Here is a 66,251-nt window from a genome sequence, read left to right on the forward strand (position 1 = left end):
ATATTTTGATGGCTAAGCATCTTTCTATGTGGCAAATATGTATTGGTTTGGCCATACTAGGCAGAGCAACAGCGGTATCACTCTCACACTCACAAAGTGTGTGTGGTTGGAAACTGAAGGAAACAAGAAACATAGACGAATCTTTAATAAATAAATAAAATAATTAAAGGACTTATTTGTTTTTCACTTTTAAAATTTTTAATTTCAAACATGGAAAAACATGTTTTTTAAGAGTATTTTAAAATAAAAATAATAAAAACATCACAAAGTTATTTTGATTTTTTATTATTCATTCTTTTTATTGTTCCGTCTCTTTTTTTTTTGTCATTTACACTCTTTTATTCCTTCTAAATTATTTTACGAAATAACTTTTAAAACTCAAAAACAAAACCGAAATAAAAAAAAACACCGAAATTTATTTTTCTCCCATTTTTATATATCACCTAATATTAGAAAATTTAAAATAAGAATAAAGTACTTAAAATTTGTGAGCAAAAAGTACTTAAAATTTATGAAAATACTTTATAAAAATTTGTCCTCTTTAGTTTTGAACTATTTGTTTTTTTTAGATTATCAATCTTTTATTTTCTGTAGGCTCTTCAATTTTAAGTATGTGTACGAAAAAAGATTAAAAAGAGAGAGACTTAGGGATGAATATATTAGAGAAAAATCTATAAAAAAATTTACAAGGTTACGCAATCATAATTCGTTATTAAGATAAATTTATTAATTTTTAAAATAATTATATTAAAATAATTCAAATAATAATTTGTGATAAGATAAACTTAATATATTATGTGAACTTTTTAACATCAAAATGAAAATTCCAAAACACATTATTTCTCCAAAATTGTGATTTTATGAAAATAAATTGATTCAAAATTAAATCTATTAGCCTTCAAAAACTTGATTATAATTAGCCTTGTCAAAATATCGTACCATATTTGAATTAAATTCAGTGAGACGTAGGTTGTCGTTGACAAAGATTTTTTTTAGGCTAGGCAATCACAACTTCACAATTCACAACAGTATTGAATCCACCGCCTTTTTTATATTTTTCCTCGTCCATCGACTCACCATGGGCTCCGGTGAATTTCGTTTTAAATGTGCTGCTTTTGCTGAATCACAGACCCCGCTTAGATTCTCCCCAAGAAACCACCAATTTTGTCAATTCACACATTATTCTTTTCACTGCAAATTATTATTTCTTTTAAAAAAATAATGTTAGTTCTTTATATTTTTTTTGTTCTGTTTACTTATTTTTCATACTCTTCCTCCTCAGTGTCTCGAATAAAGGAGATCTAATATGTAATGAGCCCCCATAATATGACTTGTGTAATAATATTGTATTTGGGTCTAGTTATTTGACATCCGAATTAAAGAGTCTTAAGCATGTTAATTATTTTTTCTCTTAATCAAGATAAGATATAATTTTCTTACTCTTAAGTGTATAAATATGAAAAGACTTTAAATAATAATATCGATTGATATTCAACCAAAGAGGTTCACACACATAAGATATGTTTTTTTTTTTCATTTTAATCTCATAGACTCATTAATCTCACTCAATTACTAACAAGAAAAAATTTCTTATATAGTTTTAATTAGAAACTTCTTTTTTTTTGACAGAATTTCTTAAAAGAATTTTTTTAATTCAATTTAATTTAAGAATTAATTACATGGGTTTTTAAAGAAAATCAGAAAAAATATTTAGGATTTAAGTGGTTTAAAAATATGAAGATAAACATGATGCATAGTCAACCTATGATTAACAAAAAAAAAATATTATACATTGATTATATAATTTTTTTATATAGTCATTCTATCACAACATATCATATATAATAAGTTTATTAATTTTTAAAATAATTATTTTAAAATAATTCAAATGATAATTTATAATTAAATGATAATATAAAATAATTTTATACTATCAATATATAGACATTAAACTCTTACATCTATCCAAAATATTAGCCTTAAAATAACATATGTAATATTAAATTTATTATGATGATTTAATTGTTTAAACAGAAAAATCGTGCCAATGAGTTGGACATGATTAGTTTATCACCAGACAATATAAATCAATTTTAAATTAGTCTATCCAAATTGATTTCAGCTCATAATATTTCTCACCCTATCACAATATGTCACACTAGAGGTGTTTATGGATCAATATAAATCAATTTTAAATTAAAAATTCACTCAAGTTGAAGATTAACAATATATATATCGGTAAACCACAAATATGATACAAATATGATTCATTGTGTTAGAAAGATTCGAAGGGAGTAAATATCGAATAAATTTATATCGGTGGACCATAAATCACCACATAGAAAAACTTCACATTACACTTTAATCCAAAATTTTAAGGTTTCTCGTTATTTATTTTCATGGAATCTCCTCAATATAATGGTTTTCGATTGTTTTTTTAAAAAAATCCAATTCGATAAAATTCAATTTAGATTATATTGGATGATTCAATTTTTACAATAAAACAACGTATGTAAGATCAAATTTATTATTATTGATTTTATTGTTTATAAAAAAATTATGCCAATAAGTTGGCTCTCATCAATTCATCACGGACCAGTTCATTTGATTTTAGATAATAATAATAATAATAATAATAATAATAATAATAATAATAATAATAATAATAATAATAGTTGGCATCGGATCAAAATATGCTCATAGTCTTGGACCAGAGGTATTTGCGAAATAGTTTAGATTAATTTTGAATCAACAATTATCTGATTGAAAGATTAAAAGAATACGCGGTTCAATAATCAATTTGGTTTGGATTGTTTTCTTTAAAAAAAATTGTTCCGATCCAATACGATAAAGTATGATTTGGATTAGATTGAATGATTCAGTTTTTACACACATCCTTACATAGTTAGATTACTAGATCTATTTCTAGCAGCTATATATATATATATATATATATATATATATATATATATATATATAACACAAAATAAACGTATCAATCATATTCACACAAACTGAAAGGGTATTACTAGAAGACTTGAAACTTTATTAAGGTGTTATTGATTAGTAATAGTTATGTAATATTACAACATGTATCGTCAATGCCCTACAAAAAACATGTATCGATAATGAGACAACAAAATATAAAAACTGCAAAAGTTCAAATGCATAAAAATGCATGGAGTATACATATTTTTTTAAAACGACTAATTCAATTATATATATATATATATATATATATATATATATATTATATTATATAATATAGATAAATATAATAAAAGAAGGAGTACAAAAAGAGGATATATATTATACAAAGAGTACCTTTTTTTTGAGAGGGGATACAGATGTATGCAATATGGAGTATATGTGTAATTATTTGAAATCAGACTAGCCAAAGATAAGAATATTAAAGTTCAAACTTTAGATCCACCAAAAAAATATTTATTATTAGATTTTACAAAGAAAAAATTTCACATATATACGATCCATTATATAAATCTCAGAAAAAAAATTATTAAATTAATTTTAGATCCTCATCATCATTGGGTCAACCTTGCACGAAATGTATAATACATATGTTTTAAAAAATATTGGTTTAGTTTTGGAAATGTAATCCAAAAACAAATTCAATCCAATGGTTCAAAATAATCCAAAAAATTCAGTTTTCATTTTTAAGAATCAGTTTGCAGATTTTTTTATATTATTAAATTGGACTTGAATACTCATACGGAACTTCATTTACCTAGACCACAATCCATGTATCTAATGAAGAGCCTCCAAAGTTTTATTGTCTTTTTAATAATCGGGTCATGAAATCAGACCCATCAAATTAGACCTATGTGTGACACCTCTATTCATATGTATGGGTCAATATTCTATATGATACTATTGGTTGTAAAAAATATTTTTTGCTTTTCATCTTTGTTACAGTTATTTACAAGAAATTGAGATATTCATAAACACATCCAATCCAATTTAATGTGAACCAAAATAATCGATTAAAAAAATTAAAATTAAACAGATCAAAAAATTAAAAAACCAAATTTTTTATTAGATCGAATCGGATTTTAGATTTGATTTTAAAAATCGATGTAAACTAAACTTATACATATATTTATATTTTATTTATAAATTTATAATATCACTCATTTTTATTTTTTATATGTTTATAAAATTATCATATAACATATTTATTTATGAAAAAATATATTTAATTAATTTTTTTACTAATTATTTAAGTTAAGATACACAACTATTTTATTATTAGATATATAATGACATATAAATACAATATTTGATATTTTAAATTGTTTTTTATTAAATTTATTATATATCTTACCTTTTTTTTAAAAAAGATTATAAATAAAATTAAAATCAAAAACCGATTCAATCCAAACTATTTTAAATAAGATTGGATCGAATCAGATTAAATGTTTAAACTAAATCAATTGAATGAAAAATAAAAAAAAAAAACTAAAATAATTAGATCAAATAATTTTCCTCTTCCAAATCCTAATTCACAAACACCCCTAACAAAAATGTCCAAGTTTTATCGTCTTTTGTTTAAGCTTCTAGATCTCGTGTTCTTTAGTTTACATTTCAGGCTTCAAACTTGCTTTAATCACCTACCTTTCCATTTTTCCACAAAGTTGGCTTCCTTAACAGGAGTCACACTCTGCGATCTGCAAAAAAAGGATTGGTTTTTTTTAGAAATAGATAAATAAATAAATATTGCATTGCATGATAGGATTATACTCAACACCAACGACTTTGGGGAATATTCTAGCTTTCTACACTCAAGAGTGGATCTTGGGAAATTTGCAATAAAACAGAGAGAGACATTCAGAAAAACTTGTTAAATCTGATCAGAGAAAGGATTTTATGAGAATGCATGGTTTTTTTTTTTCAGTTAACTGAATAGGAATTATTGCAATTTATTTTGAGAGAAGGAATTATTGCAAATGAAAGTTGGAATTTCAGAAAATACAATTATTATATAATATTTTTTTTAGTGGAGTATACAGTAATCTTGATCGAGTCAATAATTAGTTTTACAACAATGTTGAGAGACCACATTAGTTATAGATAAAAAATAATAATAGGGCGTATACTGTCCCTGGAGTGAGTTTTAATGATTTTAAGAGCAAAAGAAGAAGAAAAAAACTATTAAATCCAGACACTTTATTTTTTATTTTACATCTAATTGGTTTAGTTTTAAAATTTTACAATTTAATCCAATCTAATTTATTTTGACTGGATTATTTTGGATTTTCCAAGAGTTTATAAAAATTAAAATAAATAATAAAGACTTTAAATCAATCTTTTTGTTTTACATAGATATAAATATTAGTCCATGTTTTAAAAAAAAATGGTTTACATAATCTTGTAATTAATTGTTGAAATTATTTTGATAAATATATAATACTCATCATCCTTTGAAATGATTTTAAATTTAATTGAATTTAAAATTAAAAAAAATATTTAAAAAAATAAAAAATGAGATAAAAGAATGTGAAAGTTGTAAGTTATTTTTCATGTTTGTGGGAATATAGGATTCTCATCCTTTTACATACATATACATGCATAGGAAAAGGAAGAGGAGAGAACATATGTATTTAAATTTCTAGGAATAAATGATGCTTGAATTTTTTTTTTTAAATTTCCTGTAGAAAACATGTAAATGCTACATTTCCAAATCCATGCTTTCGAAAATAATTTTGTAAAAACTTAAAACAAACACACTTATTAAATTGAATAGAGACGATGTCTAGGGTGCCTTACCAAAACATACATATAATGTAAAAATAAGGGGGATAGGCCCATCATTCGATATATTATTTTATAATTTGAATAGTTTTTTTCTCTCCTCACATTCTTCGACGTCTCCACAGTTGCCGGCGACAAACCCTTCATCATCTCTGACGAACAAATATAAGAAAGCAAGTATTGAAAAATCAAAACACTTACAATGACATGCGAAATAAGAGAGATGAGAAAAAAAAAGGAACAAAATTGGATAAAATAGGGAATAAATAAATTTCACACAACGCGAAATAAGTTAATACTAACACATGCTAGACGGCGTCTTGAATAGATTGATAAACATATTTAACAATACATTATCTGTATATATTTGAAATAAAAAGCTATCAAATAGTGGTGATTACAAGTCAGTTTGATTTAAAATTATGTATAAATAAATTAAAAAATTGTTGGTTCAATATGATATGAATTTACATAAATATATCTCTAAATCCGAACTAAACCAACTCACAAGTTTTGACAAATTATTCAAATTTCAGAAAACTAGTCAATTTCGAAGACTGGAGTATATGAGTTGCTCTCAGTCTAAAAACGGAGTTTATTTTCAGTCACTTTTTTTTTTTTTTAAACTTAGAAACAAACAATCACCGATCTTAATTAGGGGTAAAAGAAACATTTATTTTCACTATTGAAAAACAAACACCATAAATTTAATTTTTTGAATTATAATTAATTTAATCTCTTATTAGTATGAGATGTCATCAAATTTATTATTTTTGTTGGATTTGAATAACATGTGTTATGGCCTTATTGAATAAGCAAATTGTTTTTTTTTTTGAAAGAGACAATTGATTAAATTATAAACATGAATTACATGCAGATTTAATTCTCGACAATACTTTTCACTTTTTTTTATCCTCTTTCTCCCTCTTTTTATACAGTTTAATATAGACTTTCCTATAATGAAATGGATTAAAAGAATGAATAAACTCAATTGATTAAATTATAATACATGGATTATGTGCAGATTTTATTCTGACACTACGTACTTTTCACTTCTTTTTTTTAACATATATTCTCTTTCTCCCTCTTTTTGTGCAGCTTACTAACATTTCTTTAACAAAATGCAATGAATCAACACGAAAAGGTGAAAATATATACACATATATACCCTCTAAAAAACAGGCGCGATTTTTTTATTAACTTTTTATTGATATGCAGTAAGTATTCATTGATTTTCTTGGTTATTAATTTTTTCTCCCAATCATTATTTTTTATTTAAAGACTCGAACTTAATATTATATTTATGAAGATCGAACTTAATATCATTTCAACTAACGATAATTATTAATTTTTCTAGAAAAAAGATAAATAGAAATTTAAAAGTGTATTTTATATTTGTTTACGATATAGAGTATAGACAATATGATTCAAATCTAATATCTTATGCAAGCTTCATAAATCTCCTGTCTCATTAGAATAGAGCTCAATTAGATTTATTGACGTAATAATATTTGAATTTAACTATAACTAGTGTGTTTTAAGTTTACGTCATATATATATATATATTAAGTATTTGAATGGTGAGATTTGTTGTAACAATTTCACCTTCTTTGAATAAGAATATCTCTAATAAAGAATATTTGTAGTTTAAATAAATAATCTTTTTTGAAGGAATAGTTTAAATAAATAATAAGACATGTAACATAAGTAAAAATACCAAAGATATACATTAAAACCCAACCAAGGTAGTCCAATTATTTGGAAGCAACGTGGGTTTATAATATAACATGAGTTTGACTACAATTTATTACGAGAAACTTGACCTTTATGTATTTAAGTTAGTGTGAAACTAATAGTATTATAATATAGAAACAAAAATGACTATTTTTATCATTTGATTTAACACGAAACTTAAATGCAATATTAATATTGTTAAAAACTTTAATTTAATATTTATTATATGTGATATATTAATTTATTTTCTTTGATGGAATATTTATACACTCTTTTTTACCAATTATTTATGTAAATTTTATCGGTGAATATTAATTATTAATTTTTATTAAAATATTAATTAAAAAATTTGAACAGGCGACTTCTCTTCTCTTCTTCCGTTCCATCCTTAAATTTTCCTTTCCAACCTATTTATACACTCTTTTTTTACTGCAACCTATTTATACACTTAAGATGCTTAAATTATTCTTTTTTATACACCATTATACATTCATATTGTATATAATTGTATTATGAAGAAACAAGAGATCGACTAAGGTGAAATTTTATAACCGTAATAATCTATTGGAAACATGAACATATATCGCCCAAATGGATAATTTAGAGGTTAATAGCTATGTACTGTTATGTCTTCTAAAAAAAAAGCCATGTACTGTTATGTGATATTTTTTATATTGCAAAATAATAAAAGAATATGATTTCTTTTTTCTTTTAGTTATTATGCAAATGATTTAATTTTCATATTATAGATTTAAAAGAAATTTATTACTAATTAATAAATTAAAACTACCTTAAATATATATCTTAAAATAATTGTTATTATAAAAGAATAATAATATTATAGGGAGAACATTTTCATATCGTTAATACATTTTCATTTGAAAAAAGCTAAAAAGAATTATTATAAGGTATGTTTTTATTTTGAAGAATAATGTGATATATTTTTAATGTGAATGTAAATAATAAATATTGTTGGGATGACAGTAACAGCGATAGATATTAGACAGTGTATAATTGTGAAGCGTGGCAAGAGAGTATAGTGAGTTGGGACAGCTGGTCCTTGGACAACAGCGCAAGGCCTTTCCATTTCCATTACAAAATGAGGGAAGAAAGGTATTTTCGTTTTTATCCTAATTAATAAAAAAGACATTATAATGAAATGTGTTCTGGGGGCCGTGAAAACATTTATATGGTGGAAATCGCGAAGCTAAGCTGGAAAGAAAGAAAAAAGCCCACCTGTGTGTCCGTGCAACTGCAACGTGCTTACCCCTTTTGTTCCGAATTCCAATATTAGAGAGAAAGAAAACATTGGTTAAAGAGAAGCGGTGCAAGAGGAGAGGAAGAAGAGAAGAGGAGGCGGTGCGCACCTTAGCATGGATTCCTCTCCGTCCTCTTCTCTCTCCTCTCTCGCTTCGTCCCCACGGCACCAACATCCTCTCTCCATTTGAGAAAGGCACCGATTCCCATTCTCATTCTCACTCTGCCTCACATATTGCCAACCCTTGCTTCTCTCTCTTCCATCCTCACCACCGATTTCACTTTCAACAATAAGAACAATAAGGCCAGGGTCTGCTTTTGATTCCGCCACGTCAAAATGTTGTGGCTCATGAGATTCTCGGGCTTCTTCTCCGCCGCAATGCTCGTCATTCTCCTCTCCCCTTCCCTTCAATCCTTCCACCCCGCCGAAGCCATCCGCTCCTCCCACCACCTCGACGGCCTCCTCCGCCTCCCTCCGCCTCGCCTTTCCTTCCGCCCCGCCCCTCGTTTCCGCAATGCCGCCGACGCCAACAAATGCGCCTCCTCCTCCGTCTCCACCTCCGTCTGCGACCCCTCCCTCGTCCACGTCGCCATCACCCTCGACGTCGAGTACCTCCGCGGCTCCATCGCCGCCGTCCACTCCATCCTCCAACACTCCCAGTGCCCGGAGAACATCTTCTTCCACTTCCTCGTCTCCGAAACCAACCTCGAATCCCTCGTCAAATCCACCTTCCCTCAATTGAACTTCAAGGTCTATTACTTTGATCCCGAGATCGTCCGCAACCTGATCTCCACCTCTGTCAGACAAGCCCTCGAACAACCCCTCAACTACGCCAGAAATTATCTCGCTGACCTCCTCGAACCCTGTGTCGAAAGAGTTATATACCTAGATTCCGATCTGGTTGTAGTCGACGACATTGCCAAGCTCTGGAGCACCAGCTTAGGTTCTAGAACCATCGGCGCCCCTGAATACTGCCACGCCAACTTCACCAAGTACTTCACCGCAGCGTTCTGGTCGGACACGCGCTTCGCGAGGGCGTTCGCCGGGCGGAGGCCATGCTACTTCAACACGGGCGTGATGGTGATAGATCTGGTGCGGTGGCGGAGAATCGGGTACAGCAAGAGGATAGAGAGGTGGATGGAGATTCAGAAGAACGATCGGATCTACGAGCTGGGTTCTCTGCCCCCGTTTCTGTTGGTGTTCGCGGGACACGTGGCGCCAATTGAGCACAGGTGGAACCAGCATGGGTTGGGTGGCGATAACGTGAAGGGGAGTTGCCGGGACCTGCACGCTGGGCCTGTGAGTCTTTTGCATTGGTCCGGTAGTGGCAAGCCCTGGACTCGATTGGACTCCAAACAGCCCTGTCCGCTTGATGCACTTTGGGCTCCTTATGATTTGTACGGTCACGCTCACTGATTTGGGTTGCTGGTCGCCGGTAAATTCCCCCCTTCACTGTTTTTGTCACTTCTGTTCATTTAATTTAATTCTCATTTCGGTCAATTTTATTATTATTTTGTTCTCTCTTCTCCTTCTCTCTACTATGAACAGATACATCAGATATTTACTTTACCCATTTTTATTAGACTTCGTTACCCAGTCCATCATTTGTATTCTATGATCTTTCTGTTTTGTGCTTCGTGCTCTAGAAATAAATAAGATAAAAAAAAAAAAAAAAAGGAATGGCTGGATCTTCTAATTTCTTCTTGTGCGTATTTCAAGTTTAACTATGAACTAAGCTTATGCTTTACTTTCTGTATGGATAGAACTCTGTTCACTTCAATTGAACTAACTGAGAAAAAAACTTAATAACAATTGTGCTTTATTAAGAAACGTAATAATTTAAATCATCACTGCAACTGTCGTCACTTAACTTTATTAATTTTGATTCATTTTTGTTCATGGCTGGTGTGGTGTCTATCTGTCTGGGTTCGCATTTGATTGATTATTATTGGGAATTTGGTCTTTATTTCATGAATGACTTTGATTGTGTTCACCAGCCAAGCGGTACAAGTCGAACTACGGATTTAGTACCCAGGTGAGTGAGGTTGGTGGGTACCGGTAGCCCACGTGCAAAAATTGTGTGTACTTTTAAGTATTGTTCAAATAAATCATAATTGTATGTGTTTGTATTGGGAAATTGGTACCACAACTTTGCTGCTTGCTAATGTAAGCAAAGAAGAGAATGAAAAGCTGAACTGTTGAGTTATATTCTAGTTGTTATTTTTAGTTAATATCATAATGAGGATGAGGAGGAGGAAGACACGTATATTGATGGGTAGCATAGTTGTTCACGTTTACGGATAGAGAGAAGCCAAAATGAACACAGAAGCTAGCTAGCTAGCTTAAGTTCAAGATAGGGGGAAAATGGGGTTGGGGTATCTTTGCCGGCAGCAGTAGCCAAATGAGGCATGAAAAACAATCTAATGAGTTTGTGGAATGCGTTGGCAACTAAGCTGAAGGCGGAACACTTGTGAGTCATCTTTCCCATACGGTCGCTCTCGCTCTCTCTCATTTTGTTCTTTTCGCCGCACGCATATTTACCAGTTCTTTCTGTTATCCTCACAAATAAACTTTTAGTGTCGATACTCACGGATAATGTTGTTTTATTTGAAATATAAACACATATTAAAGAGTTGTTATTATGATTATGATGATAGCTTAGGTAGGAGGTTGAACAAATCAAGTTGGTTATGTTACGTGGGTTGACAGATCCTGATGTCACCGTTGCTTGTATGTGTCTGCTTGATGAGAAGGTGCTGGGACCGATTCCCCTCGCCGTTTGAATCACACGTTGTCAGTTACTTGGAGTCTTCTATCTAGTTCCGCCTTCCATGTGTTCGTTATGTGCTTTTTTAAATCTATTTTATTTCTTCAGATTAGTATTCCAGAACAGAATAGAAGAAGCAGCCATTGTGAATCGGTTAGAATGGAGGCTATCATTTGATTGTTTTTTTGTCACAAATTATATGATTTAGAGTAGGTTGTGAATAATCTATCCAAATTATGCATATGTGAGCGTCGACGTTGGCTTTTAGTATTGCTAGTCTAGCTGGGGCTATATAATACTTGGATTGTGAATTAAATTATGGGAAAAGTTCTATGGTCGGGTTTAAGATAAATATACTACGATTAGGACGTAGCAACGGATGCTTGGGCGGGCCTATGATACATTGTATGGACAAATGGTGAAAGATCAATATTTTGATATTGCCTATGATACATATTGCCACAATTATTATAATGAAAAAATTGTGTTAACTTTTTTATTTTTAATTTTGATTTAATAGTATTTGTTTTGAGTGGTTCTAGAAATATGAAGATGGAAACATAAGGCTGGGATAGCCCAATGACACCATTGCCTTAATTGATTATTTAGCTAATTCGGAATTCTAAGTGAATTATTCGATTTCAAGATTTTATTTTTTTGTCTCTTAGCATTTGCAAATTGCAATGGCTTCATCTGCATGAAGCGTACTAAGTTATTCTTTACAAAACTGGTTGTCACCGAGTGGGTAAAAGTAGTTAATTCATGTGGATGGAATTGGAACCTGATTCGTTATTCAATACTAATACGAAGATCTTTTCATGGATTTATTGCAAACCAGTTGAAGCTAAATAAAACTAGTTCATTGTGTGCAAAACTTGCCCATAGCCAATTTTAATCCACCGGTCCCCATCTCCTCGTGGTCTATTTGTTCTTGGTTTTGGTTTTCCTTTGTTCAGAAGCCATATCATAGGATGGTATCTAAATGGCAAAATTTAAAACGATACAAAATTTAAAACGTTATTTGGGCCCTTGGAGTGAAGGATATATTTTACCTAGGTCCTTGTCTCAACGCTCAAGTTGGTGCCAAAGAAGGTTCCATCAATCATTAATTGCTCAGAATAAAATTAACAAATAATTTGGGTGAGCTGTCGGTGATGGAACCTTATTGTTTTGCGAGCATGCTTACAGAAAAATCCTGTTTTGTAATCTAAATTTCCTATAGCCTTACGGGTAAACCATGACTTCATACGCAATTATATATATGGAGAAAAAAATGACTCGTTATTGATCTTATGTAATGTATATGAAGTCTACCAATTGTGCCCCTCTAAATAAGCTTAAAAGGAACGCAATTCAAGAATCCCTATAGCAATTCTCTAAACCTTTATCTTCATCTTTACGAGGATGCGTTAACCAATTTCTTTGGAATGTTTAAAATAGTAAAACACGTAACTACAAAGGTACGAGAAATAAAACCATAGAAATGGAATTTGTAAAATAGGAGCAACTTTTTTTGTTTGTATTTCTTTTTTTTATTTTTTGGTTACACTCATGACATCAGGACTGAGTTGTTGGGGGAAGACTTTTGTTATATGCTTTGTTTAAATGAAGAAAAAAATGTATTATTGGATAGATAAAGAAGAGAAGAAAAAAAGAAATATAAAAATTTCTGTGCTTTATTTAGATGGATGGAAAAGTGAGTGCAAAAAAAGAATATGTATAAGATATTTTTTCCTTATGTAGAAAAGAAAAAAAGAGAGGAGAGAATTAGAAAGTTATTTTAAACAAATACTGGCTATTTCTTTTATAAAAAAATATAGAAATTCAATTTAAAAATAAATATAAAAGGGATAGATTGAAAGATATAAGAGGTTAAAAAATTCCTAAAAATACTCTTGTTGAAGATAATTCTTAAAAATGTTGTCGTTCAAGATAGTTGTTATAATTTATAGAGAAAAAGTGAATAATTTAACTATAATTTGATAAAAAGAACTATTTGTAAAAAGGATAAATGTTAACGATAAATTAGAATAAAATTAAGATTAAAGATTTCTATTTGAAAAAATAATAAAGTTTAAGGATCAATTAAAATAAAATTAAAGTTTAAAATATCTATTTATAAAAAAAATAATGTTTAAAGGAGTTAAACACTATTTCCCCCAGAATTAACTTTGGTTTCAATTGTTTGATGTTTGAGTAAAGAAATTGAATATGATAAAACAATTAGATATTTAAAACTCTCGGGTGAAAGAAATTGGATATAAAGAATGATTTGAGTAATGATATAAAAATATGCTATATACTTATTTGATATATTTTATTTTATTTTCACATCACATCTCATTATTTTTACATTTCTCTTTCTTGTATCATTATTTCTTTTTTAACTATTAATAGCTTTTAAGTGTTAATGCATCATTTTCCCTGATCCATGTACACCAACTTATAAGTCTTTATGCACGATTTTTCATGATTCATGTACATCAAGACTATGATAAGTAACATGATATCACAAAACAAATATCCCATAGATAGAGAGAAATCTGACATGTCAAATGAACTATTTATACATGTTCATATATAAGGTATATATCATTACTCGATTTGGTGAATTATTTTTTATTACTGATAAATGTTAGATTTTAATCTTTTGTAAGGAAAGATTGAATTTATCATTTTTTTAATTATTAAATCAATCTTATATCTCTGCATTGGTTAGATATTATGTGGATCGCTTACATTCTAGAACCGCACAAAATGGTTAAGATCCTAGAATCAGTGGTTTCAGAGTCTGGAGCGGTCATTATAACACGAAGGAAAGGAACAAAGTGCAGAAAAGGAGCAAGTGCGAAAGTATCCAAGAAATTGAGAAGATTTCTTTGGATACCTTTACAGCTAGAAACAATGGTGTGAGTTAATTTGGGGTGGCAGTGCAGGGGACCATGAACATTCGGTGGTCCTCCAAGGTTGATTCTTGCATGATAGGAAGACCCACATGCATTGCATTTACATGGTTCAAATCTCCCTCTCTAGACAAACACTGAAACACCTCAATATCACAACCCCTTGTTCACGTGGAAAACACCTGTTTGTGTTGAGAAACACTTGTGTGAACTAAAATTAAATTGGGTTGTGGTGTCCAAGAAGGGACACCCTCCATTGAAACAGTACTGTTAAGAGTGTTTAAATTTCTGCAGGTGCGGACCTTAACTTTTGATAGGTTTTTATGACAAAACATGAATGCTTTTTGTCAATGGTTGGCCAAAAGGCTGAAGTTAGCAGTTAATGGAGGAAGGTCCTTTCTGATGTAAATGCAGACCTTTCCCCACCCGTTTGCTGCAAGTTTTGACTCCAACTATTCAATGTTGATGGTTATGATTTAATTTCCATTTCTTTATATATAATTTACTTGTGTGGGCGCATAGCACATATGAGGTTATGGCTTTGGTTACAAACTTGATGAAATTGGATTCTTCGGAACACTACCTAAGTTGTGGATCCCTATGCCCCTCCCCAAAGACAAAATAAAAACAAATAGATTTCTTTGTTCCTTGTTTATTTTGTGTCACACGCAAATTTGGGGTCATGAGATCTTGTTTGCTATCTATTAATGTATAACAGAGATAGGATATATGGAAGTATATAGTGCAGGAATCAATTGACGATGAAGTGAAGAAGAAACTTACCGATGGGTGGAAACAAACAACAGAATTCAAATATGCTATTTTATTAAAAAAAATTCACTTTTTTTTGTGGTGTCTCTAAATAAACAAAGACAACGCTAGCTAGTGTCCCAAAGATAGAATGTTTTTATGTAAAAATACAACAATTTACATTAGCAATTTATTCTGATCTTTATTTTTAGTAAATAAATAAACATATTAATGTTTTTTTTTACCTATTTCTGTCCACACAGATGTTAGCATACTCGTTAAAAATAGAAAAATGTCAGATAGACATTTCATGTGCTATCCAACATTAGAGAGAGGGAAAAAAGAAATACAAATATACACATAATAGAATTTATGATATGATTAAAATAGAAATAAAAAAAATGAGAAATATTGATAAAGTGTTTAAAATAAAGAGTGATTTGTGTATCATTATTCTTAAAAATAACATATATAGATTATGGAGATACAATTATAATCCTAATTAGATAACAATGTTAAAAGTATTTAAGAATTACAAAAAAAAGAAATGGCAACAGAAAATTATTATCATTTTAAAAATATTTTCGAGACATTATTATTCAATGGAAGGAAAAGGAGACATCAGACTTAAATTCCCAAAAAACACGTTTTTATGTATTGCCACTTCCATTTTAGAAAAACAAATAAGGTTGTCTCCTTCACGACCATATGATAGGAGGAGGGACCATCTCTGTAAGATACGTAGACCTCCTAAAAGGGACCAATCAATCATCCTCTGTTGAGTGACCCTAATCAATATCACCTTAGACAACATATATTGACTAGATTCAAATATGACTCATGAGGGAAATACTCATTCCACTGAACGCACAGAAGGGTAATATATACTACTATATATGTAGAGTAAGGAATCTATTAACAGTCAATTCTCGTGTGTACGCGTGTGATGTATATATATAGAAGACATACGTACGCTACATTGTTTCCTTAGATAATTTGCTCGTGTTTATTTTTAGACCGAGAGTTATCCTATATATATTGTAAGCATTTTTACTCAAATCGGATAGAATTATTATGATAAAAAACTTATCTTTGAATACAATTGTATATTCAAAATTCTAATTCAATGTTACTGAACCACGCCAGTTAATTCACGTGATTAGTGATAAAAATTTCTTGTTTAATACTATTTCTTGGTGACACATGATGTCTACATGCATTACATGAGCATGAGCTGAGTGGAGATTTTACGAAAAGTGTCCCTGTGAATCAACACAAATTAGGATCCCAGATTCATTCTTTTTAAGTTTTGAACCCGCTAAAATAAAGCAGCGTATGCAAGTAAAACTGATCGATTCAATCATCGTTATGTACTTCATCTTCCTTCACTCCAATGTGAGACAAGAATTTACCAATCACAGACAACCGTTCCTACTAATTCCCACATAATTAATTAATGAAAACAATAGCGAGCGAGACAGGCTCATTCTTGGTCCCAGTTCTTGTGCAATCACTTCTTATTATAACGGTGTTGACTTAGACCTTCAGAGTGTGACTGTAGTACATACAACTTGGAATTGGCTTTCGTTTGATTAATCATCCTTAAAATTTCTGAAATTAAACGATGTTAAATATGCAAGTATACCCGATTAGATAATATCTGTGTAACTATTCAAATTTATGTTCTAGGGTTGACATATATTGACAGATGCTGTTATAATTGGAATGGTGAAAGTTTTTTTTTCAATAAAAAACAATATTGATTGATTATAAATGATGATATTTCAGTTCAACATAACACAGCCTAACTAAATAAGCTCCAATGTCCACTTATTTTCTATAAGCATGGGAAAGTTATTCGTGTATGTTGATGCTAGAATCTAGATGGAACCTTGCTATCTCAGGACTTACAAAAGGACTGCAACTTATGATGCCAAAAGCTCAAAGCAAATGTTATTGGGAAATTTCCTTACCCACTCATGTTTTAACAATAACTATGTTAAATATATATTGAGTGGATTATATTTTAAATGATTTAATTGAGTATGTTATACTATAAAAAAAATGTAATATGAGCTTAACGAGTGATTATTATTATTAGCCCACTTTCATATAATGGATCCGCAAACAATTTCAATTAATTTTTAATTTTTTTATTAGTTAAAAAATGTGTTGGAATGTTTGATAAACAATTTTTTTAAAAATAATTTTTAATATTTTTTAAATGTTACTTGAATTATGTTCCACAAAATAAACTGAAAAATTCATTAAAAGTTGAAAAATTAATCAAAAACTAAAAAACTAATTAATAATCGAAAGCTGAAAAATGATAGTTAGAAGATAAAAAATTATCTTATTAAATTATAATTGTTTAGTAAAACTAGCGGTTTAAAGTAACTAAAATGTTTAAAATGACGTAAAACTAATAAAAAAATAATTTATTTTAAAAAAAGATAATAAAGAATTTTGATAAATATATTGAGAATAAAAAAGAAGAAAATATAAAAAATTAAAAAAAAAATATTTTAAAGAACACTACAAGTTACTAAAAAAAAACTTAAAAAAATTATTTACTAAATAGTCAAACAAATTTTTTAACTAGTAAAAAAATTAAAAATTAATTGAAACATCTTATCAAACATAACCTTAAAGTAACATTTTTAAAATGCTAACTTTTACCTTATAATTTTTTATATTTTATTTATTTATTATCCTTAAAATATTTATTCAATTTTCTTATTATTTTTTTAATATGTCATTTATGTTTTTTTTTTTATATTTTTCATCTACTTTAATAACTAATTTTATTAAGTACTTATAATTTAATAATATTTTAAAAATTTTCAACTACTCATTAAATTTTCAGTTTCCAACTAATTTTTCAATTAATTTTCTTAAACATAACCATAATCATCCGCTCTTTTATTTATAGTTTTGAGTGTTCCAAATTTTATGGATCATCAAAGTGATTAAAGTTATATATCTAAGTTTATTTTTTATTTTTTTATATACTGAATAAAAGGGCTACAGAACAGCCAAATGGACAGAATTATTAATCAGAACAAAACCGATCGAGGGAAATTCGCCCCTGAAGCATCATCAGCTAATAGCCGTAAAGGACGTAACTATCCGGGTATTTACTTTAATAGGGCCTTTAAAAGTATTATTTTAAGATATATGTCTATAAATTTTGTCCCCTTCCACATAAAAACAAATAATATTAAAGTAAAGATATAATTCAACAAATCTCACATAATTACTGAAAATTACTAATTAATTACTCTAAATTATCTAACTCGAGTTTTTTCTACAGGACCAAAACATTAAGAACCATGATTCAAGACAGAGAAATCTCCTCCAGGTGAGGATAGACATTTCAACTGCAATGAGGAAGCTAATTTGGTGGTTAATATTTCATAACAAGAGAAATAATCAGACAAAAATATATTTTTGAAATGACCTAATCTTTTGCAGAAATGTGTAAGTTGGTTTATGTTCTTGCTTTTGTTATATTCTTAATGCTTAATTTTGTTAACAATATTAAGTTGCTCATGAGCACATGATAGGATTATTTCATATTTTAAGAAAAGACATGGACACTAACTTTTCCATTTATTCTGGTTAGCAGTAATGAAAATTTCCGAACATCAAAGAGATGAATGAATTCTAGATTGGATCATAAAAAAAGCACGTGAGACCTGAACTCAAAGAAGGCGCTAATGAATTCATCCAATTTGCAACTAGTCAAGACAACTTCCAAAGGTATCCGCTAATAAGGTGCCTTTGTCGAAGATGTGGGTGTAGAAGATGTAGGGCTTTTTATTAGATGTTTTTATCTCTTTGAATTAAGGGTTTTCTATTAGATGAGACATGTTTCATTTTTTTAATTATTTAAGACTTTCTACCACATGCATGTTAACATATGTCTCATTGTTTTGGATTTAGAATATTCTATTAGATGTGGAGACATGCTTTAATTTATGTTATTTTGATTAATGAAAATGATTGATGTCATTCATCTAATTTACTTGATATCTTCTTATAATTTTGATATCTGTGGTTGTAGTTATGGTAATATAGATTTTCATTAATGGAATTGTGAAAATATAAAAAGCAATATCTGTACAGCTAAATTAGCGACTTATATGTCGGTCGCAAAATAGTCATTTAAATTAGTATTTATAAAATATTAGTTAGTGAATTTAGTGACCGTGTGTCAGTCGCTAAAAATAGCAAACGGATAATTTTGGTGGCAAACATAAAATATAACTAGCCACCCACTTAGTTTTCTAAAATTGTCACTTAAAATTATATTTTATGATTTAGCAACTTAAACAGTCGGTCCTTAATTTTGAGGTTATTTATAGCAACCGAACAATTTATTTCTTTCTATCAATGGTCACGTATAAAATAATTTTGTGATCATCATTATCAGTCTCTAAATTGAAAAACTTACCGACTAACTTAAAAAATCAGCAACAAATGGCTTTGCAATTGGGATCTCTGTTATTGGTATTGTATGGTCACTAAATCAAAGACAAAATATATTAGCCACTGGTATAGTTATTTTAGGGAGTGATAATGAACAACAATGGTCATAATGACAGCGATGATGATAGTCATGATGTATGACAATAATGATGACAATAATAAAAATGGTAAAAATGATGAGATAACAACAATCATGAGAAAAAAAATAAGGTGATAATTGGAATATTTTTGGATGTAATAAATTTACATATTTGATTTTAATTCAATTTTTTATTTTAATATCAATAATATATTATTTTTAATCTTAATTTGATAGTTTAATTCTTCTTTAAATTTTCACATAAAAAAATGTTCTCACTTGACTCGTACTTTTTTGTTATATATATATATATATATATATATATATATATATATATATATATATATAATTAATACCTTACTATATTATATATAAATGTTATACTTTTTTGCGAGATAATATTATACATAAGCCAATAAAAAATATAAATTATCATAATTATTATAATCTTACATATTATATATAATATTTTTTGTCCATGAAAAAAATAGTTATCAAAAGATGGTTCTTAATTTGTTATGGGGGAATATACTACTTACATAAATTTACTCTCATTGCCACTAATTGAACTTCCACTTCTTTAAAGATAGCCTTTAGGTTCGAATTCAAGATAATTCATGCATAGGTGCATGACATGTAATTTTATTATAAATTTTATTGAAGTGAGAGCCATTCCTAATCTTATATGGGACTAAATCTTTTCCTAATCTAAATTTTTAGAAATTAAATCAATCTATTTCATACACAAAAATATTGTATATTGTTAAACTTAAGAGTTGATATAATGATGTAAAATTTTATTATATTCATATAAGTAAAAATAATTTATATAATAAGAAAATTTATATTTAATTTTTATTGTGTGTAAAAAAATTTTGGACCAACAACACGAACACATCGCGAGAAAGATTATATTCTCGTTCAATGCATTGAGAAAGACATCTGTAGTCTCTCACCTAAATAAAAATAAATTTTTAATCATTTAAATTTAAATCTTCTTTTAGTCCTTCGAAATTTAAAGTTAATTTTTTTTATTCCTTAAAGTTTACAAAATATTATTTTTAATCCTTATACACGATATGAGCCAAACAAGAATTAAGAGATTTATAATTTGTAGAAACTTTTGACCGTCATTTTATATTTTGTTTTAAAATACAATTTACAGGAAGTTAAAATCTGTTAATTTTAAAGCCAAAAAAAATTAAAAACCCATTAATCGTTTTAATTTTTTTTATTCATGTGATTCTAAGAATTTTAAATTGTGCTTTAAAATATAAAATAATATTTTAGTGATCAAAAATTATCACAAATTATAAATATTTCATTTCTTCGTTGACTCGAAGGACTAAAAATAATTTTTTTAAAATTCTAATAACTAAAAAAGTAACTTTAAATTTAAAGAATTACAAGAAAAATAACTCAAAAGAGACTAAAAAGATACTTAAGTTCAAGTTAAATATCCTCATCACCAAATGAAAACTCACAGAAATTGTTCACAAAAATAAAAACCGAACAGAAATTATTCAGTTGCTGACTATTATCATGTAAAGACAAGATAACTATCACCAATAGTAGCTTTTGCAAAAGAAGTGGATAAGAGGATAACGAAGACGCTGAAGGCGTAAGAAGCACATTTGCATGTTCCCTACACACCTTATTATCATCTTGCTCCTTTTTATGCCTCATGAACCTAGTGCCTGTCCCTTGCACCTGTTTCCTTGGAAGGAAACACGGAACTAGACCCATTATTATTATTACGCCAAGTCTGAGAAAACCATCTAGAAGAAGGAATATTGTTGAATGGTGGTGAATTCGGAAACTGTGGAAACACTGAAGGACCACCAGGTTGAGGGGTAGCATAAGGATATGTTGAGTGCATAGGAGCGGAAAGGCATGCCAGTAGCATTATTCAAGGAAGAGCAATGAATTTGGGGGTTGTTGGAGGAAGACCCAATATTCATGTTCGTGTTATTGTTGAAAGTTCCAAAATGGTTGGGCCTCAGAACAGAGACCTATTGGTGGCAAATTCAGGATTTGTGTCATTGCGAAGTTGAAGAGTGTGAACTTGAGGTTCAACAGGGTTTGGGGTATTGAGAAAATTCCCAGTCCCAGGTAATATTAAAGTCATTAGAGCATTGGCAGCTGCAAGTTCTTCACCACCATCATGTTCATCTTCTTCTTCTTCTTCTTCATCTAGTACAAGCTTATTCCTGTTAGTTGTCCATGAGGGTGGTTTGTTCATGATTGTATCTTCCCTCATAAGTAGTAATCACATTTTTTGTTGTTGCATGAATCCCGTTCCACGTGCTTCCTTCGCAACACCCAGCACTTGTGCATTTGTAGCAGGCCCTAGAATATATATCCATGAAAACTCGTTAAATGCATACGAATGATATATCATACTTGAATGATATAACTTAAGAAAGCTTATTGTCAATGAATATAATTAATGAGGATGCGTTTATGCATGCTGAAGGATGGGAGAAACAAACAATACATGGTCAAGCAGCAGTAGTTTATCCCATAAGACTAAACATACACTATTTGTTGCTAACCAAGTTGCCTCACTGAAGGTATTCAGAGTGCGCTCATAAGTGGCAACTTGGGTTAGCAATAAATGGTTATATTAATTAGTTTGAGGCACTTATACAAAGTCAAGCAACAATTCAAGTACAAAGGGTCATCAAAACAATAGCTGCTCTGCTGAATTACTCTTCTCAATACAACATGTTTCACGGAAAATGACAAAACTCCATCCAACCAAGCATGACCGTTTAGTTCTCAGCATTCGTTACAACAGACATATTAAACAATAAGAAATCAATTTGAACGAACAAGCAGTTCAAAAATCAACAGTCAGAAATAGACCAAAATATAAGCAAGAAATCAGTAAAAAAAAATCTTAACAAAACTAAAACCAAAGTTTGATGTAGAAGCAAAATCAATGCCAAATATATATATATATATATATATATGACAGAGAGGCAAATTATAGGCATTGATCAACCAAAATGAAGATCGAAAACCAAACTACCTCACAACATATAGCTGAATTGCAGAGAGAAAAGGGACGTAGTACATTTTTATGTCCCCCTCTCCATTTGGGCTAACTACCACATCTACACCATAGGCGCTCCATTCTCTGTAAGTTTCCCGGAGATCCTCTTGCACATAGTATGAACCAGTGATAGATTCACCAGTCTTGCGTCCCTTCATTCTAGGCTGCAAAATCCAAATTCCAAAACCCGTAAGTTAATTAAACACCTCAATCAAGGAAGTGATAAAATAAACATTGAAAACACCCAGCACAAGTTAACATCTCAATCAAGGAAGTGATAAAATAAACATTGAAAACACCCAGCACAAGTTAACATCTCAATCAAGGAAGTGATAAAATAAACATTGAAAACACCCACCATTACCAAGCATGCAATTAAGTACAGTCCCCAATTTTTAAGTTTAACTTGTTTAATATTTTTTTCAGGTTAAGATTAATTTTTATCGGACTTGACTTAACTTATTTACATTTCTAATGAGGAAGATTATTAATATACTTTTTTAACATTAATTTATTTTTTATTAATTAAAATTAATCAAATAATATAAATCTCATTTCTTATTTGGCATTGTGTGAGTTCTAATGAATAAAATTTAGTTTTAAAAAAAACATTTAGCAAATAAAAATTATGATAGAAAGTACGTTACTGTAATTACATGCAGTAAGAATTTGAAGTTTTGCAATAATTGAATTTCATGGGAGAAAGAAGTCACGGGATGGTAAAATAATTAATGCAAGTAACTAATAGAAGCTTGAAAGACTTTAAAGTTCATAGCAACAGTTGTTATTTCATTAACCAAACATGCTATTGTTAACTAAGATAATATATTTTAGTAAAAAAAAACTAAGATAATTAAATAATATAAAAAACCTATTAAGAGTCTGCTGATAGGACAATACATTCACAACAACATCATAATTTAATATTTACACCATTAATAAAAAAAATTAAGGATCAATTTAATTCAATTTGACGACAACATGAAGTTTGAGAAGTTACCTGAAGTTAAGTTGAGTAGATGAATCATCTGTAATTTGATCTTCTAATCATTCAAACTAAAACATTCACCATAAAATTTAATTAGACCATTTTAATGAGAAAGTATAAAAAAAATATATTTTAAAATACTCAAGTTAAAAGAATCACAAATTTTTATACGTGTGTGTACAAGCATGAGTATGTGTTAAGATCATAGGCCTCCTAGAACTATAAGTGTCATTTTTTTTTTAATTTTTATCAAAGGTAGTATAATTCATAAGAAAATGTTACGTTTCTCATAAAACTTCCTTTCATCTATATATTTCTTTTTTATTAGTATATCTATATAAAAAAAAGGTGTGAGCAAATATATATTAACGGTATGATTGTGTGTGGGTGATAATTTTGCAAAAAAAAAAGAAGAAATTATCATAAATAAATTTTAAGAAAAATAAAAAAATAATTTAGGACACGAAAATGTTCCAGGTGATAAAGGTGGATCAAACATATATAAATTATGTAAAAAATAATTAGGCAAATATAGTTTGATTCAATGGGTCAAGCTAAGTCAGGAAATCTAATGACCCATACAAATATCATTTTGGGCTAACTAACATTTCATGCCTTGGCCCATTGGGCTAGATTTGGTTGGATGGCCCATTTTGCTAATAAGGTTGATAAAATGGGTCGCTAGCTCAATGGTCCAAAGCATGACACCGTCTCATGCCAAGTGAAAATTTAAATCATATCTTACATTATAATCATAGTAATTATTTGTCAACAATCCTAAAATGAAAAAATATAAGAAAATTGGGTTGGGTTAAAAAGTCCAAACTCTAAAGGTTAAAAAATTAGACATAGTAAATAATCAGGTAGACCAGATTAGATAGAATTTTTAAAAGTGAAATTCGAGATCCGATATGAACTCATCGGATTTCCAAATTTCAATTCAATCCAAACCAATTATCTAAATTTGTTGTTTAGGATTCACCAGATTATTAGACTAATTTAGATCTATAGTCACCCATTAGATTAGATAGGATTTTTAAAAGTGAAATTAGAAATCAGATCTAAACTCATTGGATTTGCAATATTTCAAATCTAAACCAATGACCTGAATTATTCAATTAGGATTCATCAAATTATTAGATTAATCCAGATCCATAGCCACCCATCAGATCATATGGGATTTTCAAAAGTTAAATATAAGATCTGATCTAAATTCATTGAATTCACAATTTTCAATCTGATATGAACCAATGATATATTTTTTCGGTTAGGGTTCACCAGATTATCAAATTAATCTAGATCCGTAGCCACCCATTAGATCAGATAACTTGTGTTTGTCAACTTTAAAAGGTAAGATTGATTAAGGTCAATGATGCATAAAATATTTGAAAAATCATATACATACTAGGTTGTATACTACAATCAACTATAATAATCATACTTCTTCCGATACCTAATTACCTTATCTGACCAAGTGCCAAGATAGATTTGTGTATGTCCAAGACAAAGTCGTTGAGGCATAGAGTGTGGAGGATGTAGATGCGACAATACTAGTTCCAACGATCAGATAAATAACCTGGTTTAGGGGTAGGATGAGAAAAGGAATGTAAGGATTAGAAATGTGCGGCGCTAAGAGTTTGGGGGAGCCATTAGGTTAGCGATGTAGATAAAGAGACGAGTGAGGGGGTTTGAGGAATAAGAGACAAATAAATAGGGAAAATAGGTCTAACGTGTTAAAATAAAATAATAATAATAATAATAAAAATAAAAATTGAGGAGTTTGACCAAATTATTATGTTGATGTTAATGAAAAATAAGATTATGAATTTTCACTTCCTATTTAATCATTTTATCATTTTCTTAAAACTCATGTAAGTACTTTATCATTAATTCATTATCAGCAATCACGCACTACACTGATATTAGTTTTTGATCCAGTAAGTTGGAAGACACTCATGATCTCCGACCCAGGACAGAAAAAAATACTATATGCTCACTATGCCTATGAATAATGAAGTTAATAAAAAAGAGGAGTTAGTAAGATTTAATAAAAAAAACTTACATAATACTTATTTTAAGTTTTTTAAAAATCAAATTAGTATTCCATAGAAAATATACTAGGATTCCATAAATCATACTAATAAGAAGATAATCAAATAATTCATATTTTAATATATTTTAAAAATTTTATATTACGTCAATTTTGATCTGTATGAATGAGATAACAAATAATTTTGGATTAATATGAAATTTTGGATATATGATTTAAGTGAAATGAACTTCCAATCCAACGATAGGTTTTAAAAAATATTATTCAATTGAAAATTTTATTTTTTAAACAACAGTAAAAATCATTGAATGGTATAATAATTGGTCAAAATTATATCGATGTAATTTGATTCGTTTTTTATTTATATATATATATATATATATATATATATATATATATATATATATATATATTCAAATTTCCATCTTTGGTAGGAAAATACTTAATAAAAATAATTCATATTTTGTTCAAAATCTTCCGCCAATTTTTTTATAATAAATTAAGAGTTTGATGCTCACCAAAAAAAAAAATTAAGAGTTTGATTTTTAAATTGTACTATTGATATAAAATATTTTTATACACATATTTAGTAGAAATTTACTTCATTGGCATGCTATATTAATTAATAGAATTATATAATTGTAAGATAAATTTCTATCAAATATTTGTGTAATTTTTTTTACACCAACAATATGTAAATTAAATTCATAAACTAATTTGAATCATCTAAAAATTACTTTTTGTGTCCTGAAACACATTAAAGAAAAAAAATTATTTCAAAATAAATGTTATATTTGATTTTTTTTAATATAATATATTTTCATTTAAAAGATCTCCTATATAATAATACACATTTAATTGATTTTTTTATATGACCTTCATCCATGACTCGAGTTACTATTTTTTTTTTCTATAAGTACTACACTTGTCAGAAATTTGAGAGAAATCACTACTATTATCTTAAGTACAGTGCTACGTAGTGGTATCATTTTTTTTTTCTTTAACATTAATAAGTATTTTTTGGAGCATTGAATTTACTCTTTTGTCTTATCAATAATTTTGTGAATTTGTGCGGAACTAACTGGGTGTTTATTAGATTGAATTAACCGATAAATATGAAAATATAAAATTAATTAATTAATCAATTGAGTTTGCTTAATTAATTCATTTTTATTAAAATATTAATCGAATTAATTATAACTGATTCAATTTTAAAATTTTTAAAATTAAAATAATCTAATTATTCAATCACTTTTTTTTTTTAAATAATAAATTTATTGTTTACATTTTTCCTCTATTTTTTATTTTCCCCATTTATGTGGGCTGTATTATTTAATATTTTTAAGTGTATTTAGTCATGTTTACGGTTCAATTTATTTATTGTTGAACAAGTATTTTAGTTTATGCATTGCAAAGAATAATATTATATTTATTTTATACAACTTAAATTTATAATAAATAAATACTTTCAAATATATAAACTATATTATAATTAAAATTAATAATAAATAAATATTTTTGAAGATATAAATTATATTTTATACTTATATATTGTAATACAATGTTATATTTAAGTGTTGCTATATTTTTTAAAAGGAAATGGAATTACATGCCTCATTTTTACTCAACTCTGCACATTATTATCAAATTTTTTATTAAGTTTTATTCAATAGTAATAAATATGTTGAAAATTAAACGAATATTGTTGCATTCCTCTTTTTTTGAATTAGGACATCTTCCACTAACAAGTTTTATGCAAATTTCATGTTTACATTCCGATGACTTTTGGTAGGATTTTTTTTTTTTTTTAGTTTCCTTGAAAATTTAAATTGGGAATTATAGTTTTTCATGGTATCTATTTTTAGAAAAATAAAATTGTTTGGAAAAATGGTTTCTTAGGTATGATTTCCACAAAAATTGTCCTATGAAAAAAGGGAGAATCTAATTTTACATAAGAAAATATTATAATAAAAATTTCATGTTACTCTTGCTATCAAATACCATTTTAGAGTTGGTAATGTATACTGCATGCCTAAGTTAGCAAATATTGTTAAGCATCAGGAAAAAAAATGAAGGCTTTTTTTTGGCAGGACAAGAAAATGAAGTTACATCCCTTACTTTTACTATATTATTAAATTCTGAACATTTATATTTTTATAAATATGTTAAAAAATATATTTAATAGTAATAAATATATTGAAATTTTAATTAATAATAATAAATGAAAACTTTATTTAATAGTAATAAATTTGTTGAAAAAATTTATTAAATTTTCTTCAATAGTAATAAATGTGTTGAAAAAATTAAATGAATATTGTTATTATATACTTCATTTTTTTAAAACTTGAACCACTACCACGAGTTTTATAAATATTCTTAAGAATATTTATAATCAATCAAATATTTTACATTGGAAGAATTTATATTCAATTCTTCTTATGCGTAAAAAAAATTTGGTATAACAACAATCATATTTATAAATAAGATTAGTCTCTTATCCAAGATATTCATATCTCATATCGTATTCCTTTGTAGAATCATGATTCCTATCATAATTCTTGTGCAGGAAAAGCTTCCTTTGTAATAAATGCCCCTTTAAAGTTAATTTGTAACGTAGCTTAATGAGATATCTCATGTTAGCAAATATTGTTAAGCATCAAGACAAGAAAACCGAAGTTACACCCGTCATTTTTTAAAAATATATTTTTTAAATATTTAATAGTAATAAATATGTTGAACTTTTAATTAATAGTATCGCCTACTTTTCCTATTTTCGTTTAAGGTTTTTTTTAATGAGTCTTTTTGTTTAAAGTTTTGACATAGATATTAAGAAATATAATTTATTTTTCGAATTTTATAAAAAAAACATTATGTAATTTCTTAATATATCCTTTATATATCTAATTATTACTCATTTATTCTTGTAGTACACTACTCCATTAAGTATTGATTAAGAGTATTCTTTGAAAAAAAATATCTAATGCAACATTAGTTTTGTAAAACAACATCTATTTTAGAATATTTTTTTTTTCTAAAACATCATATATGTTACTGGTTCCCATCCTTGCCAGCTTTCCCTTCCCTTAGTGGATTCTAAACCTTGCGTCTTGCTACTGGTTCTGTAGCACTAAGATTAGCAGGGGATTCAATAGCAATAGCAGCTCCTTCTGTGCATCTTCCTTATTTAGCTGCGGGAACGAGTGCTGTGCTTGCCCCGACCGATACCACCATTCATTACCGTGAACCAGCCCCTCCTATAGGCAGGTCTTTCTTCCTTAATTTGGAATAGAGGGAGCAATAAATATATTGAACTTTTAATTAATAATAATAAACAATTTTTTATTTATTAATAAATGAAAAAATTATTTAATTGCAATAAATATGTTAAATAAACTTATTTACTTATGTTCAATAGTAATAAATTTGTTGAAAAATATTAAACTAATATAATTATATGCCTCATTTTTTGAACTTAGACCTATCAAATAGGTTTTATTCATCACCTAAGAATCATGATTTTCGGATATTGAATTTTTTTATTTGTACCCAATGCCTCATTTTTTTAAAAAAAAAATTTGAACATTACTATTGAATTTTATTAATATTTTTTTAAATATAACCAAAAATTATTTAATAGTTATAAATATGTTTAGCTTTTAATTATTAATAAACATTTTGAACTTTTATTTATAGTAATAAATGAAGAACTTTTATTAAGTATGTTCATCCCAAAATGATTTATGTTTAAGATTTTTCTACACAAATTAAGAAAAATAAGTATTTTAAGAAAATAATATTTATTAGGAGACAATTTTATTAAAATATCTTTATTTTTTCTTAATTTCAATAAATATTATTAAATCTTTGTAGATAAGAAAATAATGTGATTTTTTAAGGAACAAATATGTTGAAAAATTAAATGAATATGAGAAAATTACATAGAGACTTTCCTGAGATTTTATAAAACTACACAAAATGCCTCTATTTCTTTATCCTTACAATGATCTCGATACACAATGTAATGTTTTTAAAACCTTAAGGAAGGTGTGTGTAGTGTAAAAAAGGGTGTCAAATTAATGATTTTCAAACAATTGAGAGAGGTTTGTCATTTGTGTAGAGGTAAAAGAAGTGAGAAGATTTTGTGCAATTTGACAAAATCTAAGAGAATATTAGTGTAATTTGCTTAGTAGATATTGTTATATTTATCATCTTATAAACTAGGACGACTCACACTAACACGTTTTATATGAATTACATATTTACATTTGTAGTTTGTAATGTATCTTGATGAGGCATCTTGAAGTTAACAAATATTGTTACTAGTGATTCATGGGTGTACCCCCTAATTAGACACTTCACCTTAGACTCATTCGGTTAATAATGTCTTCTCGAAATCATTTTAGGCTTAAAAAACCTCTTGGTGTCTATAAAATAGGGGGTTTAAATTTTTTTTGTTTTGACTTTAGTCATTTAAAAACTTTTTTTAGTCTCTACTTTCAAGTAACAACATTAAATGATGATTTAATTTGACATTAGTAATTCATTAACTTGTCAAGTCATTAAGAAATATAAGATAATCATGTATTTTGTATTTTGTAAATTATGTTTTTAAATTCTTATTTGTTCATAACAGTTGATAACATCATAGTAAATTAATGAGATGTTTAAAAACATATTTTAGCAAAAGAAAATTATTTATGATTGCTAAAGTCGATATCTTAAAGTTATTACTCAATAACATGAAAAAAAATCTTTAAAAAGCTAAAACAAAAAAGAAGAGAATTTTAAAGGACTAAAATCAAAGACACCTAATTTTATAGGGGTAAAAGGTTATTTAACTCATCATCTTATATCTTCAAATCACCGTGAAGTTGTAATACCAAAATGGGCCTAATCTCACTTATTCACGGGTCTAACCTCACTTCCCTGCCACTACCATAACCATACATAATTGGCCTAACAATTGCAGATTGTGTGTGCGTGTTACATCCTAGATGTACAAATTGTAATAGCCATGGTATGCATGAAGATGAAAACCATCCTCTTTCAATTGGAGCAAATATGGTAGATGCTTCAGGTGCTGGAGCTGCAACTGTCGTTGCTACAAATCCGCTTTGGGTTGTGAAGACTAGACAGTAAGTGTGTTTCTTTTCAGTTCATGCTAAATCTTATATTTATCATCGATTTGCTTATGATATCAACGTATCATATAAAATTGGCCTGATTCCCGAGTGCATTAAATTCTTAGAATATATGCAATTAGTGGTTTGTTAAAGTTAAAAAATAAAAACCCTTTTATCGTATTGCTTAGTTTATGGTCATTGTCTTGGATTCTTGGCAGTAGATACTTATAGAATTTTCTTTTCTTTATGGCATTGGCATACTGCATACCATTAGTAGAACTATTTTTCATCATCAATTGAGCTGACAATAAAGGCATCATGAATTTGACATTAGTTTGTTGGGATTCAGAGTAATATCCATACAAATATGACAAAAACTATATCCATATTGAATTGGGAAAAGAATGAACTCATAAAACAGCTGGTTTACATGTTTTTGCCTTGGGCAGATCATGTTGTCACTTTAACAGCAGGGATTATGGACATTGTTAAAAGTATACTCTATGTATTGTATTTACGATAGAACTGCATTACTTTCTTTACCCTGCCTATCTTTGGTGCATGTATGTGTATATCCTGCACAACAAGTTTGCTTCCTTTGTTGTTGCATATAGGATAAGCTTAGTGCGCATGATGTTGCAATTGCCTCACCAATCTCCGAATGTATTGTGTCCACATTGACATATCCTCGTGAGTCATGAGGTATGTTCTGAATGATTCAGTTTAGTTGAAGATATTCATGATGCATAGTCATACTTCTAGGTGCCTAGCCTTGTGAATGAAACGACCTAGCCATTCCCAGAATCAATTTTTAACCCTTAAAGCATTTTAGAATAGGGAAAACTGTATTCAGCTCCATTGGACTTTGGGTCATTTTCACAATCCATCACAAACTTAGAGTTGTCTCAATTGTTTCCTAAACTTTAACTATTAAATAGATCCTCCTGATCAGCTTTTGTTTGGTCAGTAACAGTAAATCTGCGGCAAAATCTGATCCATCCAAATATGTTAATCTAGACCATTGATTAATTTAACGTTAGAGTCTGATTTTAATGAATATTCAAATCTTCCTAATTAGAAATCTTGATGGTAGTTGATAGATTCATATGTCTTTGATAAAACACATGAGTCTGCATGAAAGGTTCATTAAGAAAATGGTTGAAGTTTAGAGATTAATTGAGATAACTCAAAGTTCATAATGATATTTTACAAAGGATCCAAAGTTTGACTGAATTGAATACACTTTTCCCTTTAGAATACTATTGATTTCATTGCACATTGTTAGCTGTTTCTTGAAATGTTTTAAGCTTATAATTGTTATTATTATTTTAATAAATTTCTTTTCCTTCATTGTCAATAAAGAAAGTCATCATGTCATATACATATTGGTTTGAGAAGGATTCGTGAATTCCTTACTCCTCATTTCTTTTGTTTGAGGAGACAAACAACAAATATTTTTGTATTGTGTATGCAGGTTGTGCTACCGTAATCACTAATCACATTCACCAGCTTTGAAATGATACACCATTTTTTTATTTCACTTTTTCCTTCTGACCCACAGCCACATATTTGGATGGATAGACCATGGTGGTTGTCTATGATCTGTAGCGGTTGGATGGTTCCAAAACATATGCTAGTATAGCGGACTAACGTTTCTTTTTAGTGATTAAGATCCCATTCTTTGTAACTCTTAATTGTTTGTTTATGTATGGTAGATTTCCACATCATTTGAAATTGAACCTTCATTGAGTCGTTTTCCCTAATTAAACTTCTGCAAGTTGACTGGCTTTGTATGTGGACTGAAGACTTATCTATAACAAACAATAAAGACAATATCCATTTTAGTTTCTATATTTTTTTATCCTTTAACTACATATTATAAGTTTATAACTGTTTTTATTTTTCTTATTTTCTATTCAATATTTATTCTCTCTTTTTCTTTCAATGAAAAATGCAATGCCTTTCTTTACATTTCATGCTTCTAGGATCCCGGAATCTTGAATGCATCAATCAACTCATCTGTTAGAGTTAAACTTCTGCATCATATATATAGGAAGCATGTGAAAGTATTACAATCAACTCATGATATTGCCGCTGTCCCTCATGGAGTAGAATTCATAATTCACTAGCTACCCGGTTACCGTTCTCAACAAGAACATGAAAATTTAAATTAGTTTAGAGTAACGCAATCTATCTGTTCCTTAAAGGGCCCACTTAAGCCTCTCATTTTCAGCCCAATTAAGGTACTAGGTCGTTCGTTCTTGGGGCCTTGCTCTCATGGTCCGGTCTACACGTTTTTTCCGTTGGATGCACCTAGCCCAATTTCGCTACGCCGTGGGTCTCGGTTGGGCCAGATGGCCCATTCCAGGAACAGACCGAAATCCATTATTGTTAGTATCTTATTCCGACTCAACATGAAAGGAAAACTTGACCCCCCCAATCGTTGTCAGATCCTGTAACCCACCAAATGATATCCACGATATACACAAAAGGGAGCAAAAGATTTTTAGGTAGTTGATGATACCCACCAGTTTGTATATATGGTTATCACCACCAACAACAACAACAACGCCTTATGGTATGAAATTATTCTAATTTAATCAAAGATTAAGTTTGAGTCCTGTAATTGTGTTATATTTGTGGTCTAAATTAAAAAAAGACTATAAAGTTATGCACATCATTTTACAAGCTTAGTTTATTTATACCATTTAAAATTATGTATAACAAGGATTTTATAATTAGTTAAAGAGTCACAAAGAAGTTGTGGCACTCAAGCTGGGTTCAGTGGATTGTTATTTTATTCCTAGGTTGGAATATGACTAATGTCAAGTGGTACTGGGAAATTGGACCACGACTTTGGTCGCACAGGGGCACCTATGCTACAACTCAGCACCATTTGTTTTTCAAGTGCTCGGTAATGGGATGTTATGTGTGCCATAGGGGAGGTATTGAATATGACCCCTTACCATCATGCCCGAGAAAAGCGTAGAAACGAGGGGCAATCCCAACCTTGAGGACTCGTAGTAGGCCATGCACAAACTTAGGTTGAACGCAACTATATACCCTAAAAAGAAAAAAAACATTTAGTAGTGTCACTTGTTTATTATTATATAGAGAGTACGGGGGAGATCCCCTTCGGAACGGAGGCTCAAGGAAGAGCAAAAGAAAATATATTGTGTAACAAAAGGATGGGAATGAAAGTGTCAATCATTGTTTTTCCTTTCGGGTGTTTAAAAGTTATAATAAATTAAGAAATAAATAAACAAAACGTAGTGACTAAAAAATGGAGGATCGAGGCTTGCTTGCTTTCCTCGTCTAAAATCCTATTAAACCATGAAGAAAAATCAATCTAAACATGGGGTTAGGTCATAGTTGTTGTGTTAATTGTAGGATAGTAAACGGTGTTGCTAAGCATGCTATCTTTCGGACTGTGATGGGTTTTGTTTCCTCCTTACAACGCTTGCCTCAATTGCATTATGTTTAAATTATTGCATTTATACTACCAAATGAAGCTTTTTAGTGGTTTTTTCAAACACATATAAAATGGCTTCGAATTTAACGCTGGATCTAAGATTAGAAAATTGATCTCCTCCTCTTTCCATGATGAGGATGCCTGTTTATTCATGCAAATTAAGGTAATGATGGCCCATAATTGGACAACTCATTAGTGAATATAAAGTGGGGTTACTAACAAACTATGAGGTTTAAAGACTAAGGATTAGCCTGCACTCTTTGGCATCCAAAGTTGAGACATCCCTGGACAAGACACATAGGATTGGATTCGTTTGTCATGTTCTATCACATCAATCCAAAGGAAACAAAAGAAAAAATTCCTGTGGCTTTATCATTTTCAGCTAGCCTTCATGAACGTATATCAACAAGATATATATTTATTATAATTTTTTAATATGGGGAATAGATAGAGATGGCATTAGTTGACATTGGGGACTCATGTTTTGTGAGTGGCGTTATTGTTGTTGTGAGATAAGAAGCAAGATGTCAGCACAAGTACATGCTTATAGGATAACTAAGGGAAAAAAAAATGCACCACTAAGCACACGTAAATCAATCGGTATGAAATTGTTTCAACTTAATTGGGTCTCATGTTTGAATCTTATATATACAATTTTGTTAGTTGTTCATAATTATCTTATCTTATTTGAACAGGATTATCTTGACGGAATGATACATGTAATATAGATAAAAAAAAAAAAAAAACATACATATGGCTGGGCCAAGGAGTAGGACTGGGATATGAGGATCAGAGCAGTGCACTAATCTTGTAGTTTCACCCTTCATCATAGTTTGGTCGGCCCAAAGTGCCTAAACCCATTAAAACAACTGGGAGTGCCATCCTTTCATGATTCCTTTTGGAATGCTGGCTACCCCACCTCTTTACAAAGTGTGGTGCTTGTGGGGGAGAAAGTGTGACAATGAGCAACCTTTTATTTTCCCCTTTTCTTTTCTTGCAGGACCATTTTCCATTGGAGAACTAGTTATATTCCGTTGATTAACTAAGCAATTAACCTTTTCTCTTTTTCAAAGATAAAATTTAAACCTCTACCTACTGCCACATTTTGGTAATGTAACAACCTGTGTTTTTTACTTAAGAGTAAAGATCGGGCTTCTCTTTTGTTTATAAAATAATATTTTGTTTACATGCCCATGTTTTCAAGTTTTGGTGCGGTTTACTTTCTTTCCAGTTTTAAGAAATTGTGCACGCAATTTATAGCTGGTGTAATCTCCCAGAGGAAGGCCAATGGAAATATAATGAGTACTATTATTTCATGGTAATATAAATAACAAGTATGATGAATGTCCTAACTATGAGATAAAAAAAAATGCGCCTCCAGAAAAGTCACTGCTATGATGAATAGGGTAGGTAACAATCTTCTTATATTCTGGGGTCATGTTATGGATCATGGCCAAAAGGTACACCAACATTTCATAAAGACTAAAGAGGAATTGAATAGCAACCAGATTGTAATAATGCTCGCATTTTTGTCCTCTTTTGAGTTTCAACAATGTCAAACAAATGGTCAATAGACTCCTATGTAGTAATTAGTTTGTACTATCTAAACAGATTAGTAAATGGATTTGTATTCAAAAAAAATTTATTCTTCTTTTTAGTTAAGCTAAAAATAATATTCAAACACGGAAATATAAAATTGGATAAAAGAATAGGATTTTTGTTTGTCTTTTTTTTGGGATGCAGGGATTGAGTATTTTGATTCTTGGTCATGGGGATCAAGCATTGCTTTCCACAAGATGAGAATGCATGTGCTTCCATAGTTTGATGTGGCTTGCCATCTTCAATTCAGAGTTGACAGCATGAATCTGCACATTTGTGCACCAGAAAAGTGATGTAAACCTCAGTTCATGAATATAATTTTAGGCAACATCCGGGCTCACCTTACATGTGAAAGTCATAAAGGAAAAGCGATAACGCATAACTTTAACCTTTCCATAATAACCGTAACTTTGAAGCTTTCGTACAAGATAAAGTATAATCCAAATTCCAGTTTTGTATCTAAAATCTAAACTATTAATTTACCTTTCAGAATGATTAGCAATGTTCCAAGTCTCATGCGTATTATATTCCGTATTTCGACTAGAATTTCATTCGGTTTTGACGTGCTCGTCACTATTAGTTAGAGAGATGAAAAAGAGTTCCGTGTTGACCTAATTAAACAACTTCCAAACTTTGAGGGCGTACAAGAAAAGGAAAGGAATAAATATAATTTTAAATTAAGAGAACTATAAAATATCATAACGTCAACAAAAACATTCAGTTTAAATCAATTTATTATTTTATTTTTTTATTTCAAAAATTTCTTAAATCAAAGAATATTTATATTTATTAAAATTAAAAAAAATGTCTCCCTTCTCTTTTATCTTTCAAAACTAAATTTTAAGATGAGAAAAATGATTATATATTAATATTGTAAAAAGTTTTATAGAGTCTAATCTTAATTTATTATGTATAATAAGTTTGTTAAATTTTAAAATAATAATCTTAGAGTCACTTAAATGATAATTTGTGATTGGATGACAATATAAAATTATTTTAGTAAATAAATATTAAACTCTTTTAAATTATACCTTAAGCAATTACTTTTAGTTTTGCACCATTTTTTAAAAAAATTAAACACTCTTTAACATATTATATATATATATATATATATATATATATATATATATATATATATATATATATATATATATATATATTATAAAGTAAACCAACATTTTAGATCCGAGTATTATCACATTAATTAGTTCTTCCAACTAATTAAGAAAAATCTACACAAACTTTTGAAAGATGATAAAAATGCAATATTTAAACACATTAGTCCAAAATTAAAGATAACATGTGACTTAATTGATAGTATTAACATATATTTATGGATTAAAATGATAATAAGTGATTGAATTTAGGAGTTTTAATAAAATAATTTAAAATTTCCTTAGTTTCAGGAACTAATATACCAACATATTAGGAAACAAAATAATGATTTACTCTATATCTTATTACAAGTTTATTTTTTATATATTAATAGTATAAAAAATTTACATTATTAACTTTTTTATTTGTAAGAATAAAAAATAATATCAAAAAGTTTATTATAACCCATACATCAAGCTCAATCATTTGAGCTAGATTTCCTTGACATATTATCAACTAATTAAAAAATTATCTTAAATATAACATGTAAGTTAGGATAGTTTATAATTATTACAAAAATGAATCAGTTTATCACATTTCATAATTTATAATTAAATAATAGTGTAAAAAAAACTTTTATAATGTGAGCCCATTCCATTTAAATTATTTTATTACTGTGAATTTTATATAGATCACATTAAAAAAAAGAGAAAACCTACCACACTCAATAATAAAAAACATTGTCAAGAAGTGGAATATAATCATTATTCTTAATAATTAACTTCTTCCTTTGACTGAACTTGCCTACTTAGTTTTTCAAATAAAAAAAGTCAATTAAGGTCATGGTTAGTTTAAAAAATATTTTATACTTTCATGAAAAATTATGAAAGAATTTAATTAAAATGCATGGATAGTGTTATTATCAATAATTCAATCACTAATTATCATATACAAAATTAGTTTATTTTTTGTGCCTAAAAAAATCTTATTTTCTTTTAAATTAGTTTTCATGTTAGGCATTAGGCACGCGCAGTGGGTAGTGAGTAGCACGTTGCCGGCGGTTATGATGAAGCAAGAGAAAGGCGCCACGTCCAAACGATTTTTCCCACTCCGTTACCATTACATGCAATCCAGCGTGTGGGTCCCGTCCCGCTTTGGATGCGTGGCGTGGCCCCTTACCATGCTCCCGAACCTCATTGCTCTGGTTCCGAACCACCATTTTGAATATTTTGAACGTTACGGCGATGCTCTACGCCAATTTCACAATTATACCCTCCCCTTTGTTTCTCCCAATGTCCTTTCTTTTATTCGCAGCAAATGTATTTCTGTCTATTTTTCATATTTAAAAAAGACATTAACAAAAATTATCTTTTAGAGTATTTTAACAAATTAAATTAAAATGTATTTACAGTATAATTTTTTAAAAATAAGTAACTTATGACTAACAATGTAACGAGTTTTTGTACTATGATTTCTAATTATTAACAGTATAATATTTTTATACCAATAATATATAAAATTTAAATTATTTTTTACATTATCATCTAGTTGTCTACGGTCTATATCATAAGATTATTAATTTATTTTAAAATTCATATTTAAAATGATTTCTAATTAAATAACATGGTAAAAAATTAATTTAAATATACTAATTGTTTAAAGGTCTTTTATATTCTTATTTAATAATCAGTTGTCATGATAATTTTTAAATTTTTGTATTAAACATCGTAAAGTCATATTTACAGTGTTTTTTAATTAGTTGACAATATAAAATATTTGTAATAACAATACTTGAAAATTAAACTGTTCTAAAATCCTTTATACTTACAATATATCATAATTAAACTCATTAAAATATAACTTATTAATCTAAAAAAAATATAACTTATTAAAATATTCTTTCTAAAAATAAGTAAAAAATATTTTAATAAATTCTTGCATTTAATTATTTCCATCAAAATGTAACACGAAGCTGTTAAACTTTAGTTAGGAGGAGTTCAGATAATTTTCATGAAGTTAAAATCTTTCAAGTACATTTGTATTGTTAGGTTAAATTATGAATAAATTCGTATATATTTTCAATAGATTTAAAATTTTATATCATATGTTTTTAATTAAGTCCTTATAGTTTTCGTATTTTGTGACTAAGTTCATACAGGCTACAATCATTTAAACGTATTAAGTTATCATTAATGTGACATATGAGAAGCATTTGACAATTAATCAATTATAACTGTATATCTATGTTCTTACTCATCTTACATATAAAAATTTGGATTTTGACTCCTATTAAGTAAAGATAAATCAAGTAATCTCAATATAATATATGTGTGTGTTTTAACATGGAACCGTGACAAAAATGCTAGCTGTCTTACCTTATAACCTGAACATTTGTATTCTCAACAATATATTGCTGGCTAAAGAATAGTTTTACATGTGTTTTACGCAACAAAAAAGGTTTTCTATTATCTATTTTTTTACACACTTATCTATTTTATTTCTTATGATCTTAAAACTCATGCAAATGTACAAAAATGAAAAAAAATATTAAATCGATTGGGAAATTAATAATTTTAAGAAAAAAAATGGTGCTAAAAATCCGTCCAGCAAAAATGAGACTTTTTTTGGCACATAGCAAAAATGAGACTGGGCAAACTTACAGATTTAGAGAAAGAAAGAGAAAAATGGAAAATAAAATAGGAATATTTTTTTTTGTCAGCAAAAATATATATCATTGATTAAGGTACCGATAGCAAAAATGAGACTCGGCATACAGCGTATAGATTACATCAATTGCCCACCAAGAATAAAATAGGAATATTGATGGAGGAAAATTGAGAAATGGGTCAAATTCAAGATTAGAGTGAACTTGAGAAATAAAAAAAAAAATTGTTTTACACATTGATTTTATTTGTAAGAGATGACTTCTTTTTTTTGAAGGAATGTAAGACATGACTAATGAAGTGATGATCATATAATAATAATATTGAAGTTATAAAGTTACATTATTGGATATGCATACTATGTATGGAATGATGTCACATATGTGTCATTAAAAATACTTAAAAGAAATTTAAATAGCGTTAGCTTTATATGAAACTTAATTATAAATCCATAGTTTAAAAGCTTTCAAGGGTTTTTAATTAAACAATAAATAAACTTATAGAGACTCAATGTATTAATTTAATCTATTTCTTTAATATAAAAAATGTCTAACCGTTACACCGTTTAGTTTTAAACTTTACATAAAAACATTACATCTGTACTTCTAAATCAACAGAAAAATTTAGGGGTATTTAGTTTGATTGTTTCCTATTTTTATTTTTACTGGAAATAAAAAATGATGATGAAAATGTGTTTGATTGGATTTTTGAAAACATTTTCAGTGAAATTATTTTTTCAAATGAACCAGAAAATGAAAACAATAAAATCTCGTTTTCAGTTGAAAAACAAAAATTTCATTTTGGTAAAATGAAAACGCGATAATAATGAATATAATTTTAAACAAATTTAAAAATATAAGAAGACAAAAGTTAATATATAATAAATTTTCATTGTTTTTACTTTTTAAAAACAAAAAATAAGAAGTCAAATCAAACATATTTTCAGAATTTTAATATTTTAAAAATAAAAACAATTTTAAAAAATAAAAATAAGAAATAAAAACACAAAATGTAAACAAAATATATTCTTAATTATCGATATAAAAAAAGGTTTTTATAATGTGACATTGATTGGTAAGCATAAGAGAATTAATTATAATATTTAGAATCAGAAGGACTAAAGGAGATATTCTTGTAGTTTGATTACGCCTTAAGAAAGTGAGTGTAACTATTTGTAAGCATCCTTAAAATATTGTTTTTTAAAATAATTTAATTGAAATATACTGATAATGCAAAGTTTATTATATCATTAAAAATTAACTTTTAAATAATCACTATAATATTCATATTTAAAGTATTATTTACTTAATTAATAATATATAATTTATAAGTACAATATATCAACATTAAACTTTCAAAACAAATATTAATCCTAGCAAATAAACAAAATAAAATCATTGAATTCTATTTCACTTAACCCCGCAAGCTTCAGCGTCCATCTACATCGTTAGACTTTCAAGACTATTAGAATAACTTGGATAAAGGTTATATTTATATTAACTTTTCTAGAATAAAATAAAAAAGAAAATAAAATAATTTATTACAAGTTAAAATCAAATTATATATTTTTATTTTATAGAAGTTATCTTATTTAGTTTCTTTAAAAACTAATTTTAACTTATATAATTTAATTTTAATTTATAAAAAAGGTTTAATTCATTTTATTTTTTTCTTATAAGTGTTTATTATTTTTTTATAGATTTAATTACTCATTTAGTATTTATAATTTTTAAATTTTAGTTCTAAAATTTATATTTTAATACCTAAAAGGTCTCTATCATTCAAATTCTTTAATTAACGGAATTTAACAACAATAACTTTTTGGGAATTAAAATGTAAACTTCAATTACATTTATTAACTATAAGAATTAAAATGAATAAATTTAAAAATGATAAGGATTAAATGAGTAATTAAATTTTTTTATATTGATTATTAAATTAAAATATTAAAACATATTACTGATACATTATTATTATGATTTTTAGTACAATTTAAATATAACTTTTAATAAATAAATTATTTACTAATTTCTTAATAAGTATTTTAATAATATTGATTAATAATACTATTTTTTTTTTTTCATTGATAAAATTTGCCGCCATGTACCGTTAACCATTGTTGCTGCAAAGGCAACTGTATTCCAACAACCACTTCACTGACCGACAAAGACGTTCTGTCTACTAAGAGGATGTGGTGGCATGCTCCATTTAATTTTAAGTTATTACTTAGATTAATTCTATTATTTTATTGTAAAAGATGATGTGAAATTGTGAATACTTGCTTTCAACCTTTCTAACTAGCTCAAGCCAACATTGTGTGGCAATTTCGGTGAAGCATATCCATAATCCACTTTCGTGACTTGAAAACTTGATCACTTTCTATCTATAATGTATCAAAATGTTGAATTCTGTATGATTTTGTGCATTCTGGCTTAATAACTTATTGAGGAAAAAAGCCAGATGCTTAACATCAGACAATGACGTGACACTCACTGGGCGCGTTGTCACAAAATTCCAATTCATCAACACAAGTTGGCTTAGTTAAATTATTCCTAAGGTTAATTAGCCTAAACAATGATAATAAGCCAATTAGTAGCATCTTAAAGATACAAGCTTGTCGTCGTCATCATCATATCATCCTGTTGTTAGAATTATAAAACTATGATTAATTTAAAATTCCAACAGTATGATAGGGACCTACTAATTTTTTGCATTTTGAAATCGAAGAGCAAAATAATACTTTCAAACAAAGTTGATAGACTAAACGTGGTGTTATGTGGATGAGCATTAACGAAGTAGACAAACCCAACCACCTCCAACTTCTCAATGAGATTTTTTTTAAGTGTTTGAATTTTTTATTTTTTATTTTTTGAATCCCAAAGGAGGGATTTTATTCTAAGTTAAGTTAGGCAGGACATAGTACTTCACTTTTTCTTTTCCTCTATTATATTTTTCTCCCTTCTTTCTGAGCGGCCAGCAGATTATAACGAATATTAAGGAGGGTCGTCTGAATGGTCGTGGCATTAAGTGACTGTCATCATATCATGATACTTAAACAATACACTTAAATTTGTTTAAGAAGAAATATAAAGAAAAAGAGGTTATGGCAACAACCAATATAACCTACGAGTATTAGGAACAGGGTCCATGGGTTATGTGTGCAATACTCATATTTATTTTGTAAACATTACTAAGTCTAAACTAGAAACTCGGAAAAAATGAAGATAATTCAAGGGGGAATAGAAAACTGGCAAACCTTCATGTGCACGAGTTGGTTTTTGATTTTCATAAATTAGGTTGATGATTGTCGACATGTTATTGCGTCTCAACGGAGCAGTAAAAAGTAAAAACGAGGGCACCCAGCTAGCACCTAAAGCAGGGCCATTCATGGTTAGCCGCGTAACAAAATTACCAATTACCAATATGGCATGCTGACTGTGCCAGTTAGTTTCGTATTGCACTTAAGAAAAGAAAAACCAAAGTGAATCAAACAAAATCATTGTGATTTATAACAATAAAAGTTTGTGTTAAATGATTATTATTCAGTTTCCTTCTGAGATTGGCAGGTGTTTCTTTCGCTTGTTTTTCCGCGTTACAAATAATAAATGAATAATTCTTTTTATAATTATATTATTTTTGAAAAGTATTCATCAAATATATTGATGATTATATTTAATTAAATTTTCTCTTTTAATTGCATTTTTTTATCTATAAAATTTAAATTCAACGTCTTGTTTAAAGATATCTAACTTAGTTTTAGCTGGACTAATAACTTATTAGTTTAAATGAATAATTCTAAATGTTGACATTTTCTAATTAATTATCCTAATTATTTTTATATGATAAGTATTGAATTTTTTATGTTTTCAAAACATTAAATATGAAAGGAGAAGAAAACTTTTTGTTCATTCAAACATAAAATTTTCTAATTTGTTTTATATATTTTATTTAAAACATTTATATCATTTTATAAACATATCTATTATATTTTTAATATTTTTTATCAAACAATATAAAATTATTTCACTTACTACTTCTCTTCTTTCTTTTTCTTTATATTTTTTCTTCTAAATCAAATATATCCTGAAAACATGATTTTTTTAAAATTTTTAGTAAAATCAGACGTATTTTTTATAGGAAAAAATAATCTTCGAGTCAGTCCGGTAAAAGCATGATTCATTTTTAGGTGTAAAGATAGAGTCGAAAGGTTTTGAAAAAAAATCCAACCAAAATTTCCTTTAAGGTTGAAAAATATGCAACAAAAATGAGCTTTTTAAAAAAAAAAAAAATCAAGTGTCCCAAAAATTTCCACTTCCTAGGTTGAAGTGCACACGCGCCTTGAGACGAAGTGAAAGAAAACATTGTTGAAACTACAACGGAGTTAGGAAACAAACCAAAACATTAATATCTATTTATTAAAGTTTAAAACATAGGACCGGGGAGGTTTGGAAGATAGACAGGTTCGGAGGTGAGGCATGGGAAGGTGCGAAGCAACAGAGTGGTGGAGAGAGTATAAAGTGGATACCCAAAGAGAGAGAGAGAAAGGAAGAAGTAATTTGCGTTGTTTTGTTTTAGTACAGAGAAAGATAAAAAAGCAAAAGGTAACAAAGAGAATCTCTGTGTGTTTGAATTGAATTGATAACAAAGAAACCTCAGCAACACTCAACACTCGACACCACCACCATCATCATCAAGTGTTAAAATCAGAGAGACAGAAAGTGAGTGCAGATATAGATAGAGAGATAGAGAGAGAGAAGAGACTCAACTTTTGTTCTATTTCTTTCTTTTTTCTTCTTCTCTGTTGTTCCTCATCAATATTCTTTCTTTTTTCTCCTCTTTTTGGGTGCTGTAGAATCCAGCTCTCTGGTGTGGACAATGTTGATGAGTTGAATTGTTGAACATTGTCTCTGGTGGGAGATAGAGAGTTCAGCTTAATTAAGGCTCGGTTAGTGTGTGGTGTTGTTTGGTTATGGCGGCATTTTCGTTTTCAGTTGCATCTGTGGTGGAAGATGTGCTTCAACAGCACGGTACTCGCCTCAAAGATCTTGACTTGGAATCTAGAAAAGCAGAAGAAGCTGGTAATTTTCCGTTATTTTTTCTGGGATTCTGTCAAAATTCAGTTTTTGAATTCCGGGTTCTATGAATGTGTATAATTATAATCGTTGTTCTACCTTTTATTGAATTTTAATGGCTTGATACATGCCACTTTCTTTTGAAAAAGCAACTGGATTTCGTATTAGTGTTATCCTGAGATTGAAAGTCTTCAAAATGCAGCATCCAGAAGATATGAAGCAGCAGGGTGGCTGAGGAAAATGGTTGGAGTTGTTGCAGCTAAAGATTTGCCAGCAGAGCCATCTGAGGAAGAGTTTAGGCTTGGTTTGAGAAGTGGGATCATTCTCTGTAATGTTCTTAATAAAGTTCAACCTGGTGCTGTACCCAAGGTGAGCATGGTCTTGATTTGATGTACTCTCAGTTTTAATATTGATGTTTATATTATGCTAATGTAAACTCTGTATTATTCTTAAAGGTCGTGGAGAGTCCTGCTGATTCTGCATTAGTCCCTGATGGAGCACCTTTATCGGCATTTCAGTATTTTGAAAATGTGAGGAACTTTCTGGTGGCTGTGCAGGAAATTGGAGTTCCTACCTTTGAGGCATCTGATCTGGAACAAGTATGAATTGAATTGTTAATGACACAACACAACACCATTTAATATAATCCCTTGGCACTTAGCAACATTGTGTACATTGGAAGTTTAATAATGTTTTTGTGTTGGTTTTCTGCTAAATTATTGGTTTGTGTTTTAGGGAGGAAAATCAGCCAGGATTGTGAACAGCGTCTTGGGTCTTAAGTCCTATAGTGAATGGAAACAGACTGGGGGTAATGGTGTGTGGAAATTTGGTGGAACTATCAAACCCGCAATCTCTTCAAAATCTTTTGTGAGAAAAACCTCTGAGCCATTTACTAATTCCTTGTCAAGGAACTCGTCTATCAATGAAAAATCCATGACTGTTCTTACCTCTGATGTTGAGTCTAATAAAATGGTTGGTAAGCTGGTAAGCTTTATCTTTGGCATTTGTCTGTTCTCTGAATTTGTCTAGTTGAACAGAAAGATAACTAATTCATTTATTCGCTTGCAGTCTGGGTCTCATTCTTTGAGTATGCTTGTTCGTGCAATACTATTAGATAAGAAGCCTGAAGAAGTTCCATTGGTAAGGGGCTAAGTTGTTCTGTGTTTCACAAAAATAATTTTATTTATTTATACAAATGGAGTATATAAGTCTGTTATGTTGTAAGCATTGAGGATCTACCGCCACATTATAATGCATTTAATAATTGTATGGGTGTTTATAATCATTGTTAAGGACTTCTTCCCTTTGGTTTCTGGATCAATCTTGTCATTTGTAATGCTAGAGGGCTTTTGAGATTACTTGCTTTAAGCTACATTGTTCTTCTGCATGGAACAGTTAGTTGAATCAGTCTTGAATAAGGTCGTAGAGGAGTTTGAGCAACGCATTGCCAGCCAGGGTGAACAGGTACAATACTTTTTACCTTAGTAATGTATAATGTCATTAGTTTTAGGTGATGGTGGGTAAGTTGTGATTTATATCACTCCATTCATAGAAAAGAAAAACTTGTTCTTGCTATAGTTGATTATTTTGACAAGCTGTGTTCTTGGTTATTTATTTATCATGTAACTTACAGATAAAAATTTCAAGAGGTGCTGTGTCCCAAGGCAATGGATCTGTATCAAAGTTTGTTATGGCAGATAAAAAGGTAATAGAACTGGCCTCAAGCTTAACATATTCCATGACCTTCATGAAACTTGAAAATGCTTATACTCATCAATTTTTTGATTCACTAGATGGATAGCAAGATTCCTATGGTAACAAAGAAAGAAGGATTCTTCCATAAAAACCATGTTGATGATGTGGAATCGAAAAGACAACTTCTGAAGCAGCAAATGCTCTTTGATAATCAGCAAAGAGATATTCAAGTAGGGAGCAGCTAAGATAATATTAATCTTTTTAACTTTGCAATTTTTTTATTACTTATTAGTAAAATATTACCTCTTGTGTTTTTATAGGAACTAAAGCATACAATTCACACCACCAAAGCTGGTATGCAGTTCCTGCAAATGAAGTTTCATGAGGAGTTCTCCAATCTAGGTAATATTTTGCTTATGATTAATTTATTTAAGTTCTTTGCTATATTGTTTCATTCCATTCTACTTTGCATTACCATTGGTAGATGAGGTGCTGCATCTTATTTGATTTCCTATTCTTCTTTATAGGCAGGCATGTTCATAGCTTAGCTCATGCAGCTTCTGGATATCACAAAGTTCTTGAAGAAAATCGCAAACTATACAATCAAGTCCAGGATCTTAAGGGTAAATTTCTGATTGGCTGGCTGCTGTAAGCTTAGTATGAGTTATATCTTTCACACCTTTCTAAAGATTTTGTTCCCAAATAAAATTAAGATGGTTAATTTTGTTTGATCAGGAAGTATAAGGGTGTACTGTCGAGTAAGACCCTTCTTATCTGCACAACCAAATTATTCAAGCACAGTAGATAATATAGAAGATGGAACTATCACAATTAGTATTCCTTCAAAGAATGGGAAAGGGCGTAGATCCTTTAACTTCAACAAAGTCTTTGGACCATCTGCATCCCAAGGTTGGTTTGGTTTTCAGTTTCAGCTATCTCCAAGATCACTATAATTTAGTAAATATTGAAAAAATTTCTTCTCTTGTGTTCAGCGGAGGTCTTCTCTGATATGCAGCCACTCATTAGGTCTGTTCTTGATGGTTACAATGTTTGCATATTTGCTTATGGCCAAACAGGATCAGGAAAAACTCACACTATGGTAAGTTACACTTGGTTGTCATCTAAAAAAACTCAAAAATTTTAATGGCACTCTTTAATCTATGTTTTTTACGTGCAGACTGGACCAAAAGAGATCACAGAGAAAAGCAGAGGTGTAAACTACAGGGCTCTAAGTGATTTGTTTCTTACAGCAGATCAAAGAAGAGGCACTTTTTGCTATGATGTGTCTGTTCAAATGATTGAGATTTATAATGAGCAAGTCAGAGATCTATTGGTTACTGATGGATCAAACAAAAGATATCCTTTTAGCTGTTACCTTATAATTATAGAATACATATATAGTTGACTTCTACTTTGATTACTTTCTAATATTGGTTAGTTAAACTGAAGATGAAAACAACCTTTACTGATGATGCTTGCCCTTAACCATTTATACATTAGAAATTCGTAGTAATTCTCATAGAGGGCTCAGCGTACCAGATGCATGCCAAGTCCCAGTTTCATCAACAAAAGATGTTATTGAACTAATGAACCTGGGCCAAAGGAATCGTGCAGTTGGAGCAACAGCCCTTAATGACCGTAGTAGTCGATCACACAGGTATATCCTATTCATTGTCCTGTCATCCACTCTTGTTTATATACGTTTTTTTTTAATGAAACAATTATCCATTGACTTCTTAAATTATCAATTTTGTAGTTGCTTGACTGTTCACGTTCAAGGAAGAGACTTGACTTCTGGAACTATCCTACGTGGATGCATGCATTTGGTTGACTTGGCAGGAAGTGAGAGAGTTGACAAATCTGAGGCCACAGGAGATAGACTGAAAGAAGCACAGCACATTAACAGATCTCTTTCAGCTTTGGGTGATGTCATTGCTTCCCTTGCTCAGAAAAACCAACATGTCCCATACAGAAATAGCAAACTCACACAGTTACTTCAAGATTCACTTGGTAAGGTTTAAAAAGCTAGTTGTGCATGTATTTCACACAGCTGTATTCTTTTCTATTCGTAAGTTACACAATTCTCTCCAATTTGAATATCTCATATTCTCGTTATGTTGGTTGTGTTTATTTCAGGAGGACAGGCCAAGACACTAATGTTTGTTCACATAAGTCCAGAGGTTGATGCTATTGGAGAAACAATTAGCACCTTAAAATTTGCAGAAAGAGTTGCAACAGTTGAACTTGGTGCTGCTCGAGTGAACAAGGATGGGGCAGCAGATGTCAAAGAGCTCAAAGAACAGGTTGATATTCAAATTTGACTGCTGGATCTCCATAATAATCTTCTCTAAGTTTTACTGCTTCAGAGTTAAGTTAAATTTTTTAATTGTGTTTCAGATAGCCAGCCTCAAAGCAGCATTGGCAAGAAAGGAAGGTGAATCAGAACATTCTTTATCAGGTAGCTCTGAAAAATATAGGACAAGGGCTGGTGAGGTATCACCTTATCATGCAAACCAACGGGGTGCTGATATTGTGAGCCTAGGGTGCCGGCAACCAATGCTTGATGTAGGCAATATAGAGGTATGTATATTTCATTTTTTGGTTATTTTCTGTTTTTGATAAAAAAAAAAATAATACTTTCCTCAATTTTGCAAAGTAGTTTGAATTTTGATGTATAGGAAAATAGTAATCTCCTTAAATTTTCAGTAATTTTACATCGCGAGTCCTGATATGATTTTGGAACAAAATCATGTTTGTTAATAACACAAACATACAATGAGATCCTCTAATGAGAGTTTTATGTACACAGCTTCTTATATGGTGTAGGAGCAAATTCATGTTTATCAATAAAAACAGTCCTAACAGTTGCATGAATCTGAACAATCAATTTACCTATTGCATGTTGAACTCTGATGGAATTTTTAACCATTGATCTTGCAGCTTCACAGTAATACCCCATTGAGACAAAAAACTCAGAGCTATGATTTTGATGAGATGTCGACGAATTCACCACCCTGGCCCCCATTGAATAATCTTGGACTAAACTATGGGGATGATGACAGAGAAACTGGTTCAGGAGAGTGGGTTGATAAAGTCATGGTAAACAAGCTAGATGCTACAAACAAAACTGAGAACATCTTAGGGTGTTGGGAAGCAGACAGTGGGAACTTATCTGAGGTATTTTATCAGAAGTATCTCCAAGATCCTTCCAAAATGGACCCAGAAAGATCCCACAACATGTTCATGGGAGGCAACAACCAGTTTAACGTTGCTGGTTCAGATGACATGGATGATCTTGATGATACAACCACTGATTCCTCGGAACCTGACTTGCTTTGGCAATTTAATCATTCCAAACTTGCCAGCATAGCCAATGGCAATGGTTCAAAGGCTAGGAGACCTGTCTCAAAGCCAACAAATAGCCCAATATTGAGGTAATGCAACAAGGGTCTTCTTTGAGAATGCTTCTTTTTCTATGCATATGCATGTTTGGTTTTGTTTGCATTCAAAATCAACAAGTATATTTCAAAAATTCGGATGAAAGAAAAGAAACATGCATGCACTCAATTTCATACTTTTTTTTCTCTGATATTAATCTTCTTTCAATTTTTGCAGCAAGAATAATGTTCATTCTTCTCTTGGTCCTTCACCTTCAAGGAAACAACAATCAAACGGTGTCAATCGAACAGCAAGACATCCAGCTCCAGTTGACATGAAACGTAAAACTGGGAGTAGAAAGTAAAACATGTTATTTATTTGGAACGTTAAAAGGGTGATTTTTTTTTTTCTTTCAATTTTTTTAGATGGAGGGCTTTTGCAATAATATATATATATATATATATATATATATATATATATATATATATATATATATATATATATATATATATATATATATATATATATTTTCGGTTTATGCTTGTAAGTTTTGTAACTTGTATTTACACAGATAATGGAGCAATAATGCCCGTTGCTTGTACCATGGGTCCATGACTTTTGTTTTTTTTTTTTTTTTGTTCATTTTACACTGTAGCTTTTAGGTGATGTAAAAATTTCAAAACCACTGCAATGATCAAAGTAGCAACAATGGTCTGATTTGTAAAGTCTATTTTCTTATGTCTTGGTTGCCCGTCGCCCCTTCTCATAAAAGCTAAAGCTGTACTGTCTTTTGAATTTTCTCTTATTTATTTCCTTTTCTTGTTTGATGTATAAGCTATGTAACATGATGGAGTACGTGTTAAGCAATAATGTAAATGAAACATGAATTTAATGAATATACATTAACCATTTAAAAAATAATGTTGTCATTCAATAATGCAATCATATTATTTCAATTAGTTTAATAACCATTAAAATTTTAATATAGTAATATCGTCATTCAATAATGTAATCATATTATTTCGATTAGTTTACCTACTAGAGTCAACTTAGTAGTTGGAAACAATTCGAGTAGTATGTACTCTAAATTCTAATCTTTTTTTTTAAAATCTATTTAATTAAAATGATTAATTTCAAGCCAATCGAAATGCCTTTTAAATGTAATAGACTAACTTATTTAAATAAACATAATAAATTAGATAATATCAATGATAATGTTATATTATTATTACTATTGTTTTAAGATTATATACTTGTTATTTTATTTGAAAGATTTAATCTATTGATTTACTCGTTTACATAAAAATTTAGGTCCACTAACTTGTATAAAAGCAAAAAAAAAAAAATATCGTTTAAAAAGTTTTTATCATAAAATAGACTTTCTGAATAATCTTGATGTTTAAAAAATCAAATCAAACAATAAAAATGCCCTATAAAGTTAAACTTAACTTAATATAACCTTATTTCCACCACTAAGCTCTGTATAAAGCTCAATTGCAATCCCAAATGTCATTTTATGGTCTTCTACTAGATTTCCAAACTTGCGTATAAGACCATTTTTGTTGTTCCACAAAGATAGAAGAGAAATCAATTTTCTCTCATGATGACCATTACCCGTAAGGATTTGGATCGGATCTTCTCTATTTTTTTTTCTCATCATTTCTTCTGTTATTAAGCTTTTGAGAAAATAAATGTTACTCTTCATGAAATGTGTATCATTTTTATTTTATTTATTTTCCCAAAAGCTTATAAAAATGAAAGGAGTAGAGAAAATGAAGGAAACAGAAAGTAAAGAGGATCCCTTTCCTACGTGTGAAGTGTTATTTGATTATTTAATTCTAAATTATTTGCTATATAGAATTTGAGATCCATAATTTGCTTCTTTTAAATTCTTTTTTTTGTATGTAGCATTACAAGATTTTTTAAAAATATTTTTTACGTGTGACAATAATTTTCATTAAAGATGTTGAGACTACCATTTTTGCCAGTCTTTTCATGTAAGCACAAATTAAATTACTAAACGATGGAAACTTATTTATTTATCGCTACAATTAGACTTTGAGATAATTGTTAATGTCTAGGTTTTTTCCATCTCTAGTCTCCAGAAACAGGATTGATGGCACAGTAAAATTCACTGCTGGAGTGTGACCTTTTGCTGTTGAGCTAATAATTCTTTTTTAGACCGGCTAATAAATTCTAATTCAGGTACACCATTTGTTTGTTATCTACAACGTTGGTGAACATGCAGAGTGATGACGATAAAGAAAATATTTGCCTGTTGTGTAGTGAGGTGATTAATATGTTGATATCTCCAATAGATGCCCTTAGTTGTGGGGCCGGACCATCTTATTTATGGAAGAAAAATGTTCGACAAGTGGATGACCTTTGCCCTACAATATAAACATCATAATCGCAGGAGAAATAATTGTTGCCCATGACAGGCAAATCTAGCACTTATGATATCTTTGTTGTTAAGAGATGGATAATCATATGAATATGTAACATCTGCGTAATGTTAAGGTAGGGGTCCTAGGGGATAAATGTTAGAATTTAGAGTATGCATCCTAACATGCTGCCAATTTTTTTTACATTCAAACCACTTTTCAACAAACTTATCCAAACAAAATTCATTCTAATTATAATTAATGATACATATAATTGATTATTCAAATAATCTAATTTTCTTGTGTGATTTAATTTTTCCAGTTGTGATTTTCTTTTGCATTATATACACTACACTACTAGTAATATTATCCTAGTGATGCACCAGAAAATTTACTAATATTATTTAATTTTGAGGTAGTCTTAAAATATTTAAACTTATTTATATAGTTTGTGAATAAAATTATGTTTTATTTAAGATAAATTATTATAATTATGTTCTGTAAATATTTTTAAAATAATTTTAACAAATCTTCTAAGTAGATAAAAAGGTTACGAAATACTACAACGCACTTTTTCTTTAAACAAATTTTAAAATGAAAAATCTCTGTAAATATTCTTGTCAAAATTCATTTATTATGTAGATCAAACATAGGTACTAATGATTTGCATGGAAAAGGTCAAAACCTTTATGTACATAGTCTAATAACATAACTATAATAATTTAAAAAATAAAGTCTAATTACATAAATATAATATTTTTTAAGCTTTCAATACTCTAGAGTTACAAGGTTTCATATACTTAGACTATATTTGTTTTTTTTTAGATCGGCCTTAGACTATATTTGTAAATGATTAATTAATATAGTTTTCAACTTCCAATTAAATTTTTCGTGGAATAATGTTTTTTTATTATTGCAAAGTTTCAATTCATTCTATACTTTTTTTTAATAAAAGGAAGAATAATATCAAATATGTTAATTTATAACAGCAGGAGATAAAAAAAACCAATAAATTAAGAACTACCTTGCCTATCAAATATAATAATAAGCACAACTTTAAAGGTGTTTGAACTTTGAATAGTTACTTACGCTTATCCAGTCATCTGCTCATATATATACATTGCAAGTTTTGCACAAATGACAAGATTCTCGTGCAATTTTTCGTCTTTATAGGACGCAGTTTGTTGATATTTGAATATAACTTATAATTATCTTATCTTTAATAATAATAATAATAACTTCTTGTCAAATTACTCTGATTAAACTTGCCTAATCCAAATAAATTGAGTATATAAATAGTTATGAATAATAATAGAATTAGATTGAAAATTATAAGATAAATGATGCGAATGTAACCCTCACCCTAACACCTTTGTTCTATATTACCGTGAGTTATAATATAAGAAGATGCATATAATATATGAAACAAAATAAGAATAACTTTGATTGATGAAGACAAAAAAATAATATACTGATGTTATTTGTATGAAAATAGTTATATTCTTTGTTTACAAATAAACCATAAGTATATAAATAGTTATGAAAAAAATAACCAGCATACTAATGTTCATTGTACCTAATGAAAAAAAAAAACTAACATATTGATGTGTATCAAATATAACTATAACTAAGCAAATATAAACTATAACTACAAAACCCGAATCGCAGTGCTTAGTCTGTCATGACAACATAATCAAATTAGGAAAATATTATTTTTAAGAAAGGAAAAGAAATTAGGAGAGACAATTACATAAAAATAGGTATAAAAAAATGCTGAGATACATAATAATAACTAAATGGTAATTTTCCTTCAAATTGAAGGAGAGTGAAAAGGGACAACAATAAAATAGCACAAAATTAGGAAAATATTGTAATGTTCTCATACTCTCCAAATACAATTTCTCAAAGACAGGTGTTTTTAAGAAACCTGTGATGACAAAATATCAAATAGAAAAAATTTGAAGAATTTTAATATGCAATAGATTATCTTCGGTTCACCCCCAAATATCAATGACACTTAATATACTTGAATAAGACGTAAAAACAAAAAAGAAAGAGTGCTTATTATATATATATATATATATATATATATATATATATATATATATAAATGGCTTAGCAAGGGACTATTAATTAACTAACATTTGAACCTAAGAGAAATATTAGCAATACAATATTTTTTTGTTGGGTGAGATTCATATAGGCCCCCCCTAAATATGCAAGTCTTATTTCCCATTAGGTTGGTATTCTATAAAATAGGGACTAAATAAGACCCATGTAAAAAATACAAATATTTTCGAAACACAATTAATAGAGAAAATACAAAAAAAAATGTTATTGAACAAAATCTAAAAGAAAATAGGTAAAAACGAGATATTAGTGGCAATAAGATGAGGAGAATGGAAAAGATAAGTGAATAGTGACAATGGAAATAAAGGAAGAAATGAAAAAGATTTTGGGTTTATTTGGTACAGTATGAATTTGGGTATACAGCACTTGAACAAAGAAAGGTCTAACATACTTAATAAATAAATCATTGATTTTTTTAATAGATAAATAAATCATTGATGAAATGTAAGGATGTGAGATTTTTTTTTTTGGGAACCTATAGAGAACTGTTGGGGGTGGAGAAATTGGGTCCCAATGTACTTACTTAAGTTGAGAAGAGTAAAGATAATAGATGTATAAAATTGGGATCCATTTAAGCACCCAAAGATATGTGTTGGGTTGCGGATACTATTAATTATTCACCTAAAAGTTAGGTTTTCTGCCTGAATAAGAAGGAATCACAAGGTTTCATTAAGAATAATGAAACAAATCAGTATAAATTTTGAGTTTAATTTCTATGGATAAAAAAATTGGTACAAATAAGAAAACTGATTTTAATTGGTCAGAAGAATGAGGGTAATAATCTAATAGGTTTTTTTGTGTGGTAATTACTATTTATTATTATTGAGACTAATGGAAGGATCATAAATAACATGTTGGAAAATAAAATAAAATGACAAAAAAAAATCTTAATTTAGTCAAGGAAAAATTGCTCCTACATTACCTTGATTTTATTCATTAGGATTACTTTAATAATCAATTCCGCGAGACTTTATATTTTCATGTTTTTTCCCTCTTCTATTAGAGGTGCCTTTGGTTTATTGTAGCAGAAATCTTTGAGAAATTGGATGCCCGACCGTGTCCTGCCCGATCCAAAAAAGTGGTAACAAAAACGTCAAGAGGTTGGGTTTTATCTTTCTCCCTTATATATTATTATTTTTATTAAAAAACAAACAATTGGATCAAACCATCTTTAAAAGATTCTCAAAATAGACCAACTTTGCTTAGATTCGCCTTAAAGGGTTGGCCACCCGTCATAGTTGCATCACTATGATAAAGATTAAAAATGTCCAATCAAAGCATGAGATTCCTTACAAATTAAAAGTTGTTTGTATAATTCAGGTACCATTACACTAATTGATGGAAAGTGTCACCCGTAGATTTGATGATAATGATCACCATGTTTTGCATGTCATATGCCAGTTTAGTGCTACTTCCATAAGAAAGTTTTTTTGTTTCCCAGTCTCCAAATCCTCTTTGAGCACCATCAAACACTAAATATAAACCCCTTTCAATAGGGTTTCAAACCTTGGTTCACCACGCTGTAAAAGACTAACTCCTTCCGCTCGATCCAATCCCGGTACTTTCATAAGAAAGTTGACACGAGTTGTTATAGGTTCCCAAGATGGGTAAGAGTGGTACAATTAACTACCATTGATGGACTTAGTGGTGACAAGGAAATAGCCTTTACCACTGTCACCATGTAGCTCTGTCTAGCAATTACAAAATGCTTGAGATGAATCCAAAACACTACCCCGACATTAGGACAGCAATCTTTCAACTTTAGACCATGCAGCACTCCCATGGCTCCTACCTTAATTAGTTAAAGATTGGTAGTACTTGTCATGTCATGACAACAAAACGATTCAAACCCAATTAAGCACACTTTAAGCCCAAAGGCTTTCCTTATCTTGTATTGGGGCACCATCCCCTTCCTCTAAATTTTATCAATCCAAAAAACAAAATGTAATGTCAAGAAACAACGAGCAAAGGTAGTCTAGATTAATCCAGAGGTATAACATAAAGAGAACTATGCAAAGAAAACCGTAATTTTGTCAAAAGCTGCACACCACACCACACACCCTCACAAAGCCCAGCCATGGACAACAAATCAATGTAGCACTCCATATTATACATGGTAAGTTGAAAGCAAATAATGTCTTTAGGCTGTACACCAACATCAAAAATTTCTTTTACATGAATGAAGAAATTGAGGCTGTACATAAAATATACTATTCAGAGACGGACTTTTCATGCACAGACAAGAGGAAGGTTCATTGAAATGTTGAAGAGAAAGAACATCTTTACATCAAGAATTTCCTTTTATTGGAAAATTGTAATGAAGTTCCTGATGGAATATGAATTTTGTGTCTCATGTACAGGTTGAATCAAAGAAATGACTAGATTCTTAGAGATGGCGATCTCATGCGCTTGAGACATAACTAGACGACGGATGTAGGGAAGAAAAGCAAGAGGAAAAGTTTGAATACGTGTTCTGCAGATCAGGACATGGCTCAGGAAACACTTCCTCGGAGATTCCCATTATGTCAGAACAAAACCATGAAGGAGATGATGACTCAGAACTGGAAGAAAAGGTCGCGTTCAAAAGACAGATAGGAGTGAAAGGCGAATCAACTATTCCTGAAAAATTCCCAGCAATAGCAATATTTGTACCAATCACATTCTCAAAAGTAACATTACCAACATCCGGAACTGCATTAGGATCGTACTTGTCATCTGGATGGGAGCCAGAGCTTCCCGTCATGCTGATACCCAAGTAAATATTTTCCAATTTTGCGTCAGAAATGAAGATGTTTTTCATATAACCACCTCTACCCTTAGTTGTCTTCAGTTCAATGCCAATAGTTGAGTTGGTAATATGGAGCTGCTCTGCAATTATATCAGATATGCCTCCAGACATCTCACTCCCAAATGCTAGGCCAGCGCCAGATGAAGATTGTAGATAAACACCCCGGATGTGGACCTTTGAGGTTGGTTTGCCATAGGCAACTCCATATTGATCCCAACCACTCTTCAGCACAATTGCATCATGACCAGTGCTAATATTGCTGTTGTAAATGCAAACATGCTCAGAAGAATCTGCAAGTAGCAAACACTAATGAGATTCATAATTCCTACAAAAAATAGTTCACAGAACAGGCTCCATGAAAACCAAGGTACATGAAACCATCACTACATGACTAAACCACTTGTTGAATATGACTAGAGGAACATTTTCAAGAAATGCATAAACAAAATTAAAAAAAAAACTCGTGAAAGGAAATACACCAAATATGAGAACTGGGAAAGATACCATTTCTTCGATCATATCAAGAAGTCTTACTGCTAGCTAAATAAAAGATATAGACAACTAAAAAGTTCATGATTCAAATGTGTGAGGGTTATGTACTGCATCACTGCTCTGAAAAGTCACACGTAATAATTTCTCAATTTACCTGGAACTATACCGCTTGTGTAAGGGAACTCAGTTGGTGCATGAACTGTTATCTTCTGGATTTGAACGTTACTGCAAGCATTGTGTAAAGATGATACTTATAAAACAGAACAGTTCCATTTAAGAATAAGCCAGAGAAACAAACATGAACCACTTATACCTGCAATATACTGGATGGATGCTCCAGGCAGGAGAGTTTAAAAATGTCAAATTTGAGATTGTGATATTATCAGAACCAACAAGTTCTATAATATGTGGTCTGCTGTAATTTAAGGAATGAGTACCGATTAGGTCCCACCAGACAGAACCCTGCCCATCAATAATTGCATTATCACCTGTTGCATTATTAAATACAGCAATTTGAGTATGGTAGCACAGAAATGTTCATCCTATCAGAGAAATACTTACAATATATATATATATATATATATATATATATATGCAATGGAAGAAAATCCCTGCCTGTAATCACCACATCACTTAAGTTCTGTCCATAAATTAAACTGCGATATCTCCCACTAGGAACATCAATTCCTCGACCATAGGAGGGTAGGGGGTCCATTGCAGTCCAGTGTGCATAATCCTGAAATGATATAAAACAAAAGGCACATGTAAAATTTTCCAGAGCAAGCAAAATTGGCATTCCAGTAAATATTGTTCGTTGACATTTTCCTTCCACATATTGCAGAAAATTCACTTCATGTACATTTTTTATGCTCCAGCAGTGTGACAGGCAGGATTACTAGAACAGGTTAGAAGAATGGCATTAAAAGGTTTATTCCATTTTTCCTTCTGTGATTTTTTTACACTCTACTGGTAAGAATATGAATAAGCTGAACCTAATTATTTAGCAGTGCAAGTGCAACATAGATTTTATTTGAAAATATAAAATGCTACCAAATACTGACTACATGAATTTCCCATGAGAGAATTTTGATAGAGTGCAAGAAACAAATCTGTTTGGTAACCCTCAGTTTTTGTCTATGAAATGGACAAGGTAATTGGAATGGGGGCTAAAATTCAAGTTAGTGATTAAAACCTGTGATGCAATGATGGTTGCGCCTCGCTCAAGGAAGAGAGTGAGGTGGCTGGTAAGGTTAAAACTTCCAGTAAGCCACTTGCCAGATGGAACATATAGTTTAGCCCCACCTTTGTCAGCAAATGACTTGGCATAAAAAACTGCATTTTGGAATGCAACTGTGTTCAGCGTTTTCCCGTCTCCAACTGCTCCGAACTCTAAGATTGACACGCTGTGAGGCCTAGGATCCACTGCTTCCTGTTTACATCGTTCATGATCATCTTCTCCATTGCTTTCCAGAGCAGTGCTTAATACTATAACTAAAAGCACAGCTACCTAGAAAGAAAAAAGAAAAGGAGAAAATTTAAAGCACACTGACATTGCTAATTGGGTAAGAACTACAGAGAGGGCAATGTGGACATCAAAACATATGATATAATGAAATTAAAGTCATCAAAACTTCCAAAAAAAATAAAACAATAGCTTGAAGAGCAAAATAAATATTCCATTTCGGCTTCCTCTTGAAGAGATATTGCCTTTTGCCCAGAGAACCAAATATTGCTAGATAGTAGTAATTACAGAAACAAACGGACAAGAGATGCAATTTGATATTAAAGATGCGAACACTTCATATTTTCAAAAGGCAAGAAGAAACCAGGGATATTTATGAAACACCCAAACAATTAACAACCTGTAATTAAAGCAAACTAATTAAATTTAATATAATTCTTAAAAACGTTCCAAGAAAATTGAGAAGTGAATACTTAGAACAGATATAAATACGATAATTAGAAACCAAAACTGAACATGTAATTGAAACTAGCTGAGCATTAATGGAAAGTTTCCAGCTAGACCCATAAACATTGACCGAAAAGATCTCCAGACCCATTTTTTCAGAGACATGAAATCAATGCCGCAACGAACCTGCCACGGCGTAATCAATCACCAACCTATATATTCACTAAAGTCGCTTCGGTAAAAATCCTTTTCAATTGGAGAATTGATCTTGACAACAAGGGGTTGACGTAATTCACGATTAAAACCCAGACATTATAACAAAACTTAACCTTGGAAGTCACTACAAAATCTAGAACAAACACCGAGATCAATTGTGGGTGTTGGGGGTAAAAATCAAAATAATAATAAAAAAAAGACATTTTTTTACGGGCAGCTACATAATTCAAAACAAAACAACCCCACGGTGAAAAAAAAAATCATTTTTTTCTTTCTTTGTAATTTGTTAACAACGTACTTACGAGACTCTTCATGGGTCTGTGCCCCTCTTCTTCAAAGAGAAATAGCAAGCTCTGAAAGCAGTGATGGAACAAGAGTGAAGAAGAGGGTAGAAGAACTAGAACAAGAACATAAGGACAGAACAAGAAGTGGAAGAGAGCAAGTGCTATTTCGTATATAATGCCAACCAAGTACTAGAAACAATAAAACAAACGGGGAGAGGTAGTAGAAAGCGACGGCTATAAAGGAAAATGCCAGCTCTGCATTTCATTTTCCTTATTATGTACTATATTAAACAAATTTCCACGTATACAACAAGGACACTGGATTATAAAAATGTTAATTAATCAATTAATTAACTAATATCAAACAATAATTCCGGGTGTTTAATTTCCCATTAATCTTTTTATTATAAAAAAAAACCTTAGGCTCTATCCACCCAAGGCTACCAAATAGAAATCGATCTGGGTCAATGTGCTTATGGGTTTTAAGAGAAAGAATATAGTGTGCTTATTGATTTTGTTAAATGATGTAAACTAATTAGTTACGTATTTCTCACTTAAGTGACATGTGACTATGTGAACAAGTGACAGGTTTGATCAGTTCGTCTCCTTCGCTCAATCATTGCTGTTATATAATATTTTAGAAATGCTACTTGTGGTAATCCTTAAACCACATCCTTCCCATTAACCCATTTAGCATATTTGATTTGCATGTAAAATATATATTATATACTACTATGTATTTGGTGATTGTATTTTTGATCTTCTAAGTGTATATTATATTTATTTATTATATAAAAAATATGATACATTATTATGATAAATTTATTAATTATTTTTTTTTGTTTTTATTATGCAAATTTATAAATTGTATGTATTTGTTTATTAAATTATATAAAATTTACAAAATAATGAAATATAGGAGGACAAAATAATAAAATATTAAATTATATAAATAGTGTTTATTTGCTTAAAACAAATGTGAGATGTCATTCAATTTGGAAGAAATGAAGGAGTGTTTACTTGTCTTTCTATCTCATGTTTTCATCTTTTGTTTTTACTTTATAATTACAAATTTTTCACCTTATTTTTAATTTATTTAATGTTTAAAAAAAATTATACAGGAAACAGCAGAAAAAAGTTATTTTTAGTGTTTCTTGCACAAATTCTTAAAAACAAAAAATATATTAAAAACAATGTGACGGTTTTCTTTATCAAAACAATGTCTCAAATTTATAATTAAAAAAGGAAAACAAAAACCAAAAACAGAAAATAAAAACACGAGGTTATTTGGAGTGATTTTTAGTTGTAAGTTTTAAAAAAATTAAAAACAACAATCAATTTTTAGTTATAATTTCAAGAATTTTTAAAAATTAGATTTTAAAATTTAGTTAGTTTATGATGATTGAAATAATAGTCACGATGATAATACAATATTAACGTTGATAATACTAACAAAAACGATTATACAATGTTAATCGTGATGATGGTATTTAAAAGGATTGTTATCAAATGTAAAAAAATGTATTTTTTAAAAAACTAAAAGCCAAAATTACATAATCTTTTTTTTATGTTTTGGAAATAAAGATAAATATGCTTTAAAATTGACTTAAAAATTATTTCAATCTCAATTTTTGTCAAATGCATTTGTCTCAAAAATTACATTTAAAAACTAAAAATTAAAAATTTACAACCACTCCAAACATACCCAAGTAAACGTTCCCAAAAATTGCCCCCTTTACCTTTTCAAAAATTACTCCCAACTTACATTTGCATTATAAAATAGTAAATTTATTATAATCTTTAAACTTAAATATTTTTATTCATATTTAAAATATCATCTTCAATCAGGGACTAATCTATTTTTTTTTACAACAATCAAACGGATTATTCTCATTTGAATAATGTGATGAATACAATGAGACATTACAGAGAAATAAGAAGCTTGAGCAAAACTAGTCTGACTATATTTTTTTTTAGCACCCGCTCTTTCACATCAATATTTTAAAAATTAACTTTATTAAATAGAAAGCCTACATCTCATTACTTAGTCAAACATGGTATTAAAAGCAAATTACGACATTACCATTTTTTGGATGATTTTTTTTATCTACCTTGCAGTTACTTAAAAACATGTTTATTGCCCGCATAACGAATATTTTTTTCACATTGCGTTAATTTTAATAGCACTCGAATAATTTTTCTACCTTGGATAACTTTATTTTTATATATATTTATGGTCAAGATATAAAACTCGAACAAAACACCAGTTAAAATACTAATAGCACTGAGAAATGGGAAAAGAAAAACTATAGATTGAAAATAGCATTGTTACTTAAATGAATTTTTATTTTATATTTATGGATTATTAGATAATAATTCTTAATTACTACGTACTTATTATATTGCTTAAATTTTATAATCTGTTCACTGCATTATTTTACAATTATTAGAAGAGAATGTAAAACTGGGACCCACAACAATAATTGTCGAAAATGCTAGGCTGGCGTTACTTGGCTGGCCAGATCAGAACGCGGGGGTTTCATTGACGTGTCCCGCCAAATCCATTCTTATTGAGTTTGTGTAATTTTTTTTTTAATTTTAATCCTTGTATAAATTTTTTTGATTGATTGGAGTGTTGTAAAATTTTGATATTATGTTAAATATTTATGGATAAAAATAATAATTGAAATTGATCTAATGATTTTTTTAAAGAAAACATATCCTTTTCTGGAATCTATATTTTTTTTAATATAATAACTAACATGGTAAGGTAAATAGTTTCAGTAAAAAAGAAAAAAAAAGGTAAGTAGTTGCAAGGTAAAATATAAATAAATCACACTTAAAATATATTTGAAGAAGGTTAAGTTAATTAATGTGAGATTATTCTATTAATTATTAAAATTATAAATTAAAATACAAAATATGAATTTTTAAATTTGAAAATATTAAAAATTAATTTAGTTCATATATATGAAGTTACTTCAATTAATGATAAATTATAAATATTTATTATAATTAACATTAATTATATAATGAAATTTAAATCTTGTTTAAAAAAAAACTTAAATATAATTTTGGTCCTTCTATTTTCTAAAATATGTAATTTTAGTTATTTTATTTTAAAATATAAGTATTTAGTCTCATATTTTTTAAAATTTATAATTTTAGCTTCTATTTAAAAATAAAGATATTTAATCTTTTAGTTTTATCAAATCTACCATTTTAGTCTTTCTATCAAATTTGAAAAGTGTTAATCAGTAAAAATTGATATGATATGACTCAAATATAGTGAAATGACACAATTATTTGTTTAATCTGTTATAATTAATGTTAATTTTTTTAACCATTAATATTTTTAGTTTGACGGAATAATTAAAATCATATATTTTATGAAAGTAGATGACTAAATGTCTTTATTTAATAATAAGGAGATTAAAACTGAGGATTTTAAAAAATAGAAAGACTAAATATTTCTTCTTTCAAATAGAAGGATGAAAATTATAAATTTTAAAAAATAAAAAACTAAAATTACATTTAAAAAAATGTAATACTATCTTTTGACTAAAGTAGTTATCTAAAAAATATTAATTTTTAACATGAGTTCAGTACATATATTTTATAAAATAAAAAAATGTAATTGGAACAAAAATTATATATTATGATATTAACCCAATTTTAAGAATCGGAATTCAAACTTATATTAGGTGAAGTTAAATGTTACCGTATCTCCTAGGCCATATTAGGTTCCCTGGTGTGTTGTGAAAGATTATACCCTTTTCCTACTGATTCATGAAAATAATACTATAAACAAATTGTTCCGTTTTCCTTCTTCTAAATGTTGCCTGCCCATATATAGTTGTACACTTGTACAATTGATCGATCAGATAAATAATAATAATTTTTTTAATAGAAAATTACCCACTTCACCAGATTTTGATCAAACCTTGATTTAATTTAGAAGAAAGAAGAATGAATAGTGATCCACTAATCCCAGAAGCCAAAACCGAAAGAGACAAAAATGGAGGAGAAAAGAGTTGGCATGATATAAATGGCTGCTGATAGTGATAAGTGGTTGCGGCGATGATAAATTGGCAGAACAACAAAGTTGAATTAATGAATAGCCCACGTAACGTAAGTATATGAGAGTGCTAGCTAGGTGCAGTGCATGTATACTCCACACCAGTGACACCACATGACATGTGCACCGTTTTAAGTTTTTGGCATTACGCTTCATTTAAATAAAACCTATTTTTCTATTTTAGCCATCAACGATAATGTGCCTTTTTGTCATATACTCTTTTAAAGGTGCCGTCGTTATTGCCAGAGTCTTATTTGGTTATACTTTGCAGCAATGTCAGGGCCCCATCCTTCTGGAGAGATAAAGAATCCAAGGGTTTGCATTTAACCAACTCATTGCATATCTATTCATCATGTGCGTGATGATGCTGCCACTTTAACTAATATTCCAGGACTAATTAAATAAACCAGAACTTCATATGTTAATATGATATATAATATACATTATACAATGCATGGTTGGTTGCATCCTAGATTGGAAAGGCATATATAACCTTCCTGAATTAGACTAAAAGTTACTATATTTTCTCTGATCTAGTATAATTCATTTTTTAATAGCAGATAACTCACTGTACCAATTTTTTCTTTGCTGAATCAGCTCAGCTCAGTTTCATCAAATTAAAATCGGGTCTGATGAATATCTGTTTGTTGGGCCGGGCGTTCAAGAATAATGTGTGTGTTTTGTCCTTCCATTCATTGTATTTGGAAGGTGTACGTGATCACATAAATTATAATCTTATATTATTGAACATAGATCTAAATGAAATTGACATAAAATTATTTTAATTTAACTAATGATTTTGAATTGAAATCTGGACAAGCAATTACGTAAAATACCCCTTGGATTTCTCATAAAAAATATACTATTAGTCATTGGGTTTTCATAAGAAACAAATAATACCTTCATCCGAATCATTCCTATATATATGTAAGTTCTTTTTAACTAATTCACTAAAATTGTTAAAAAAAGAAACTAATTCACTTAAAGTATAAAAAAATGTTAATTAGTCGTATTAAATTTGTTGGCAACATGAATTATTTATAATAGTTCACTATACTAGTATAAACAGTCTATAGTATATATAGAGAGAGAGACATAAAAAAATAGAACAATTTTACAATCTCGAGAAAGTGTAACCAATTTGTTGCGTGCATGATTCCAATATAATTCTATTGTAATTTTAATAATCTTGTTTTTATTAATTTATTAACCAATACCGACACTTATTGATGGGATTATATATATTTTGATGGTATTGTTTTTTAAAATGTAATGTTCTAGCTAGTGAAGAGTGGGCATTCAACTAACAAAGAGGGGTGGAGTGTGGAATCACTGTGGAGCAGCAATGTCCCCACGTACTAGGCCACTATCAAACCATCCATCAATAATTAGTGTCTTAGCAAATGCTCGTGTAAGGCATAAAAGTGAAGTTTTGGTGGCAAAAAACGTGAAGAGAAGGCTCATTTTCTTGCAAAAAGCGGCAAGTAGTGGCGATGACTTATAAGAGTTGAATTAAATCCATATCGTGCTATTTGCTTTGGAGAAGAATGTGCAACAAGGGCATGCAAACAGTTTAAAAAGTAAAGCATGTATGTGAGTGATGATGAGGCACGCCTTATATAGTCAAAATTGTCTCAACGAACTTCGTAGAATAGAATAGAATCCAATACAAGCCAAGACAATTCATAAGACAACGCGTTTGCATGATCCCATGCGAATTACCAATGAGACAACGACCAAGCCAAGACAAAATGTAGAATAAAGGGAATAGGAAGCATGCTTCAAACAGCAGAAGAATGGTGAGTGATTGATGTGTTTAGCGAAGACGGGTTACAACTTACAAGGTACTATTGATTTGGTTTTTTATAAACTAAACTAAATTTAAATATGCATATATATAAAGTTTATTTTTTATACATTAATGTAAGAATAAAAAACTTTCACTATCAACAAATTTTAGACTCAAATATAAATAAATTTTAATTACTTCAATTCTATTTAATGATACAATTTAAAATAATCTTTA

At 29.3% G+C, this 66,251-nt stretch overlaps 3 protein-coding genes and 1 non-coding gene across 6 annotated transcripts; 3 read left to right on the forward strand and 1 right to left on the reverse strand.

The window, feature by feature from the left end:
- The first annotated feature begins 8,549 nt into the window (after nt 1–8,549).
- Nucleotides 8,550–10,967, forward strand: LOC100809111 (probable galacturonosyltransferase-like 7). The gene has a single exon (XM_003535955.5). The coding sequence runs from the start codon at nt 9,098–9,100 to the stop codon at nt 10,175–10,177; it is 1,080 nt and encodes a 359-aa protein (XP_003536003.1). The 5' UTR covers nt 8,550–9,097; the 3' UTR covers nt 10,178–10,967.
- A 30,567-nt stretch (nt 10,968–41,534) lies between these two features.
- MIR10186A (microRNA MIR10186a) lies at nt 41,535–41,652 on the forward strand. The gene has a single exon (NR_161642.1). It is a non-coding gene; the product is annotated as a microRNA MIR10186a (primary transcript).
- A 2,654-nt stretch (nt 41,653–44,306) lies between these two features.
- On the forward strand, nt 44,307–50,730 carry LOC100788073 (kinesin-like protein KIN-14I). 3 transcript variants are annotated; one of them, XR_005886894.1, is made up of 21 exons: nt 44,307–44,517; nt 44,652–44,877; nt 45,074–45,240; nt 45,327–45,470; nt 45,607–45,843; nt 45,940–46,011; nt 46,267–46,335; nt 46,505–46,576; nt 46,665–46,796; nt 46,887–46,968; nt 47,094–47,189; nt 47,302–47,475; nt 47,559–47,665; nt 47,744–47,922; nt 48,062–48,223; nt 48,323–48,576; nt 48,703–48,869; nt 48,964–49,146; nt 49,507–50,000; nt 50,182–50,388; nt 50,447–50,730. XR_005886894.1 is itself a non-coding variant. In XM_006588519.4 (20 exons), the coding sequence occupies exons 2-20, from the start codon at nt 44,769–44,771 to the stop codon at nt 50,306–50,308; spliced, it is 3,039 nt and encodes a 1,012-aa protein (XP_006588582.1). In that variant the 5' UTR covers nt 44,309–44,517; nt 44,652–44,768; the 3' UTR covers nt 50,309–50,425. The 3 variants fall into 3 exon arrangements, 1 of the variants encoding a protein (XP_006588582.1); XR_005886893.1 differs by having other exon boundaries at nt 44,309–44,517; nt 45,607–45,855; nt 50,447–50,726; XM_006588519.4 differs by lacking the exon at nt 50,447–50,730 and having other exon boundaries at nt 44,309–44,517; nt 45,607–45,855; nt 50,182–50,425.
- Nucleotides 50,731–56,549: 5,819 nt separating this feature from the next.
- On the reverse strand, nt 56,550–60,354 carry LOC100818007 (probable polygalacturonase). The gene is made up of 6 exons (XM_006588521.4): nt 60,166–60,354; nt 58,931–59,245; nt 58,354–58,474; nt 58,052–58,226; nt 57,893–57,963; nt 56,550–57,536 (listed from the first exon to the last, which is right to left on the reverse strand). The coding sequence occupies exons 1-6, from the start codon at nt 60,175–60,177 to the stop codon at nt 56,860–56,862; spliced, it is 1,371 nt and encodes a 456-aa protein (XP_006588584.1). The 5' UTR covers nt 60,178–60,354; the 3' UTR covers nt 56,550–56,859.
- Nucleotides 60,355–66,251: the final 5,897 nt, after the last annotated feature.

The sequence above is a fragment of the Glycine max genome, chromosome 10 (genome assembly GCF_000004515.6).
Source record: "Glycine max cultivar Williams 82 chromosome 10, Glycine_max_v4.0, whole genome shotgun sequence".
In the NCBI taxonomy this organism is placed as follows: Eukaryota; Viridiplantae; Streptophyta; class Magnoliopsida; order Fabales; family Fabaceae; genus Glycine; species Glycine max.

Bases quoted from the DNA above. Each gene is read 5' to 3' on its own strand.
- LOC100788073 (XM_006588519.4), top strand. From the start codon at position 44,769: ATGGCGGCATTTTCGTTTTCAGTTGCATCTGTGGTGGAAGATGTGCTT. The intron at 47,190-47,301 runs GTAAATTTCTGA...TTGTTTGATCAG, and splicing joins TCAAGTCCAGGATCTTAAGG to GAAGTATAAGGGTGTACTGT. The intron at 48,577-48,702 runs GTAAGGTTTAAA...TGTTTATTTCAG, and splicing joins GTTACTTCAAGATTCACTTG to GAGGACAGGCCAAGACACTA.
- LOC100818007 (XM_006588521.4), bottom strand. The intron at 58,475-58,930 runs GTTTTAATCACT...ATATCATTTCAG, and splicing joins CAACCATCATTGCATCACAG to GATTATGCACACTGGACTGC. The intron at 57,537-57,892 runs GTAAATTGAGAA...TGCTACTTGCAG, and splicing joins CACAAGCGGTATAGTTCCAG to ATTCTTCTGAGCATGTTTGC.
- LOC100809111 (XM_003535955.5), top strand. From the start codon at position 9,098: ATGTTGTGGCTCATGAGATTCTCGGGCTTCTTCTCCGCCGCAATGCTC.